At 44.6% G+C, this 72,089-nt stretch overlaps 2 protein-coding genes across 8 annotated transcripts in view; both read right to left on the minus strand.

Moving 5' to 3' along the window:
• LOC137379474 (SLIT-ROBO Rho GTPase-activating protein 1) overlaps positions 1 to 2,429 on the minus strand; it is a 278,218-nt gene extending 275,789 nt beyond the window's left edge. For all 4 annotated transcript variants that reach the window (XM_068050344.1, XM_068050343.1, XM_068050345.1 and 1 more), the window contains exon 1: positions 1,752 to 2,429. In XM_068050344.1, coding sequence (XP_067906445.1) covers positions 1,752 to 1,818 — 67 coding nt within the window. In that variant the 5' untranslated portion in view covers positions 1,819 to 2,429. The remainder of the gene's footprint in view (positions 1 to 1,751) is intronic.
• Positions 2,430 to 12,444: 10,015 nt separating this feature from the next.
• On the minus strand, positions 12,445 to 54,035 carry rxylt1 (ribitol xylosyltransferase 1). 4 transcript variants are annotated; one of them, XM_068050350.1, is made up of 6 exons: positions 53,923 to 54,032; positions 42,774 to 42,977; positions 38,266 to 38,402; positions 36,384 to 36,698; positions 30,183 to 30,353; positions 12,445 to 21,770 (listed from the first exon to the last, which is right to left on the minus strand). In XM_068050350.1, exons 2-6 carry the CDS (start codon positions 42,888 to 42,890, stop codon positions 21,368 to 21,370), a joined length of 1,143 nt encoding a protein of 380 aa, XP_067906451.1. In that variant the 5' UTR covers positions 42,891 to 42,977; positions 53,923 to 54,032; the 3' UTR covers positions 12,445 to 21,367. The 4 variants fall into 4 exon arrangements, with proteins under 4 accessions (XP_067906451.1, XP_067906447.1, XP_067906448.1 ...); XM_068050346.1 differs by having other exon boundaries at positions 53,783 to 54,032; XM_068050348.1 differs by having other exon boundaries at positions 12,451 to 21,770; positions 38,266 to 38,368; positions 53,783 to 54,035.
• Positions 54,036 to 72,089: the final 18,054 nt, after the last annotated feature.

The raw sequence follows: 72,089 nt of genomic DNA on the forward strand, positions 1-72,089 counted from the left end.
CCACATCCCTGTTTATCCATTTTTCCACTGTTCAATTTCACAATGCGATTTCATCATCACTTCCTGGAAGTTTACTCCCTGGAACCAGTTAGTCACGTTTACACTGGCTTCTTAGCTCAGAGCTTCCCTCCGTACTATCACATCTAGAGTATAAATTCACAGCTATCCGTACTATTGTAGACAGTCCATTTAAATGATTTACAGTTCCTTTACAATCTGATTGGAATCCAGTGGTTTGAAGAGTTTTGCATTTTCGAATCAATAAACGGTCAGACGCAATCATTACTACAATCCTTACAGGGCCGGGGGCTGCATTACCAAAAACATTAACTGTCCCCACTATCCAAACAGCAGTAGGACACAATGACCCCATTATTATAGCCCCGTAGGGAACACCCATCTCAGATTAATTTATACCATGTTCCAACTTCAGCACCATAGGGACACATGTCCTACTTCTTTGATGCTCTAGTTATATATAACCTGTTAGAACTACATTTGTAAGCTCCAGAAATATTTCTGGAATAAAATTATAGTACGAGATAAACCACTGGAATATCAAAAATGTAATCGGTAAAGACTATACTTTTATTCAGGTCTACTCTGGTGGTCCTTTTATTCCGGTTCCAGGTTTAAAAAGGAGTTATAAATTATTTGCTATGCTAAATCCTAAAGAAGCATAACAAGTAACTTACTCCTAATCCAACACTGCATCAAATACTGAATCGGGGAGGGAAAAGTTCTGATAATCTCAGTTTCAGTGGTCTCATGCCTCGTTTATTCCTCCTCCCCTCCCCACCTCATCCTGTTTGAGGAAAAGAATTTGGAAAGGGAAAAGTTATAAAGCGGGGTTTAAAGGTGCAACTTGCAGTAATTTTTTGTGACACTGGCAATTATTGCAAGTCACTACAACATGCCTCAAATTTCCTAAAATGTTTCACTAATGTATTAACCGCCTATTGTACTATTTTGGTCTGGGCGCATTCATGTACATTTAAGGAATGATTTAAGAAGAAGGACTTTTCAAGTAAAGTCTTGGTTGGGCTGAAATGATGTTATAGAAAGTTCCATACACCCCTATGTCATCCCCCCACGCATTAGCCTCGAGTTGAAGCAAGGGCAGTGAGCAGGTCTCTGGCGCACAATGACTGGAAACACTGCTTGTAGTTTGGCAGCTTCCCAGCAGGATCCAGACTTCAGGATCTGATCGCTGGTTTGAGCCTTCTCCACGGCTGCTTTTGGAATCATTGGCTACAGTGCGAGTAACCCTCGCCTCGACAGGGGGAGAATTAAAGCATGGTGTTTTCCACATCGGTTCATTTCCAGGAGCTTTGACCACTTCACTGGAAGCTCTTGCTTGCAGAATCTGACTTTTTTTTGTGCTTGCGGGAAGGGGTGAGGAACGAATTTAAGTGAAAATTTTAAGCAGTCTTAAAAGAAGCGGCTGCAAAAGGACATATCATTTGATTTGATCCGATTCGAGCAGGGCTGATCCTTGCCTTTTGCACCATCACGTCATGTCACACACATGAAATCGACTCCCTCGTTTGAAATGCAAATCTCTATTAAACCGACCTCCAATTTTTACGAGCCACTCCTTTGCGCGTCCTTATACGACAAGTCCTCATTTGGATTCTAACACCTTACCTTTTTTTTCGTCCAAACAGGAAAAATTGTAAATGGATGAATACAACAAGAATCCCATTGCAACTCTCACACCAATAAGAAACAATAGGAATCAGTAATCTTACCTTTCACTTGCGTTTCATACTCTGTTATAATTTCTTTATCCTTTTTATACCTGGTGGGAGTTGACATTTTTTTTTCAGTCCTTTTTCTTTTAAATGCCTGAACCGCCGTCCTTATAATATTGTCCAAAAATACGCGTGGCGGAGCTGCCCCAGTGTTGCTAGCATTCACTTGGATGGTGGAACCGAGTGAGTGCTGAACACAGTCGGAATCTGACTTGTCCCAGGGAAAGACAGAGAGAGAACTATATATACACAGACAGCTACAAAGCGACCAGCACCATTCGATATCCAGTCTTGATACACTGATGGACAAGTTTGCAAAGCATTTTCGATTTGGTCTAAGAAAACACAAAGGCTTGCCAGTGAGTGGAAACTCTGCAATCTAAGGGCTGGTAACAAATGTATCAGCTGCAGCTGCACTGACAGAGCAGGGTTCCCCCCCGCCCCGTCCAGAAGATCTTAGTCTCTGAAACCCGAGCAGCGAGAGTTCATTTCACATGATCCAGGTTTTCTCACTTTCACAGTTTGATTTGCGGGCTTTTCAATAGAAAAGAGACGACACTTTTTTTTTTGCAAAATGCAGGCGGGCTTAGTGCAAGCTCCACAACTGCCCAGCACCACGTTACTGGATACAAAAGTTTGCTAGTACCCAGCCCGCAGACTCCAGAGCCTGGAGACTGACTCAGCCGAACATGATAGCGGAAACCGGCGGCGTCTCCCCTTTTCCGCGAGTCTGGCTGTGATTGACGTCCCAGTCGACCAATCCCGCACCCCGTCGCCCGGGCAACGTTCGAAATGGAACGGCCGCGGCCAATGGCAGCACGGAGGGAGCGGGGCTTTCGCCCTGACCAGTTGGGCTGGTTTTCGCGACCAGAGTGTGGGGGAGAAAAGGGATAAAAATGGAACAAAAGGATTAAAGATCGTGCGCTCAGAGCGTGAAATGCAACAGGGTCTGTGGGTTAATGTGGAATTGACAACTTTTCCTTTTGGGGGACTGCCGCAGCATCTGCAATGAGTGTCGACACAATCAAAAATGTGTTTTCAATCAATTGCTTTCAATGTAAGTTTAATATATATAGATTGTCAAATTAGGAAGGTGGGTTACACATTTAATGCAGCGCTCTCTGTATAAAGCAATCTTATTGAGCTGTGTTTTATGTGGAGAGTGATTGTATAGCATCCAGAGATTTTTCCTGTTTTGTTGTCTATTATGTTTTCCTGTTTGACCTTTTCAGGTAGGTTCTTTGCCTGTAAAATTCCAGGCAAAATCAGCAAAGAGCATCTATTGGAGATAAGTTTAAATGTTCCTGGCTAGTCACGCTAATCAAATCTGTGGTTATTAAGGATTCACTTCAATTGCACTCTGTGTTGCCACGGCTTTTAACGCCCTTTTTTTTTAAACTGCTTTTTCAGTCCCAAATGAAATGAATTGTTTCTGAGGGGTGTAGTAGGCTTTAGGAACATTGTTCTGTTCAAGGCGCTTTGTTTGCGGAAATACCATAGAAACCAGCCTACCTCTTATGTAATACGTTCTGAGGAAATAAAAGCCACGTTATTTGTAAAACTACTTCCAGCTGTTCAAGCAGTACGACTCTGCATATTTTCACTTAACAGGCGGCCGATTTTACACCCTTTTTAAAAACGCGCACTATTTTTTTTCTTGTATGGCCATATTAACGGCGTCTCTCCCGTGTTTTGTTGCAATGGTCAAATCCTGCAAAGCATTTTTCAATTGCTATTCTACAGGCCAAGGTTTTACTGCGGCGCCAGACTTGTTTATTTCCTCAGACTTGTTTTGCTACAAGGCTGTGCTTATCACAATTTTAAAAAAAGTTGTCAAAACTGCAAAGGAAGATCCCATGCACTGGATCCAGCAGCTGCTGCTTTACACCACGTTGCCCAGCGGTTATGACAGACTGCGAGCGGAGTTTCTGCAGCAGTTTGTTCCGAGAAGTCGGCTGTGCATCATCACACCTGGGGGTTGAGCCCAACAACGCTGTGTCGTTTGGTATAAGTTAATGACCGCTTTTGACTGGTTAACTTCATGTCTCGTTTTGCATGTCAATTTATAAGTTTAGATTTTTTAACTTTTTTTAGACCAGATTAATAGCTCAGAATCTCAAGGATGAATGCTTCTGGTTTTAATATCCTTCTCCAGGAAGTGAAGTAGCTACAGAAATGGCTTCACCAACATTCCTTCCATCCAGTTCAAAACCGTTTCACGTCACTTTATGTACAATTGAAATATAATGGAACTTCCAATCAAATAAAATTCCACCACAATTTTATTCAATATAGAGTAGTCAGATTTTTTTTTTGAAGTCAAACTCTCCTTGCTAAAGTGAAAAGGCGGTGCAATTGTTGATTTATGTGGGAGTTGGCTCACTCCTCTCAAGCATTTATTTAGGGTTATGGACCACTGACACACCCTTGCAGAATGTTTAAAATCCAAGTCAAATATTTCACGTCTTATGGTTTTTGTATTATTCTTTCTTTTGGGCCTCCTTATCTCGAGAGACAATGGATACGCGCCTGGAGGTGGTCAGTGGTTTGTGAAGCAGCGCCTGGAGTGGCTATAAAGGCCAATTCTGGAGTGACAGGCTCTTCCACAGGTGCTGCAGAGAAATTTGTTTGTTGGGGCTGTTGCACAGTTGGCTCTCCCCTTGCGCCTCTGTCTTTTTTCCTGCCAACTACTAAGTCTCTTCGACTCGCCACAATTTAGCCCTGTCTTTATGGCTGCCCGCCAGCTCTGGCGAATGCTGGCAACTGACTCCCACGACTTGTGATCAATGTCACACGATTTCATGTCGCGTTTGCAGACGTCTTTATAACGGAGACATGGACGGCCGGTGGGTCTGATACCAGTGGCGAGCTCGCTGTACAATGTGTCCTTGGGGATCCTGCCATCTTCCATGCGGCTCACATGGCCAAGCCATCTCAAGCGCCGCTGACTCAGTAGTGTGTATAAGCTGGGGATGTTGGCCGCTTCAAGGACTTCTGTGTTGGAGATATAGTCCTGCCACCTGATGCCAAGTATTCTCCGAAGGCAGCGAAGATGGAATGAATTGAGACGTCGCTCTTGGCTGGCATACGTTGTTCAGGTTTTTGTATTAACACTTAAGATAATTAAGATTTGGAGTATATTTTTTTTAATCTATAATGAAAAATATTTTATGTACACACATTATGCACCTATGGAAGATCCAAAAGAACTTCTGCATGGTAGAATAAAATAAAAGCAAAATACTGCAGATGCTGGAAATCTGAAATAAAAACAGTGCTGGAAATACTCGGTAGGTCTGGCAGCATCTCAATGTTGAAATCTAGGGATTATTTGTGATCATTTGTAGATATATGTCCATGCCACATTGTTCTAATAGTATAAAACTCTTCAGTCATCCATGTTAATCTAAAACATCCCACGGCACTATTCACATAATGCTTAAAACAGATTCTCTGGTCGTTTTCACATTGCCGTTTGTGGGAGCTTGCTGTGTGCAAATTGGCTGCTGTTTCCTAAATTATAACGGTGACTACACTTCAAAAGTACTTCATTGGCTGTGAAGTGTTTTGGGACGTCCTGAGGTCATGAAAAGCGTTATAGAAATGTAAGATTTTCTTCCTTCCTTGGATTACTCTGGCAAATAGCCAGGATAGACATAATGGGCTGAATGGTCTCCTGTGCTGTAACGTTTTCTGTGGGTTTATATACTTGCTTAAATAATCATTCAAGAAATAACCATTCAGTTTTACCAAATATAAGGGAGGTAAATCTGACACACTGAGCTTTGGTCTTGCACAAGTATAAATATTCAGGCTAGATGTATAAATAACAGCAACAGCTTGCATTTATGCACCAGCCTCCATATCCAAAGGATCATCCTCCGCCATTTTCGCCACCTCCAGCGTGATGCCACTACCAGTCGCATCTTCCCCTGTCAGCATTCCGAAGGGATCATTCCCTCCGCGACACCCTGGTCCACTCCTCCATTACCCCCACCACCTCGTCCCTGTCCCAGGGCACCTTCCCCTGCAATCGCAGGAGGTGTAATACCTGCCCATTTACCTCCTCTCTCCTCACTATCCCAGGCCCCAAACACTCCTTTCAGGTGAAGCAGCAATTTACTTGTACTTCTTTCAATGTAGTATACTGTATTCGCTGCTCACAGTGTGGTCTCCTCTACATTGGGGAGACCAAGCGCAGACTGGGTGACCGCTTTGCGGAACATCTCCGCTCAGTCCGCAAGCAGGACCCTGAGCTTCCAGTTGCTTGCCATTTCAACACTCCCCCCTGCTCTCATGCTCACATCTCTGTCCTGGGATTGCTGCAGTGTTCCAGTGAACATCAACGCAAGCTCGAGGAACAGCGTCTCATCTACCGATTAGGCACACTACAGCCTGCCGGACTGAACATTGAGTTCAATAATTTCAGAGCATGACAGCACCCCCATTTTACTTTCATTTTTAGTTATTTTTTCTTCCTTTTTTTTACATTCTTTTTTACATTTTTTACAATCTTTTTTTGCATTTATTTCATTTCATCTTAGTTTGTTCAGTTTGCTTACCCACTGTTTTTTTCAGGTTTGCACTTGCTGCTGTTCAATATTCAGTATATTCACACCTAATCTGTACTAATGCTTTGTCTTTCAACACACCATTAACATATTGTTTGCCTTTGCTCTGTGACCTTTTGGTCAGCTATGTGGCCTGGTCCAATCTGCACCTTCTCCTTTGTTATCTCTTGCCCCACCCCCACCTCACTTGCTTATAATCTGTGACTTTTCTAATATTTGTCAGTTCCGAAGAAGGGTCACTGACCTGAAACGTTAACTCTGCTTCTCTTTCCACAGATGCTGCCAGACCTGCTGAGTGAATCCAGCATTTCTTGTTTTTGTTGCATTTATATAGCGCCTTTAAAGTAATAAAACCTCCCAAGGTGCTTCACGGGAATGTTATCACACAAAAATTGGCACCAATTTAAAGATGAGACAATGGGACACTAATTTTAAAATCAAGGGGTTGTTGGACTCGAAGCCAAAGTAGGTCAGTGAACAGAGGTGTGATGGGTGAATGAGACTTGATGTTAGGATGTGGGCAACAGGGTACATTACAAATCACAGGTGCCACAGAAATATTTTCATAATCTTTTGACCAGTATCTATATTCATTTACCAGATGAAAACTACAACTGAACTTTGATTCCACTTTGAAAATTTCAAATTCTGTCTTCATTAAAGTTATATTCTGATTTTTTAAAATCAGATCATTGTAAGGATCCTCTTCAATTGCCTCCTCCCAGTGGTTGAAGAGATCCTTCCGGAGTCATAGTGTGGTTTTCACCCTCTAGAGGCAAAACATGATCTTCACTGTAAGGCAAATACAAGAAAAATGCAAGGAACAACACCAACTGCTATAGATAGACTTTATCAACCTCACAAAAGTCTTTGACTCTGTCAACTGTGAAGCTTTATGGAGCATCCTGCTCAACTTTGGCTGCCCTTAGAAGTTTGTCACCATCCTTCATCTACTCCATGATGACATGCAAGCCCTCACCCTATCTCAGTCAATCCGGGGTTAAGTAAGGTTGTGTCATCGCACAAACTCTCCTCCATTTTCCTCACTGCAATGCTATACATCACCTTCAGCAAACTACCTGCAGGTGTGGCGATAATCTACAAAACAGACAGAAACCTGTTCAACTTACGACACCTTCAATCCAAAACCAAAATCACTCCAACCTCCCTCGTCAATCTTCAGTATGTCGATAATTCTTGTGTGTGTGTGTGTCTCACTCCTGAAACTGAGCTCCAGGATATTGTAAACTCCTCTGAAGCATATGAGAAAATGGGTCTTTCACTAAACATTCGGAAAACAAAGGTTCGCTTCCAACCAGCTCCCACAGCACAACATCTCCCATCAATCAAGATCAATGGCAAGATCCTAGAAAATGTCGACCATTTTCCATATCAAGGGCGCCTTCTCTCAGCGACGGAGGGAATAGACAACAAGGTTCATCATCGCCTCCAATGTGCCAGCTCAGCCTTCAGCTGACTGAGGAAGAGTATTTGAGGATCAGGCTCACAAACCTGAGTCTAAGATCATGATTTGCCAGGCAGTAGTGATCCCTATGCTCCTATATGCTTCGGGGACTTGGACAATCTACAGCAGGAACCTCAAAGCACTAGAGAAGTACCAGCAGAGATGCCTTCGCAAGAGCCTCCAAACCTGGTGGCAAGAAAGGTGGTCTAACAGATATTCAACTGTCTTTCACCACTGGGACTGGAGTTTGAATCCAGAGCGGAATAGGGAGTTAAATACTGCCTCTGTCCTTTAACTGCAAGGATTCCGTGAAATAGGCTTGGCTTGCAGTTTCACAGTGCCCAGTGTGTCAGAGCCCATGGCAAGAAATTTCAAATCATAGAAAGGGAATAGGATGACTGCAGGGGGGTAGGGTGGGGTGGGGGAAGATGACAATGTCACAATGGTGCAGTAAATGATCTTCTAACAGTGAAGGTGAGGCACATTTTTTCAGTAGAGAGCTTTACGTGCAAGCATGTTAAAGCTGACCTAGGAGTACTTGGTACAATAGATGTCTAAAGCATCCCTCACCATGGTCGAAAAATGAACCAAAATGTTTAATGCAAAGGGATTATTTTTGAAGTGCAGCCACTGTTGTTACACAGCAGCCAATTTGCACCTAGTAAGGTTCCATCAACACCAAATAAACCACTGACAATTTGATCCACATTGATGGTGATTGTTGTAGGCTAAATGCTGGTCAGAACATTGGGAGTACGCTCTGCTCTTTTTGATGTCCGCCTGAGCAGGCAGGCTCTTCCCGAGCCAGCCTGCCCAGCATTGGGGTGCTAATTACCCAAAACCAGCTCCACTGGGCGGGACATGTCGTCGGCATGCCTGACACCAGACTCCCGAAGCAGCTGTTCTATTCAGATCTTGGTCGTGGCAGGAGACTGCCAGGAGGACAGCGGAAAGGCTTTAGAGACGTCCTCAAAGCATCCTTGAAGAGATCAAACATCCCCATCGACTCGTGGGAGTCCCTGGCTCATGACTGTCCTATATGGAGAAAGCTCATTCGAGAAGGCATCGTAAACCTTGAGGCACTTCGTTGGGAACGCGCAAAAGCAAAGTTGAGGCGTCGGGAGTGCACAAACCTCCAAACTACTCATCTACCTGCCCCTTCAAGCACTATCTGCCCCTCATGCGGCAGAGTCTGCAGATCCCGCATTGGACTCATCAGCCATCTCAGAACCCATCGAACCGGAGTGGAAGCAAGTCATCCTCGATCCCGAGGGACTGCCTAAGAAGGATGGGTGAATGGGACTTGGTGTGAGTTAGGATGTGGGCAACCCGGGTACATTACAAATCACAGGTGCCACAGAAATATTTTCATAATTTTTTGACCAGTATCTATATCCATCTACCAGATGAAAACTACAACTGAAGTTTGATTCTACTTTGAAAATTTCAAATACTGTCTTCATTAAAGTTCTATTCTGACATTTACAATTGATTTTGGCTGCCTCATGTTTTCTCCTGAACTTTGCCTGCCAGAGACAAAACAATGTGCCCATTAGAAAGTCTACACTGCAGTGTTATTTTTTTCCTCTCTTGCAGTTGTGGTTTCAGAGAAATGTGCATTGTACCAAATATTAATCTTGCTGTGCAGTAAATAGCAATTACTGGGGAGGTGTAGTCTGATGTTCTACCACTGAAATTGCCTGAACTCTGGAGAAAAACTACATCAGGAGGCTGAAATTAATTAAAATCAGGAAGTTGAAATCAGTACAAAAACAAAGATTTAAATGCTGTGACTAAAAGTAGGCACTCTTTAAAAGGCAAAATAAACATACCTGTGTTGTGATTTTACGTTACATTTGTCATTCTTCCAATGTTGTTCTCTTCAGCAAGGATAATCTGGTCATGGCCATGTCAGTTTGGCTCAGTTTGTGGCACTCTCGACTCACTATGACTTGGCCAACACACCAGTTCAGTACAAGGAAGCAATATAGCATTGCTGTCGGAGGCACCAACTTTTGGATCAGCCATTGAACCAAGGCCAGCTGCTCAGGTGGACATTAAAAAGAGCAGAACGTACTCCCAGTGTCCTGGCCAGCATTCAGCCTACAACAACCACCATCAATGTGGATCAAATTGTCAGTGATTTATTTGGTGTTGATGAAACCTTGCTGTGTGCAAATTGGCTGCTGTGTAACAACAGTGGTTGCCCTTCAAAAATAATCCTTTTGCTTTAAACATTTTGGTTCATTTTTTGACCATGGTGAGGGATGCTGGAAGATGGAACCTGCTTTAGGCATCGATTGGACCAAGTACTCTTAGATCAGCTTTAACATGGTTGCACGTAAAGCTCTCTACTGCAAAAATGTGCCTCACCTTCACTGTTAGAAGATTATCCTTTACTGCACCATTGTGACATTGTCATCTTCCCCCACCCCACCCTACACCCCCCCCAGCAGTCATCCTATTTCCTTTCTATGCGATTGGAAATTTTTTGCCATGGGCTCTGACGCGCTGGGTACTGTGAAACTGCAAGCCAAATCGATTTCACAGAATCCTTGTGCTTAAAGGACAGAGGCAGTATTTAACTCCCTATTCTGCTCTGGATTCAAACTCCAGTCCTAGTGGTGAAAGACAGTTGAGTAGCCCATGATCTTGAAACATTGATTTATGATACATTATGCAAGATTCTGATCTAAGAGTTGAATGCAGTGAGGGTTACAGCAGTAAATATTAACCAGGGGTTTCTTGGCGTGTCTGAGAATACACTGTCATGCCCGAAACCGAAGGGGCACTATAACATCAACTTGCATTCATGTACCATCTTCAACATAGCAAAATGCCCCAAGGTGCTTCGTGAGAGTAATCAGACAAAATTTGTCAGAACCACATAAAGAAATATTAGGACAGGTGACCAAAAGCGTGATCAAAGAGGTAGGTTTTAAAGAACATCTTCAAGCAGGATAGAGAGGTGGAGAGGTTTAGCAGGGGAATTGCAGATCTTGGGGCCTAGACAGCTGAAGGCAGGGCTGCTAATGGTTCAAAATCAGTTGGTGTTTTCATTTATATTCTTCAATTTATGTGAACAATAGGGACCCTCTTTCCTGCTTCTGGTATGCTATAATGCAACATTAGCATGCAAATCTAAAGCTGCAGAGTGATGTCCAATTTGTACAAAACATTGGTTAACTACAGTTGTCATATAATGTGCAACTTTGGGCACTTCATCATAGGAAGGATATTAAAGCCATGGAAAAGGTACAGCAGAAATTCACTAGAACAATGCTGGTAATGAGAGGTTTTAGCTATGAAGAAAGGCATGACAAATTGAGGCATTTCTACTGGAATAGAGACAGGATTAAATTGATTTTTCAAACTATAAAAAGTTTTGAGATGATAAATAGTGAAAGATTACTATTATTGGTTCGAGAATCTATAACAGGAGGAGCTAAAGTCAGAAATATCACTAGAAGTATGCGGGAGTGGGGGATTCAGTGAATTTCCACTGCATCCTTTCCAAGGCATTAATATTCTTCCTGTGATGAAGGGCCCAAAACTCCATATTGAAGAATCATAGAATGATTACAGCAGGAGGACATTTGGCCCATAATGTCTATGCTGGCTGCCTGCAAGAGTGATTCACCTAGTCCCACTCCCCTGCCTTTTCCCGATAGTCCTGCAAATTTTTTATCTTCATATAATTATCCAATTCTCTTTTGAAGGCCTCGATTGAATCTGCCGCCACCACCACACTCTCAGGCAGTGCATTCCAGATACTACCCACTCGCTGTGCAAAGATTCTTCTCATGTTGCTGTTGCTTTTTTCCCCAATCACCTTAAAATTGGTGTCCTCTGGTTCTCAATCCTTGCGCCAACAGGAAGTTTCTGCCTATCTACTCTGTCCAGACATCTCTATCAAATCTCCTAATCTTCTCTTCTCCAAGGAGAACAGCTCCAGCTTCTCCAACCTATCCATGTAACTGAATAACTGAAGAAGAAAAAATGTTCATATAGAGGGCATTTTTAGAATGAAAGTAACTACTGGGGTAGAAACTTTAACAGGAAATTGGATAATCATGTGAAAAGTAAGACTATAAAAGGACACAGAAAAAAAGACGAGGGCATGGGATTAAAGTGCATGACTCCATTTGAAGAGCTATCACTACCACAGTGGGCAGAATGGACTCCTGTGCTGTAATTTCTGGTTCTAAATCTCATTCTAACCTATTGACACAATGCACCAAAAACTGATAAGGAAAAACCAAACCCAAGCAGCATTTCAGTTAAAAGACAGAGTATTTTAATGTCCATGAGAAAACATGGGCTTTTACCGTACAGCACAGGAGATTAAATGGCTTCCGGGCGGGATGGAGAGCGTATGTATTGTGATGCACAAGACATGACATTTGTATGGGACAGTCTGGATGGACCTTTCCTGTCCGTCATCTTGTATGTTCGTAGAAGGTAATACAAATAACTGACAATGTGCCGGAAGTTTCTTGGGAAATGACTTAATATCCTACAGAGGTTTTGTGCATTTTTATATGTCTGGTAATGCTGGTGATTCTTAATATAGATGTTTTTGTACATCTACACCTGTTCACAATTTTATATTTAGAAACTAAACACTTACTTTGATAACATGATGGGATGGCTGAGATGCAGCGTAAGAATAAATTGCAATTAGCACATTCAGCAAATCAGTTGACACTAAGGAAAAGCACAACGGATAAATCAGATTTATTCTAGCACGTTCACAATACAAAGGCTACTACATTATTTATAAACACGGTAGTATTTGTTACGGAGAAATTAAGTGGTACATGTAATTTTAATGGCTGAACAGGCATTTTTACAAATACTAAATGGCACTTCAAATTTAATGCCCACTTAAAAATAAAACCACATTAGGCAGTGTGAATAGAATTATCCACTATAATAACTGCATTTAAATATTAGGAAAGTCTTTCACTATTGCATTGCTGGTCTTTAGAAATATTATAAATACAAAATATGATTACTTTTCCAACCAGATTATTGGTCTTGATAGATTTTTACACATCATCTATAATGGCTTCCTTGAAAAATTTAGTTTGTGGTAAATTAGAAATATGTTCCTAATGATTCAGGAAATTGATCACACTACTTTGGCAACGAATAAATTACCTTTCAGGTATGCAAATGGTTACTTCTTAAATTTTCTAAGCAACCCTTGTTTTTTGTCATTCTTGTATTCACATTTTGTGTAAGCAAAATTCCAGTTGTTCCTCTGTAGGCTGTAAGGGTTCAAAGAAGGCAGCGCCACCTGCAGATACTTCAGAAATGTGCCCAACAAACACAGGCAGAAGCAAATGCCAGTTCCTGCTTCACAGCTCTTTTATTGTTCATTATTACTTAAAAATGTTGCTACAGATAAAGGTTATCTGAAAAAGGGCTGCTTACACTACCAGAGGACACAAGAGTGTAATATAAAAAAGAAAAAGAATCTGGAGCATTTTTAGGATGAGACCAGCAGACTCTACAAACTTATTCATTTACACGGAATTATGCATGTAGTCTGGAAACTGTGGAGACTTTTCTTGTTTTCAATGGCCTAGAGACATGTTTAATTAAAAATGTTATAGACAGAAATGTGTCATAGTGAATCTGTGTGAGTCTTGAGTGGGTTGCTTGATCAACCTCACTTGTTCACATTACATCAAATCAGGATTTGCCTATTTGTTGCTTGATTATGCACAACGCCTACTTCACAATGCAATTGTTTTAAACATTTGTATGATGAACACTGGTGGAACATGGCCATCAGTTATCCATACAGCATTCTTATAATTGTAGTCATCTCAGCCAACATGTACTCTGTAAGATAAATGCACACTACGTAAGCTCACAAAGTGTACTTCATCTCCTGGGAAAAGTTAATTGTTCTCTGTACAATTTAGATTATTCTCACAATAACCAGAAAAATAAAAACTTGCCCTCAAACTGAAATGTATTTGACGAGTCATTCAAAGCAGAAGGTCTTGAAAAATTTGTAGTTGGCAAGTTATTGAAACAATTCCTGATTATTGTTCTCTCCTCCTCATTAAAAAAAAATATTTTACCAGACCGCAGACTCTCTGCCTTTATGCCATTGCCCACATCCTCTCTCTGGCCTTTATTAATCTACACTGTGAGAAGCAGAGCTCTCTGTGTTCTTAGTATAAATGAAACCACTTCGTAATTTTAATTGAAGGCAAAAGGTTTATGAATAAGGTGAAGTCAACATATTGCCTTAGGATTGGCTGAACAAACTGGATTCAAAGCCATGTAGCATTGCCTGGAACAGGTTAACTTGCTGTTTAAGAAATAGCCTTCAGAAATGTAAATTATCAAAAATATAAGGGTCTAACAAAAAGAACATAATATTTAAAAATACATGATTGCTCGATGTTGAATTGGTAATGAGACAATATGAAATAGGAAGAAAATAAGTAGTGGAATTATATGCCACAGGAAGAGGATATCAATTGATATGCATAATGCAAAACTAATGTAAAAATGTCAGAAAGAGGGAGAGCCCCCGTGATTAAACTCTGTTGGGGACTTAGGCTATTTAAATAGGCAGAGGATAATTAATGAATGTTAGTAATAAAAGGGAACCTTGCAACTGCATATACAGCAACCCAGTGTACAAACATAGAATCACAGAATAATACAGTGCAGAAGATGCCCTTCGGTCCATCGAGTCTGCACCGATGCATTAAAACACCTGACCTGTCTACCTAATCCCATTTGCCAGCACTTGGCCCATAGCCTTGAATGTTATGATGTGCCAAGTGCTCATCCAGGTACATTTTTAAAGGATGTGAGGTAACCCGCCTCTACCACCCTCCCGGGCAGTGCATTCCAGACTGTCACCACCCTCTGGGTAAAAAAGTTCTTCCTCAAATCCCCCTCAAACCTCCTGCCCCTCACCTTAAACTTGTGACCCCTCATAACTGACCCTTCACCTAAGGGGAACAGCTGCTCCCTATCCACCCTGTCCATGCCCCTCATAATCTTGTACACCTCGATCAGGTCACCCCTCAGTCTTCTCTGCTCCAGCAAAAACAACCCAAGCCTATCCAACCTCTCCTCATAGCTTAAATGTTCCATCCCAGGCACCATCCTGGTGAATCGCCTCTGCACCCCTTCGAGTGCAATCACATCCTTCCTATAATGTGGCGATGAGAATTGCACACAGTACTCCAGCTGTGGCCTTAAATAGTGGTAGAAATGTGGAATATTTTCCCACATAAGCAGTAGCTCAATCAATAATTTTAAATTTGAGATTGATAGATTTTTGCTAGCCAAGGGTATTAAGGGATACAGAGCCAGGGTTAAATGGAGTTAGGATACAGAGCAGCCATGATCTCATTGAATGGTAGAACAGACTCGAGGGGCTGAATGGTCGACTCCCGTTCCTGTATAATTTTTCTTTTCTGGTTCGTCCTTTGGACAATTTTAGAGAACGAGAAGAAAAACACATTAAGATGGCTTCAAGCTATTTTATGAATATTTAATGATCAAAGAGTGCACAAAAATTGCTCATTTCATTTAAGGAAGGAAGTATTTTACTCACTGTATGAGAAGATTATATTAGATGCAAGAGTCCAATTACCACAGGGGCTATCTGGCACACTGGTCTATCAAAGTCTGCTTCACTCACACAATTGAACAGTTCGGCAACATCTCCTGTTCTAATCTAACTACTCAATCTGACCCCCGTCTGATCTAATTCCGAGGCCCATAATAGGACTGATTCCAGCATTTTCTGTTATATTATATATAAGGTTAATTTGAGCTAACTTTCTTACAAACTTTAATGACTGATGTAAAACAATTTAGACTTAAAGGAATTCCTTTACATTTCTTCACAAGGAGGGATGGAGTATCTGGCAATGAGTAAGACATTCTTATGCACCTTCTAGCACTCAGATCAAAGTGCTTTTAAATTAAACACCTATTTTTAGAATTATGTCTCAACTGTACTCTGGGTATATTTAAGTACCTTCTCATTCGCATGTAAAGATCTGCAACTTGCTGCATGGAATTCTGACCATAAAATGCACAAACCATGTAATTTCATGACAGTACAAATGCTGTGCTAAGACTCAAACTGTTGTTAAGACGAAAGAGCAATGGTACTTTTACACCACAGGATTAATTATATTAATGACCTAGACTTGGGTACATAAGGCATAATTTCAAAGCTGGCCAATGGCATAAAACTAAGAAATGTATAAAAAATGAGGTGGATAGCAATAGACTTCAGGAGGACATAGATTGGTGAAATGGGCACACACAGCAAATGCAATTTAATGCAGAGATATGGGAAGTGATATGTTTTTGGTAGAAAGAATGAAGAGGCAATATAAACGAAATGGTGCAATTTTAAAGGAGGTCAGGAACCTGGGGGTATATCTACATACATCTTTGAAGGTGTCAGGACAAGCTGAGCATGCTGTTAAAGTATACATTGGATTCCTGGCTTTTATAATAGAGGTATAGAGTTCAAAAGCAAGAAAGTTATGCTAAACCTTTATAAACCTGGTTAGGCCTCAGTTGGAGTATTGTGTTCAAAAACGGGCACCGCATTCAAGGAAGGATGTCATGGTCTTGGATGGGATTCAGAAGTTCATTAGAATGGTACCAAGGATGAGGGACATCAGTTATATGGAGAGACTGCAGAAGCTGGGGTTGTTCTCAGAGCACAGAAGATTAAGAAGAGATTTGATAGAAATGTTCAAAGTTATAAATGGTTTTGATAGAGTAAATAAGGAGAAACTGTTTCCAGTAGCAGAGAGGTCAGTAACCAAAGGATACGAATTTAAGATGTTGGTAAAAGAACAAGAGGCAACATAAGGAAACATTTTTTTTACATGGTGAGATATTGTGATCTGGAATGCACTGCCCTAAAGGGTGATGGAAGCAGATTCAATAGTAACATACAAAAGAGAACTGGATAAATAATTGATTGGAGCAGGTCCTGTGCGTTTTCTCTCTGGGTTTCTGTATTAACAGTGGAGTTCAGCAAGCTGACAGAGACTAACTCCAAAATGTAAAAGTGCCAATGTGGTATATGCAAACCGCCTCCTAAAACAGGGTACAGTATCAGTTGTCAACTAAAGAGCCAGTTAAGACTAATGTTTCAGTTGAAGCTTCCTTGTGTCCAATTACTGTTTTGAAAGTTACTACGGTGTCTTTATTTATTCATTTAGGAGATGTGGGCGTTGAAGCCAGCATTTATTGTCCATCCCTAGTTGCCCTTGAGAAGGTGGTGGTGAGCCGCCGCCTTGAACTGCTGCAGTCCATGTGGTTTGGGTACTCCCACAGTGCTGTTAGGAAGGGAGTCCCAGGATTTTGACCCAGCAACAATGAAGGAACGGCAATATATTTTCAAGTCTGGGTGGTGTGTGACTTGGAGGGGAACTTGCAAGTGGAGGTCTCCTCAGCATCTGCTCCCCTTGTCCTTCTAGGTGGTAGAGGTCATGGGCTTGGGAGGTGATGAGGAAGCCTTGGCAACTTGCTGCAGTGCATCTTGTAGATGGTACACAGTGTTGCTACTGTGAGCCAGTAGTAGGGGAAGTGAATGTTTAAGGTGGTGGATCAGGCACCGATCAAGTGGACTGCTTTGTCCTGGATGGCATTAAACATCCTAAGTGTTAGCAGAGCTGCATTCATCCAGGTAAATGGAGAGCATTCCATTGCACTCCTGACTTGTGCTTTGTAGATGGTGGACAGACTTCGGAGAGTCAGGTGAGATACTTGCCACAGAATATGCAACTTCAGCTTCTGTTGTAGCCACTGTAGTTATGTGATTGGTCCAGTTAAGATTCTGGTCAACAGTGACCATCTTCTAGAATATTGATGTGGTGATGGTGGGGGGGTTGACAACGGTAATGTAATTGAATGCCAAGTGGAGGCAGCTAGACACTCTCTCTTGTTGGGAGATGGCCATTGACTGGCACCTCTGTGGCACAAATATTACTTGCCACATAGCCCAAGCCTGAATGTTGTCAAGGTTTTGCTGCATTTAGGCTTTGTTATCTGAGGAGTTGCAATTGGAAATGAACACTGTGCCATCATCTTCACTTCTGACCTTATGGTGTGAAAGTCATGGATGAAACTGAAGATGATTGGAATCAGGACACTGCTCTGAGGAACTCCTGCAGCAATGACCTGGGGCTGAGATTGGCCTCCAACAACTACAATCATCTTCCTTTGTGCTAGATATGACTCCAACCAGTAGAGTGTTGCTGTCCCTCAGGCAGCATCTGTGCATCCTTGTTGATGACACAAAACTAGGTGGGGATATAAGTTTTGAGGAGGATGCATGAGGCTTCAAGGGGACTTAGACAGGCTAAGTGAATGGACAAAAACATGGAAGATGGAATATCATGTGAATAAATGTGAAGTTATCCACTTTGGTAGAAAAAACAAACGGCAGAGTATTTCTTAAATGGTGAGAGGTTGGGAAGCGTTGATGTCCAAGGGGACCCGACTGTCCTTGTTCATGAGTCACTAAAAGCAAGCATGCAGTTGCAGTAGCAATTAGGAAGGCAAACAGTATGCTGGACTTCATCGCAAGGGGGTTTTTTTGAGTACAGAAGTAAAGAAGTCTTGCTGCAACCGCACCTGTATTGTGCACAGTTTTGGTCTCCTCATCTAAGGATGAATATACTTGCCATAGAGGGAGTGAAAAAGAGGTTCATCGGACTAATCCCTGGGATGGCAGGATTGAGGTAACTGGGCCTGTATTCTCTAGGGTTTCGAAGAATGTGATTGAAACTTACAAAATTCTTACAGGGCATGACAGGATAGATGTAGATAGGATGTTTTCCCCTGGCTGGTGAGTCTAGAACCAGGGGATATAATCTCAGAATAAGGGTCAGGCCATTTAAGACTGAGATGAGCAGAAATTTCTTCAGAGGGTGGTGAATCTTTGGAATTCTCTAACCCAGATAGCTGTGGAAGCTCAATCATTGAGCATTTTCAAGACAGAAATAGATTGATATCTCAATACGAATGATATCAAGGGATATGGGGATAATGCGGGAAAGTGGCGTTGAGGTAGACAATCAGCCATGATTCAACTGAATGGTGGAATAGGCTCGATGGGCTGAATGGTCTACTCCAGCTTCGATGTTCCTCTCCCACCTTGATGAGAAAGAGCCAGCTAAGTCAGAGTCCCCCGTAGAAGCCAAGGTGCTGCCATCTGCAGTCAGGCCTGTGTTCCTTCTGAAGAAGGGTCACTGACCTGAAATATTAACTCTGCTTCTGTCCACAGATGCTGCCAGACCTGCTGAGTATTTCCAACGTTTCTTGTTTTTATTTCTGTGTTCCTAGAGTTTGCTGACCATGAGTATTTCAAGAGCCATCAATGGAGTCGTCACAGCCTCCCATCATCCATGCCAAAGCCACTGGGGGAGCGTCTTGTTAGTAACTTAAATACTGTACAATGGGCTAACACCTGTGTGACATACAATATTACAGTTCTCATGCCAGCCACTGAAAAATTCTGCTTTTGATATAACTTTGGCTGCAGTGTGGTACTATAGCAGGTGGAATGACAGGTACAAGGTGATACTGTAGAATGTTAATGGTGGGGGATAGGTGAAGACAAGGACATGATCAGTTGAAGAGTTGACCAATCACTTGTTTGCAAAAACCTCTGACTGCAGGCTGGTGCTTTCTCATTCTGGCTCTGTCCCCGCTATCATCGGGGAGCAGCACACTGGGGTAGGGTGGTGGAAGAGTGGACTTGAACAGTATGAATGCATCGTGACAGCTGCCAGGAATCCAGCCATGCATGATTCAGTGGCAGTGATTGCTCAACAGCTATACACTGATGGGAGTGGTAGCCTTTCCCACAAACAAATTCTGCTGGCCAATTAGAAAGGTACCTTGATGCATATGCATGGAACTGATGACAGGCTTTACTTGTGGGAAGATTTTATTCTTTCATGGGATGTAGGCATCATTTCAGAGGGTAGTTAAGAGTCAACCACGTTGCTGTGGAACTGGAGTCACATGTCGGCATGGCAGATTTCCTTTCCTAAACGACATGAGTGAGCCAGATGGGTTTTTAATGACATGGTAGTTTCATGGCATTATTACTGAAACTAGCTTTTAATTCCAGATTTTTTTTGTTGAAATTAATTAATTGAACTTAAATTCCACCAGCTGACATTACCACTGTGCCACCATCTGCCCCTGCTGAGTACTGGTGTCCACAGGGAATGTAATGGTACCAAATCCTTGTCCCTGCTTGATGCTGGTATGGACTGCAGTCTGCATTATGTGGCTGAAGTCACCTGTTGCAACCTGGAAAGAGCCCAAGGCAAACCGATTTAAGGGGTGTAGTCATTTTGATTGCCTTGGAAATGCATGGCCATCTGGGAGAATGGATTGCAGATCTGGGACCACCTCTGTGGAGAAGTGCAGCCACCTGCTGCACTGTCAGTCAAATAACTGCAGGCTTAGCGATCCAGTGGGCTGAGTAAGACAGACAGACAGCCAGACTTGTATTTCTGTAGCGTCTTTCATGATCTCAGGATGTCCCAAAGCATTTTACAGCCAGTGAAGTACTGAAGCATTGTCACTTGTAACGTAGGCAGCCAATTTGGGCACCACAAACAGCGATGTAATAATGACTAGATATGCTGTTATTCTTGTAAGAATGTCTTTCAGCAGCACTCCTCAAAGGTGATTTCCTGAGAAGCCTAACTGAATTTCCCCAACCTACTGCTGCTCCTTCCAAACCTAATAGAGTGTCCAGGATGACTCCCATTTTGAGCTGGGCTTTTAAAGGGTGTAGAAGCAGAATCATTGTTTTATTTTACAATTTCCAATGCACACAGACTCCTGGAGAAAGCCAGCCAGCTCCACCTCATACATATACCAAGGATCTGAGTACTTGCAGGCGAGTACCTCTTTTAATACCACTTCCAAATACCGTTTCAAGCCTGCACTGCATGTAAATTCTGCTCTGACAAGTTAAAATGGCATCACAGTAACCCGATTTAAATAGATTCACGAAGTTCCATGCTTCAGGCTCACCCTTGAGAAAGATGCTCAGGGTAAATGGTGGTAGGCAAGATTGGATCAAGAACAGGGCTGTAAATGCTCTGAGTTTAGGCTTGCTACCACCCCTTTTCTATCAGACAGATCAAGTTACAGTCAGCCCTTACTTCTTTGTTTTGGAGGTACCAGTAACTTTTAAACCAGAAATAATCAAATTATTGGTTTTTTGGAGGAGGAGGAGAGCACTGGGGGTGAGGAGCCTAAACTGCAGAGAGCAATTTTTAAAAATCCAAAACCAAACTTTATACCTATATAGATTTCAGAATTGCAGTCCGACATTCAAAATTCTCTTTTCAAGTGGAAAAGAATGTCAAACGTCCCTCACAGAGAACAGTACCTTTCTCACAATTTAAGGTACAATTCTTTTAGATAACATATTTATGCCAAAATGTATTGGCATCTCAATAATGAAAGCACATGTAGTTTACAACAGTAAACAAATGCTAGGAATTGTCTTGGGAAGGAGATCCAAGTGGTTAAAAAAACCTGCTTTCAAGGATATCAATAAATGTTTGCTTCAGTTGAGTTCTGAATTGCTTAAACCACTCGATAACAATTCTCCGCCTCTGATTCTTTTCTTGCAGGCTCATCACCTTCTCTTTTTCTAAAATTGCAGGCAATTCTTTCCAGTCTTTAACAAAAATAAATGGTGCTCCCATTAACTTCAGGAGACGCAACGGGGAATTATGGAATACGGACGAGTTGCCACATTGTCCTGGCGTCATGATGTCTTCAACAACTGGAACGGAGCCATAAGAGCAGGCTTCGTAAATTCTGTAGCATTCAGTATTTATTCCCACTGGGCACAGCGTGAGGTCACTTTGCAGCAAAGCATCTTGATACTTCTTTAAACTTTCACTCGTTTCCTGAGGTAGCCATCTACACAAGGAACAAAAATGGAGAGGTCAACATTCACCCAAAGCTTGCACTTTCTTGTGTCAAGAACTGCAAGCAACTACTTGCTTAAACAAAACCAGCACCACATGTACCCAATACTAGCAATCCCACATCAAATTACATTTGGTCAAGGCACATTGTAGTGTTGAAATAAAAACTGTGACCAGTTAGTGATCATTGTTCTCAGTTTAAGATACAAACAAAAATAATACATTTGGTTGAGTTCAGTTTCCGTTGCGAGTGAGGGTATGGAGACAAAACACTTTACAGACTTATTTCTGAAGTTCTGAATTTATGAATCATAAAACTTTACACATGAAAAACAGGGCATTTTACAAAAGAAGTTCCTTTGCGCTGATTGAATCTGTAGTGAAAATAGAAACAGGAGTAAACCATTCAGCCCCTCGAGATAACACCAACATTCCATTAGAGCATGGCTGATCTGTATCTCAATTCCATTTACCTGTCTTTGTTTGATATCCTGTGATAATCAGTCTCTGTCTTAAAAATTTCAATCGTCCCCCAAAGAACAGAAAAAAAACTTGCATTTATATAGCATCTTTCACAACCTCAGGATGTGCCAAAGCACTTTATGTACTTTTGAGGTATAGTCACTGTGGTAATGTAGAAAGCACAGCAGCCAATTTGCACAGAACAAGGTCCCACACATTGACATAAATGACCTGATCATCTGTTTTGGTGTTGGTTGAGGGATAATGTTGGCCAGGACACTGGGAAGAGAGAAAAGATCTGTCTTGTTAAAGAGATTTTCAGTAGGGCTTCACCCATGACAATATTTGCAGAAGGCCATCAAGGATTTTTATTCTCTTGTTATTGGTATCACTGTGATTTGCTTCATTGCATCACAACCACTGTCTTCAATGCCGTTTCATGTGGTTTTCACCCTGTACGACCAAACTTAATTTTCTTTGATGCAAGGCGTGAGGGACTTTTCACCCACGTCTGCCAGATACACAACTTCCTGCAAGCAACATTCATATGTAACGCCTAGAGCCTTTCCCTTAAGTACAACAGGGCCAGTGCAAATTTGGTCAAGAATTCGAGAGAAGGGGGGAATAAGAGAGACTGCATTGTCTTTGTGACATTACTCATTAAGAGGCAGCAATGTCAGTTCACAAGCAGCAGCAAGGATTAGTCGGAACTCAGGCCTTCTTTATCAAACAAGCAAAATAATTTCTCTATTGGGCATTGGCATGGGGTCTTCCAGGCATCCTTTAGCACGAGAACTGATAAAGCAGCAGACTCAGGAGGCAAACATAAATGATGTAGTGTAGGAGCTAAATAAAACTGAACTGGAGATGATTCAGATTTACCCGAAAAGGCTGTGTGAAGGAAAAAAAAACGTTCCTGTCACACTTAGACAAACCTGAAAGCAAAATGTATTGACGAGGAGGGGAAGGGCAGCAGGTGTGGGTCGGGGGTGTGTGGTTAACAAGTGACATTACAGAATTGGAAGAAACTACAAACCCAATGAGATAGGAGGGAGAAAGGAGATTAATGTTCCTAAATGAAAACTGATACATGTCCTGTGATGTGCTACTGAATCAGAATTGATGAGAAAGATATGAGACTGATTAGGAACCTTTACTGGCTATTACAAGCAATAGTAAGAGTTGGTAATTGGTTACCAAAATGCACAAACATTAGGAGTGAGATAAGATTGTGTTATACAATCCAATCTTTTCAACAATTCATACTTTAGTTCATTACAAGAAGCTGGATGAATCATATCTAAATTCAACCACTACACAAACAATCTAAGGTAAATTGACAATTTGGTATTAACTATAAAAATAAGAGAGAGATGGCTTGGATTTTGCAGTAGTAATGACGTTTAAAGAGTCAGTGTTTGCCATCATTACTCCTCTGAAACTGACAGCAATTTCTGGAGTCTACACAATTAAACATGGGAATCCAGAAGTTGCTGTCAGTGATTCTATGCTTCTCCATAGGGTGCACTGCTGCAATCCCCCCAGAATGCAATCAACTGAAAGTTAATAAACTTGAGAACTTTTCACTCTTCGGCTCGCTGTAAAAACCTTACACCTTGTTAAATGAGTGTAATTGTTTTTAACAACATATTCAGTTCATAATTACCGATAAACAGCCCCACTAGCCCTGAAAGAGTAATTTTATATTTGTTGATTGTTTAATTTCTCCATTATAAGAAATTCCACATTATTTTAAAATAATTATTTCGCTATCTGTAAAAATTTAAAATGAAAAGTGTTTTTTTACTTCCTGGTTTGGTGTCCGTGGGAATACATCAATGTGATTGGCTGCTTACTTTATCTGATGGCATCACTGACTCTGGATGCCTGGAGATCTGGATGATACTGGGCACTAGGAGCCAAACTGTATGCCAGTTTTGGATGCCATGGCTTGGCACCAGAAACAAACTAATGTCGGGAAAGGAGAAACCCACAACTCAGAGATCACTAGATCTTTGTGGGCAGCTTTGAGGTCAGTCGTGACATTGCTTCACCACTGACCACAAAATCCAGCCTATTACAAGTGTTACGTAAGTGCTTCTGTTTTTGTTAAAAATATTTTTTGAGGATTCATAGCCAAGCTGAAGAAATGCCAGACCATTTTTTTTTTCCAAGAGGGTCATCAAGAGGACACAGTTTGATGACCAAGGGTTTTTAAACGCTAATAGAGACTGACAATCTACAGATCCATCTTTCTGTAGCAATTCCTGTATTGCCAAATTATTCTAGTTAGATAGTTGAATTGGTTATTGTGACAACTTTAATAACATCCATATCCAACTGACATCATTTACTGGCTGTCACATGACTTGTTAAAAATAAAACAGAAACCCTGGTAACTGGCGAAGATGTGTGCAGAGAAGTGACACGTCAGAAGATGGACTTTGTTTCTGGTTTCACTTTTGAATTGTTTGGGGTTGGAAATGAATTGTTTAAAAGGGGGTTGGAGTTTTAAAAAATAAAACTGAAGGACAGAACCCCAGCTCAGCTCAGCCCAGCCTGTACCATCTCTTTAAAATGCCTTCAAAAGAACAGAACTTCCAAGGAGAGAAGACCACAACCCAGCTCAGCTTTCCAGTACCTCTCTAAATGACCTTGAGAACTGTGTCAACTCATCTTTCCTCCTGTCTTTGAAGAAAAGCCTACTACATTAATTCTCAATGCCGCCTGAAAAGAACTGTTCTAAAAGATCCCAGTGACCTGTCTAGGAGTCGGTACTAGATACTAGGAGCCAAACTATATGCCAGTTTTGGAACACAACATATCTCATCTGCAATAAAAACATATCTCATCTGCTGTTTCTTCAAGAATGAGCAAGTATTCAGCCCAAGTGTTCTTTTTGTCTGTAATAAAGCTATGAAAACAAAAATCCCTTTTTTCCCCCTGGTTAACGGGTGAGTGTGAGGAGCTCAGGTAAAAAGGGAACTTTTAATATTATAATCTGTGTGTTTATGCTTTTCATTACTGGTTCAGACTTGTTTTATAATAAACTGATAATTTTCTTGTTTATTAAAGAAAGCTGGTTGGTGTGTTTTATTCTGGTAAAAAAAGAGTATATGATTGACCGTATCAGCAAGTTGGAAAATTTAAATATATGTTGTGACCTGTTGAGAAGTGGAACTAGAATGAACAGTGCACTCCTCCTGCCTCGGTCGTAACATAAGAGATACTTGAAAAGATAAATCAGACCTATAACAAGTGGTCAACAGCATTGGACACTCATTATTAAGAAAGAAGACTGGAGATATCTGAGCTCTGTTGAGACAGAATAGGTTGAAAATTATTTGGACAGGAAAGGTCCCTGAACTAGCACAAGGAGAAGGGTTTATTAATGAGGCAGATTAAGACTAGAAGAATGATATACTGTTGGCACATTATTCAGGAATCACAAAAGGCAATTTGTTGGGGTTATTACCCATTGGAAAGGTTGGTGGCATAGTTCCAGAGGCGGGCAAAGAACAACACAGCTGGATGATATAACGTAACAGGCCAGGTGCTGATAATAGTCCATCTGTGCAGAGACAGAAAGATGTGTAAAATTGCTGCCATGATGCCTATGTAAGAGTCATTGCACTTCAAAGTAATGGACTGAAATGAAACATTTGAGATACTAGAGACAAGTACTCTTTTTTATTTATTCATGGGATGTGAGCATCGCTGGCCAGATCAGCATTTGTTACCCATCCCTAATTGCCCTTGAGAACATGATGGTGAGCCCCCTTCTAGAACCACTGCAGTCCATGTGGGGTCGGTACATCCACAGTGCTGTTAGAGAGGGATTTCCTGGATTTTGACCCAGTGACAGTGAAAAAATGGCAATATAGTTCCAAGTCAGAATGGTGAGTGGCTTGGAGGGGAACTTGCATTAATGCAAGTCTTTCTTTAAAGAAATTACAAGTGACAGTTGGCAGAGAGAGCAAGAGATTACCAAGGGAATTGGATACAATAGTGAGGTGGTTGGATGACAGTGTCCTTTTAAAATCTAGACTAAACTGATGCTTTCCTTCAGAAATTGTTTTTACAACCCATTGTCTCCAGGATTTATGAAGTTGACAGATGTAATCCACAGGCTATGCAGTACCCACACCTTCTGAAAGAATGTGGTGTTTTCACCACTGTTATATTAGTTCACAACTCTTCTAGATGTTGGAGACCACAATGGATAAATCTCTGGCACATCGAGCTCATCAACGTTCAAATGCTGGGGCTAGAAAATTTCAAGAGGACACAATGTACTGTATTTAGTAACTGAGTCACAATTTGATGACCATGGGTTTTAAGACACTAATACAGGGATTGACAATCTACAGCTCAAACTTTCTGTAGCAATTCCCGTATTGCCAGTTTATTCTAGTTAGATAGTTGAATTGGTCATTGTGACAACTTTACTTTAATTACCATCCATATCCAAAGAAACAGTATGAAACTTGTTCAGAAAACAGACTCTACCTCCTGTATCATTCCTTGTTGTATAAAAAGGAACAAAATAAGCAATGACAAAAGATAGTAGAACTTCCCATCAAGATGCTGATTCACTCCAATCATAGTTCATTTCCTTTAGTACCCTAACAAGAGTATGCTTTACCCCCTATTCTGTGACTCCATTCATCATTACTCGCTAGTACAGAACCTAATCAAAAATTTTTTGAAAATCCAAGTTAAGAACTGTCGTTCAGGATGTCCCAAAGTATTTCACAGCCAAATAAGTATTTCTGAAATGTAGTCAGTGCTATGTAGGTAAATCCAACAACCATGCTGCACACAAGGTCCCACAAACAGCATACATATAAATGACTAGTTAATCTGTTTTTGGTGATGTTGTTTGAGGGATATTGATCAGCATACTGGGAGAACTCTTGTTGCAGTCATGTTTCTTTTTGGTTTAATGTCTCACCAAGAGACAGCACACTCTCAGTACTGTATTGAATTGTCAGCTTAGATTATGTGGTCAAATCTTGGGAGTGGAGCTTGGGGTGATCCTGCTACAAAATGAGCAAAAGTACCAATATCAACTGCATTTCCTCTGTTGGTCATGCCAGTGAGGTTAGTTAAACATGACATAAAAGCAAAATACTGCAGATGCTGGAAATTTGAAATAAAAACAAAAATTGCTGGAAATACTCAGCAGGTCTGGTAGCATCTGCGGAAAGAGAAGCAGAGTTAACGTTTCAGATCAGTGACCTTTCATCAGAAGGTGTGTGTCAGCTATGAATCATCTCCAGCGTTGTGGAGAAAACAAATAGGAAATATCAGGAAAAGATCGAGGCTGAACTGTTGGTCAGATATCACGATGTGCTGTTCAAGGAGGTAACACTGAGGACAAAAAAATAGGGGAGTTGTGTGTGTATTTATTGTGGGGATTTTATTGTATTTTTACATTGTTTATACCTCCTCTGTTTAAAGTTACATTGCATTAGCAGGGAGAGGAGGTGGAAGGAGGCATCATGAGTTATTGATCCTTCCCACATCCACTTAGCTCATTTTAAAAACATTTCTCCTGGCTGTTAACTAGCGACCCTTAGTGCTGTAAAGTGTCTGTGTGAATGCCAGATGAGTACTTTTTTAAAAAAAAAGGTGCATCGCTCTTGCCAATCCAAGCTGCTCGAAGTATTTGCTGTCTAACAGTCTCTCTGCTGTTACATTCCTGGCCAGCCTCTGCAACCAGTCTTGTGCACCCATCTCCTTCCCAAACAGTGTCAGCTATGGTTTGGTGGTAGCACTCTCACCTCCGGGTCAGAAGGTTGTGAGTTCAAGACCCACTCCAGAGACTTGAGCACAAAATCTAGGCTGACACTCCCAGTGCAGTACACAGGTGACGTCTTTCCAATGAGATGCCGTCTCAGGTGGACATAAAAGATCCCATGGTACTATTTTGAAGAAGACCAGGAGACTTCTCCCTGGTGTCCTGGCCAACATTCATCCCTCAACCAGAATTCCTAATTAGTTGATCATGATCACACAGCTGTTTGCGGGTCCTTGCTGTGCGCAAATTGGCTGTCACCTTTCCTACATTACAACAGTGACTACACTTCAAAAGTACTTAATTGCCTGTAAACCGATTTGGGTCATCCTGAGGTTGTGCAAATTGCTATATAAATGCAAGTCTTTCTTCTTTCCTGCCTGGTAGCCTCAGTATGGAGATACATGGTGAAAGTTAGGTTTTGACAGCTGCCATAGATGTTAACGCCCAGCCTCAATACATGCTGCTGATTTGCTCCTACTGTAATATATTAGTGAACACACATATAATCCACTGCTCCCTCCCTATTTAAATGACTTTCTTTACACCAAGTCTCAAACTGGGGTCCGCAGAGACTTTCCGGGGGCTCCGCAAATCTCTAGCGGGTGAGATAGAGAAAAATACAAAGTTGGGGGGGCGGGGTGAAAGAGAAGAAAAAAAGACAAGCCACATGCTTTGTGTAAATTATTGGTAGTTAGTGTTATTTCCACACAAGTAGCTGACAATATGTCCACCTCTGAAGATTTTGCAGTGATAGGTACCTCGACTACCATGGCTTTTGGCGTTGACTCTCACATTAACTTTCGGCAGGAGGGGAGGGGAGGTAGGAGGCCAGCTACTGATGTGTGATGCTAGGGTACATTCTATTTGGATTCATGCAGTGAGCAAGTGTCATCATAATGCTGCCTGACCTGCTTATTATTTGCAGCATTTTCTGTTTATATTAATCTCGTGTTGGTTTGGCTCTTGTAATCGTGGAAAAGCTGTCAGTTTGACTTACATAAATCTTCCACCCTATTGCAATGATGTAATTTTCTTGCATGATTAAATAACACTGAGAAACTGGGCTGGGTTTGCACAGGGCTATAAAATATTCCTGAGAATGTCACGTTTAAGTGAGTACACTGCAATAAAACTGGCGGGAAGGAAACTCGCATGTTTATGGGAAGTTTAAAAAAAAAATTAAAATCATAACCAGCTTTGAAATGGTTAAACATCTAAATGGGATAAGACTGCTGTTAATACTGATTAGGCCAACAGCTGTTTTATTGGATGTGATCGGTGAACTGATTGTGTATGTAATACATTAACAGGCAACTTTTAACCACATTAAAAACAGTTCAGTTGGCATATACTTAATGTTAGTGCATTTAAACCTATCCTTTATCTATGATTTGTCAGCTTAGTCTCATCACTGTCTACATCAGTGAAATAGTCTTCAAATTGCTACTCTAAGTAAATTACCTGTTTTCTTAAAATTATTATTAAAATACTCCTGTATTAAATCACTTTTGTATTGTATTGTATAATATAGTATCATAATTTAGATGGAGGGGTTCATGATTACTAATCCATTTCAGAACGGTCCTTCAATCAAAAAACTTTGAGATAGTGTAGACATAGAGATGTTTTCACTTGTGGGAGAATCCCAAGCTAGGGGCCATTAATGTAAGACAGTTACTAATTAAATCCAACAAGAATTCCAGGAGAAATTTCTTTGCTTAGCGGTGAGGATGGGGCATTTGCTACCATATGGAGTGGTTGAGGCAAATAGCACAGATCCATTTAAGAGGAAGTTAGATAAGTAGGTGAGGAAGAAAGAAATAGAAGGATATATAAATAGGATTAGATGAAGCAAGTTGGGAGGTGGTTCATGTGGAGCATCAACCTCAGCATAGACCGGTTGGGCCAAATAGCCTGCTTCTGTGCTATAAACTTCTTTATGTCTAATGGCTGCTTTACACAAAACCTTTGGTAGAATCCTTAACATTCCCAGGCTCAGGCTTCTTCCCAGAAATCCTGCTGGGACACAGGAGTATTTTCTCTGTTATTGAATATATCAGAAAAACAGTTACGAAAAGATTGGTAGCTATTTGGTTGCCATTTAAAAGCAGGATGAGGCACACAAAGAAAAAGACCTACTGTTCTCTAATTGAGATAAGACACATTGTATTGAGTCTTGCCCGTTTCAACACATCCAGCAAGGTTTCCCTGGAGGAGCCTCTGTAGACAGTTCCGAGGAAGTTACATAAGTATGGCCTTGAAGAATGCAACATCAGGTTGTTGAGATTCACAATGGGGAAGTTCCTGTAGCTGAAATGAGAATTACAGTGTAACTATTAGATCTTCCTTTGAACATATGGATTTTTTAAAAAAAGGTTTTGATTCATAAAGTTCCTGTTTATTGTAAAGGTCAAATGATAACATTTATGTAACGTGTTTAATTGCCTACCTAGCAGTCTGCGTCATGGAGTGCTGGGGACTTTCAGAGCCTTTAAAGGTCAAATTCCAGTCCCAATTAAAATTCAAGCACACTTTTTCCTACCCCCATGAGGTGCATTTTATCCATTTTATTTAACTGGTGATTAGATAGTAACAGAACGCTCTCCCCTCTGTAGTCAGTACACCGGAGTCCTGAGACAGATCCCTACTGGAAAGTGAGAGGATCACTGCTGGAAGTCAGGTGGGCATGTGGCGTCCAGATCTGTTCCAGCTGGGAGTGCTGTCGGTGCTATTTTGAGTTTTTTTTAAAAAGTCGTGTCTGCTGACAGGATTTTCAGGAGTGAATGCTCCCCTCACTTTACTTTGGCTCTGTGCTGGGAATGGGAGGGAGTGTTGCCACTGGACCTTACCATCTCCCATTATGCTTGACCCTTTGAAGAACCATATACTGAAGGGAGGAACCATCAGGAACTCATTACAAAATGAATCAGAGACACCGATCCAATGACAACCACTTCACTGGCGTTCCAACGTGCCATTTAAAAGCAGGATGAGGTGCACAAAGGAAAAAGACCTGCTGTTCTCGGAGATAAGACACATTGTATTGAGTCTACCCTGTTTTAACACATCCAGCAAGGTTTCTCTGGAGGAGCATCCGTAGGCAGTTCCGAGGAAGTTACACAAGTATGGCCTTGCAATATTATGCCAACTTACTTTTAAAAACACTGTAGTTGTATCACTTTGTCACATTCCGTTTCCCTTCTTTTGAGGTGCCCTCCACATTTCACAACAACAGGGCAAGCAAGATAGGAACCTGCTCCTACTCCTTTGCCAATGTTGCATGAGTTAGGCTATAGGAGATGTAAGAGAGGCTTGAATGATGGGCACTTGCCCTCCAGCTTCTATACTTGTGCCCAGCCTCCATTTGGAGCTTCCCATTTAAGAGGGTAGAGATCAAACTCTGTATGGCACACGTATGAACACAGCATCCTAATAATCTGGCATAGTGTTTAATCAGCCAAGTTAATCATATCTAAAATGATACCAGAAATGAAGGGTTATACCTCTCAAATTGAACAGGCTGGGACTCTTTTCTCCAGAAGTGAATGTTAAGGAGGTCTTCAAGATTATGCAAGGGTTTGACAGGATAGACGTGGCAAAAATGTTTGTACTTGCAGGCGAGACCAGAATTAGGGGCCATAAAAATAAGACAATGATAAAACCAATAGGGAATTCAGGAGAAACTTCCTCACCCAGAGAGAGGTTAGAATGTGGAACTTGCTACCATAGGGATTGCTTGAGGTAAATAGTTATAGATGCATTAAAAAGTATTAAGTTAAGTACAAGAGAGAAAGAAGTAAAAGAATATGTTGATAGCGTGAGAAGAGGGGTGGGAGGAGGCTCGTGTGGAGCATAAATACTGGCATGGACCTGTTGGGCAGAATGGCCTGTTCTGTGCTGTAAATACTTTGTAAATGCTAATATGGAGACAATTTGAAAAACAAGCTACAGTTCCAACTGTTTCTCCTGCACCATTTGTGGCAAAAAGCAGCTTGCTTCCAAGCTATCAAATCTCTTCTGAAGCTCTGCTGTCAAGTATACAAGAAAGAGGTCAAGCAATATTTTAAGACTGATAAATGACAATTTGACTGCACCCAACATCGAAATGAAATCCGCAGGCTATGTGAGCGCACGGCATTCTGATAAGACTGTTTGAAAGGAGTCCTACATATTTAATCACTTGCTAAGTCTCCGAAGCTCTTCTTCGGATGCAAGATGTAATGAACAAAATCTTAGTCATCAGTTACTGGTATTCCATCACTTCAAGGTTAACTATAGGATACTGCACCAGTGATCACAGTGAAAGGAGATCAGCAATGCATTGTTGCCCTGCATGATCTTCTATTTATTCTTCAGCTGCTGTGCAGCCAGGAATTGAAATGGTTCTGCAATGTGACACGTGATACAGAAAGTCAGCTAATTCTATTTCACACATGCGATATTGCATCAGATAACTCATTGAAAACTATGGGAATGCCAAAATAAGTGTGTAAGTTAATTTAATGGTACATCCACATTAAAATGAATGAAAATAAATGCAGTTTTGCAGCTTAGTGCAATTTAAGCACTCAAACATTCTATTATCTGGAAAGAGAAGATTTAGAGCATGTTCTGTACCTGGTCAAATTTATATTTCTCGAAGGGAAGGGACGGGGGGAGAAGGGAAATTTATCTGACAGATTACATAGGAAAGTCAGTAACTTTGGGCTGGTTTTCATGTATTTCCTACAGTCAGAGCAGAAATAACACATTTATAAAAAAGCAGTCATGTAAATCTCTGAGTGCTTTACAAGGTAGAGAGTGGACACCGAGCAGGAATAGGATGAATTGGGCAGGCAAAGGAGGCTGAAGGCACACAGCTGACGGCTGGAGAGACGGGTTTTTGAAAGCAAATAAAAACGGGGTGAGTCAGCAGGTAGTTTGAGAGAAAATTCAGAAAGCATGCTATTCTTACCTGGTCTGGCCTACATGTGACTCCAGACCCATGGAAATATGGTCGACTCTTACATGCCCTCTGAAATGGCCTAGCAAGCCACTCAGTTGTATCTAACCGCTACTAAGTCAATAAAAATGAACGAAACCGGACAGACCAGCCGGCATCGACCTAGGCACCGGAAACGACAACGGCAAACCCAGCCCTGTCGACCCTGCCAAGTCCTCCTTACTAACATCTGGGGGCTTGTGCCAAAGTTGGGAGAGCTCTCCCACAGACCAGTCAAGCAACAGACTGACAGAGTCATACTCACGGAATCATACCTGACAATGTCCCAGACACTGCCATCACCATCCCCGCAGAGGTGGCGGCACAGTGGTATGCAGTAGGAAGGGAGTTGCCCTGGGAATCCTCAACCTCGACTTTGGACCCCATGAAGTCTCATGGCATCAGGTCAAAAATGGACAAGGAAACCTCCTGCTGATTACCACCGACTGCCCTCCCTCAGCTGATGAGTCAGTACTCCTCCATGTTGAACAGCACTTGGAGTAAGCACTGAGGGTGGCAAGGGCACAGAATGTACTCTGGGTGGGGGATTTCAATATCCATCACCAAGAGTGGCTCGGTAGCACCACTACTGACAGAGCCCTAAAGGATATATCAGCTAGACTGGGTATGCGGCAGGTGGTGGGGGAACCAGCAAGAGGGGAAAACATACTTAACCTCGTCCTCACCAATCTGCCTGCCGCAGATGCATCTGTCCATGACAGTATTGGTAGGAGTGACCACTGCACAGTCGTTGTGGAGACAAAGTCCCGCCTTCACATTGAGGATACCCTCCTTCGTGTTGTGTGGCACTATCACCGTGCTGAATGGGATAGATTTCGAACAGATCTAGCAATGCAAAACTGGGCATCCATGAGGCGCAGTGGGCCATCAGCAGCAGCAGAATTGTACTCAACCACAATCTATAACCTCATGGCCCAGCATATCCCCCACTCTACCATTACCATCAAGACCAACCCTGGTTCAATGAAGAGTGCAGGAGGGCATGCCAGAAGCAGCACCAGGCATACCTCAAAATGAGGTGTCAACCTGGTGAAGCTACAACACAGAACTATCTGCATTCCAAACTGCATAAGCAGCATGCGATAGACAGAGCTAAGCGATCCCATAACCAATGGATCAGATCTAAGCTTGCCAGTCCTGCCACATTCAGCCATGAATGCTGGACAATTAAACAACTAACTGGAGGAGGTGGCTCCACAAATATCCCCATCCTCAATGATGGAGGAGCCCAGCACATCAGTGCGAAAAATAAGGCTGAAGCATTTGCAACAATCTTCAGCCAGAAGTGCCGAGTTGACGATGCATCTCGGCCTCCTCCTGAAGTCCCCAGCATTACAGATGCTAGACCTCAGCCAATTCAATTCATTCCGCGTGATATCAAGAAACGACTGAAGGCACTGGATACTGCAAAGGCTATGGGCCCTGACAATATTCCAGCAATTGTACTAAAGACCTGTGCTCCAGAACCTGCAGCTCCTCGAGCCAAGCTGTTCCAGTACAGCTACAACACTGGCACCTACCCTGCAATCTGGAAAGTTGCCCAGGTATGTCCTGTACACAAAAAGCCCAAGTCCAACCTGGCCAATTACCGTCCCATCAGCCTACTCTCAATCATCAGTAAAATGATGGAAGGTGTCATCAACAGTGCCATCAAGCGGTACTTGCTTAGCAATAACCTGCTCAAGGACACACAGTTTGGGTTCCGCCAGGGCCACTCAGCTCCTGACCATATTACAGCCTTGGTTCAAACATGGACAAAAGAGCTGAACTCGAGGTGAGGTGAGAGTGACTGCCCTTAACATCAAGGCAGCATTTGACTGAGTATGGTATCAAGGGGCCCTAGCAAAACTGAGGTCAATGGGAATCAGGGGGAAAACCCTCCGCTGGCTGGAGTCATACCTAGCGCAAAGGAAGATGGTTGTGGTTGTTGGAAGTCAATCATCTGAGCTCCAGGACATCACTGCAGGAGTTCCTCAGGGTAGTGTCCTAGGCCCAACCATCTTCAGCTGCTTCATCAATGACCTTCCTTCAATCATAAGGTCAGAAGTGGGGATGTTCGCTGATGGTTGCACAATGTTCAGCATCATTCGTGACTCCTCAGATACTGAAGCAGTCCATGTAGAAATGCAGCAAGACCTGGACAGCATCCAGACTTCGGCTGATAAGTGGCAAGTAATATTCGCGCCACACAAGTGCCGGGCAATGACCAACTCAAACAAGAGAGAATCTAGCCATCTCCCCTTGACATTCAATGGCACTACCATCACTGAATCCCCCACTATCAACACCCTAGGGGCTACTATTGACCAGAAACTGAACTGGAGTAGCCATATAAATACTGTGGCTACAAGAGCAGGTCAGAGGCCAGGAACCCTGTGGCGAGTAACTCACCTCCTGACTCCCCAAAGCCTGTCCACCATCTACAAGGCACCAGACAGGAGTGTGATGGAATACTCTCCACTTGCATGGATGGGTGCAGCTCCAACAACACTCAAGAAGCTCGACACCATCCGGGACAAAGCAGCCCGCTTGACTGGCACCCCATCTACAAACATTCACTCCCTCCACCACCGACGCACAGTGGCAGCAGTGTGTACCATCTACATGATGCACTGCAGCAACGCGCCAAGGCTCCTTAGACAGCAACTTCCAAACCTGTGACCTCTACCAACTAGAAGGACAAGGGCAGCAAATACATGGGAACACCACCACCTGCAAGTTCCCCTCCAGGTCAGACACCATCCTGACTTGGAACTATATCACCGTTCCTTCACTGCCGCTGGGTCAAAATCCTGGAACTCCCTTCCTAACAGCACTGTGGGTGTACCTACCCCACATGGACTGCAGCGGTTCAAGAAGGCAGCTCACCACCACCTTCTCAAGGGCAGTTGGGGATGGGCAATAAATGCTGGCCTGGCCAGCGATGCCCACATCCCATGAATGAAAAAAAAAAGTGGTCAGGAGCTCATCGCGGGGTCAAATACAACACCAAGGATACAAACGGTCTGGTTCAGGGATTGTGTCATTGGCTAGGGAATAGAGTTTGCGGTGAGGACCGAAGACAATGGCTTTTGTCTTCCTCATATTTAGTTGGAGGAAATTTCTACTTATTCAGTACTGGATGGAACAAGCAGTGTGACAAATTAGAGATGGTGAACGGATTGAGAGAGGTAGTGCTGAGGTATGTCGGCATATATGTGAAACCGGATATGTTTTTGGACGATGTCATCAAGGGGCAGCATGTAGATAAAGCAAAGCTTTTAAAACTGTAAAAAGAAATGTAAAGCAGGTACACACAGGAGCTGACCAACATACCATAAGCTGACAAATCCACTTACGTTGCCACTCCCAATGGCCACTGGTAAACATCCTCTTTGTCTACCCAAAGGCTGTCATACACCAGAAAAAGCAATTCAATAAATCCTCCGTGTTTTCTGAGGTAGGGTTCAATCCAGTCATTATCACACTCTTCATTGCCAAGCAGAACTACAGCTACATGTTGTAGCTTGTGTGTCTGGAGCAGTGTCTGTACATAGTGTAGCCACTGGGTGGCAAACTTGATCTTTCTTTCTTCTCTGCCATTTAGCACAAGCACCAGATTTTCAGTATCTAGCGGGATATGTCCAGGGACCACAGCAGGACCAGTGTAGAATCTGAAGATAAATAAAATATGGTAAGTGACACTGCATATCCCAACCTCAGTGCTACCTAAAAATGTTCACAGCATTTAACAATTTCCATTTAACAATTAGGAAATGTATTCATGTTTCATGATCAATCTGGGCCAATGTAACATTTTTATCAATCTCAGAATCACACAGCACAGGGGGAGGATCTTTGAAAGAACTATCCAATTAGTCCCATTCCCCTGCTGTTTCCCCATAGCCCTGCAGTTTTCAAGTATGCAATTCCCTTTTGAAAGTTACTATTAAAACTGCTTCCACCATCCTTGCAACCAATCGCAGGCGGAAAAAAAAACGCTTCATCTCCCCTCTGGCTCTTTTACAAATTATCTTAAATCTGTTTCCTCTGATTACTGACCTTCTTGCCAGTTGAAACAGTTGCGCCTTACTTACTCTATCAAAACTCTTCAAAATGTGGAACACCTCTATTAAATCTCCCCTTAGCCTTCTCTGCTCTGAGAACAATTCCAGTAATCAAGTCAAATAATGAATGAAATTATGAATAACTATTTTCATTATTATATAGCAAGTTAGGTACAACTTTTCCCAACAATATACAGAGCATAGAAATATCATCCTGTAATTCCAAATCCATTTAATTTTATGCTACAGTGCTCATTATGCACCGTTTAAAATAGATGGATGAAATGAAGCGTGCTAAGGAAATTGATGATCATGAAGCAGGGTGGGGAAAAAGAGAAGTACTTTTAACATAAAGCACTTTGACACAATGCAATCAGATGTTTTATTATCTGATCTTTTAGCGAAGATGATTGTATCTTTCCTGCCACTGATGTTATGATAACTGGACTATACTTCCCTGGTTTAGTTCCATCTCCCTTTTTGATGATAGGAATTACATTTGCTGTTCACCAGTCCTCTGGCACTGCTGCTTTCTTTATTGATTTTTAAAAATATTTGGATACTAGCCTACTGCTCATTTCTCCCTGCGTTCTATTCATTTCCCCATAAAATCAAAGTACTGGGTTTTACTCAATACAACATCAGAACAAAGAACAAATGTGCTTGTGTCCAACTACTAACTGTTCATTTTGGTATGGCATAGATTTAGACGTTAAACAAGATTTACAATACACAGAGAAAGTTAGCCCCTGATCATAGTGGCGCAGTGGTTAGCACCGCAGCCTCACAGCTCCAGGGACCCGGGTTCGATTCTGGGTACTGCCTGTGTGGAGTTTGCAAGTTCTCCCTGTGTCTGTGTGGGTTTTCTCCGGGTGCTCCGGTTTCCTCCCACAAGCCAAAAGACTTGCAGGTTGATAGGTAAATTGGCCATTATAAATTGTCACTAGTATAGGTAGGTGGTAGGGAAATATAGGGACAGGTGGGGATGTTTGGTAGGAATATGGAATTAGTGTAGGATTAGTATAAATGGGTGATTGATGTTCGGCACAGACTCGGTGGGCCGAAGGGCCTGTTTCAGTGTTGCATCTCTAATCTAATCATATCTACAAATTTGCTGAGTAAAACTCACTCGGTTACACAGAACAAGATGCAGTGCACATAAAATAAACTTTACCTAAAATGTAAATTGCCAGCCTTTAGTTCCCCTTCTCGCCAGTGAGCTGTCACATCACTTGGTGTAAGCTGGCCACCAAGAATATGCTGCCAGAGGTAAAGTCCTATTTTAAAGAGGAAGGGTTTAGATCTGTAGAACTGAAAAACAGTCATTATGCAATAGTATCAGTACAGGTCTTTTTTTAAAAAGGTATTATTTCTGTGGACACAAAAGTCATTTATTAATGTTTGTAAAATCTTATAGGACCCTACATTATCCCATTCTCCAAGGTACATACTCTGACAAAAGGAGTCCATCAACATCATGTGCAAATGTTCAACAGTCCTCTAAGTACTTGTTGTGGTGATTTTGAAAGGTGATAAAAACAGGTTAATGCAGAGGAGTCATACCCACCAAGAACTGGATTGAGAATCCCTTCCGGCTTCGGAGCAATACAAGAGGCTTCTTGATCAGAATCCAGGAAACAGTGTATAAATCATTTTAATGTACTGTGCAACTCAGCATCCTTCAAAATAGGTTTTGCTTTTCTTGACAATTCTTTACTTGTATTCAGAAGATGCACTCTTCTGCTTGGGTACATCCTGTGGATACTGGCTAGCTTCTGGTTCCTTGCCTAATTGATCATTATTCCTTTGTCGGCTTTCAGCTTTGTCAGGACGCAAGGGTCCTTCAGTGGGTACAGAAGAGATTTACCAGAATGGTTTCAGGGATGGGAGATTTTAGTTACAAGGTTAGGTTGGAAAGCTCGACTGCTCTCCTTACAGCAAAGGAAATTGAGGAGAGATTTAACAGAGGTGTTCAAGACTATGACAGGCATAGTTAAAAGAGACAAGGAAAAACTGTTTTCATTACTCATGGTATAAGGACTAGGGGACACAGATTGAAGATATTGGGCAAGAGATGCAGGGGAATGTGAGGAAGAACTTTTTTATGCAGCAGTTGGCAATGACCTGAAACACGCTGCCCACTAGGGTGGTGGCAGCGGAGACAATTATTTCAAAAGGAAATTGGATGGCCACTTGAAAGAAACAAACTTGTAGGGCCACAGGGATTGAGCAGGGGAGTGGGACTAACTGGATTGCTCTGTGGAGAGCTGGCATGGCCTCGATGGGCTGAATGGCCTCCTTCTGTGCCATAAATGACTATGACTCAAATTGAAGACTTCAGAAGCACAGCAGAGCATCACCGCTGAGCCCAAATCTATCCTCACCTGAATGCCCTCTGCCCGCACTTCCAACAAGGCTCACTGGTAAGTGCTCAGAAGCTGAATTTGACCAGGAGTCCTAAGGCGAACTATAGAATTAGAATTAGAACATTACAGCGCAGTACAGGCCCTTCGGCCCTCGATGTTGCGCCGACCTGTGAAACCATCTGACCTACACTATTCCATTTTCATCCATATGTCTATCCAATGACCACTTAAATGCCCTTAAAGTTGGCGAGTCTACTACTGTTGCAGGCAGGGCGTTCCACGCCCCTACTACTCTCTGAGTAAAGAAACTACCTCTGACATCTGTCCTATATCTATCACCCCTCAACTTAAATCTATGTCCCTTCGTGTTTGCCATCACCATCCGAGGAAAAAGACTCTCACTATCCACCCTATCTAACCCTCTGATTATCTTATATGTCTCTATTAAGTCACCTCTCCTCCTCCTTCTCTCCAACGAAAACAACCTCAAGTCCCTCAGCCTTTCCTCCTAAGACCTTCCCTCCATACCAGGCAACATCCTAGTAAATCTCCTCTGCACCCTTTCCAAAGCTTCCACATCCTTCCTATAATGCAGTGACCAGAACTGCACGCAATACTCCAGGTGCGGTCTCACCAGAGTTTTGTACAGCTGCAGCATGACCTCGTGGCTCCGAAACTCGATCCCCCTACTAATAAAAGCTAACACACCATATGCCTTCTTAACAGCTCTATTAACCTGGGTAGCAACTTTCAGGGATTTATGTACCTGGACACCAAGATCTCTCTGTTCATCTACACTACCAAGAATCTTCCCATTAGCCCAGTACTCTGCATTCCTGTTACTCCTTCCAAAGTGAATCACCTCACACTTTTCCGCATTAAACTCCATTTGCCATCTCTCAGCCCAGCTCTGCAGCCTATCTATGTCCCTCTGTACCCTACAACATCCTTCGGCACTATCCACCGACCTTCGTGTCATCCGCAAATTTACTAACCCACCCTTCTACACCCTCTTCCAGGTCATTTATAAAAATGACAAACAGCAGTGGCCCCAAAACAGATCCTTGCGGTACACCACTAGTAACTAAACTCCAGGATGAACATTTGCCATCAACCACCACCCTCTGTCTTCTTTCAGCTAGCCAATTTCTGATCCAAAGCTCTAAATCACCTTCAACCCCATACTTCCATATTTTCTGCAATAGCCTACCGTGGGGAACCTTATCAAACGCCTTACTGAAATCCATATACACCACATCCACTGCTTTACCCTCATCCACCTGTTTGGTCACCTTCTCCATTGCTGTTCCAGCCCAATGTCAGTTCACTCAATGCGGACTGGGAATCTGACCAGCGACCCTTCAGGTCAGCATAGCTTAGCAACTCGAGATAACATTGCAGAGCCATCAGGGGAAACTCTGATATATTTTCAAACACACATACACAAAGAATTAGAAATATACTGCTCTATGCACACTCCCACAGCCTGATAATATGTGCAATGGGGGTGGAGGTTTCCCATACAGCGCATCCCTGATTTGAGACATGTAATTAGCAAATGCTCGAACCAGAGATTTCAACAGGCAGGAAGAGGTGGGGAGGAAACTACCTGACCCCAGTCCCCCAGCAGACACCAGACTATCCTACCCGCACACCCCAACCTGCACCCTTCTCCCATCTCCTTCCCCGCTCAGAAGCATTGCTGCCCTCCAAGACCCACATCCCCACTCCCTGACGCTTGCGATCAGTCTTACAACTTTTCTTCGTCTCCCTCCTATTCATGAATGTATCCCTGGTGTACAGATGACCAGAACTGGATACAATACTAAAGTTGCTGTAGAATGGATTCTCTGGAGTTTAACAGAATGAGAGGTGATCCCATTGAAACGTATAAATCTCTTAGAGGGCTTGACAGGGTAGATGCTGAGGGGCTGTTTCCCTGGGTGGAGAGTCTTGAACTTGAGGTCATAGATTCAGGTTAAGGCGCTGGCCATTTTGGACTCACTCAGAGGATTGTGAAGCTTTGGAATTCTCTACTCCAGAGGACTGTGGATGCTCAGTCGTTGAGTATATTCAAGGCTACATTCGTTAGATCTTTGGGCTCTAAGGGAATCAAGGGATATGGAGATAGGATGGGAAAGTGGAATTCAGGTAGATCTGCCGTAATCTTTTTGTATGGTGGAGAAGGCTCAAGGGGCTATATGATCTATTCCTGCTCTTATTTCTTGTGGCGCAGTCTGACCAAAGCACAACAGGTTTGGTCGCAACTTCCTCAGACTTACATTCTACTGTTTGTGCTCTGTAGTTCATATAGAAATATTAAATAAAAGCAGAAAATACAGATGAAATACAGAGTAAATGGGATAAAAGGCTTTCTGTTGTCTCTCTAATGTAAATCAACGACTTGGGTTCAAAAACTCACTGCAAATTAGTCTCATTTGTTGATAATACTAAACTGGAGTGGCTGGGGGGGGGGGGGGGGGGGGCGGTGCAATAGGATCAAAGACAGCCCAGAAGCTAAAGACTAAGTAAGAAGATGAAATGAACAGAAGGAGCAATATTGCTTAAATATTTCAGGAAATACCTCAGGCTCTGACTTAGAGTGAGATTAATTAAATTGCCTCTAGCGTTGCATTAATGCGAGAGACATCTGTCACCTGCGCTCTGCAAGGGCAATGTTTACTTTTGTAGGATTGGGCTACTTATTGATCCGAAGTTAACTCTGGAGACTTGCTTTTTGCTCACTTGCTGGCAGCAGCTGGAGGCTGCAACTGGCACTTCATTTCCAGCAATTCTACAACATAATGTGCTTCCTCCCCAAACTTATTCTTGCAATAAGGAAGTTACATAAATAAGTGACTTATCTCAGGTCTCTTTCATGCATCTCCTATAGCATGCTTAAAGATGGGAAAAGAGGGGAGAGAAGTGGGAACAGATGGATGGAGAACATTACGCGAAGATGCAGAGGTATGAAAGCAAGTCGCCTGCACATATGCTCAGCCAGAGAAACTAAATAATAATAAAGAAAGTGATCAGCTCAGAAAGTGCAATACAACACAGAACAAAGATCTCATTTCAATTTATTGTGGAAGACAAAGAAGACTTCCTTCCTGAAGGGAGAGAGATATGTTTTGGCAACTTATTCACAAAGCAGTCCGAACACAGCAAATGTACACGTGAAAAATGAAAAACTATTACTGCAAAATACATTCTCTCAGCATTTGCAATTATTTGAAATATACACTATAGCATCAATATGCAATATAGCATTGATGTGACATTATAGAATATGTAAATATTTCCAAAGAGGATTTACCAATTGCAGCTTTGCCCCAGATCTGCACCTTCTTCTGTCTGGATCGGTTTTGTAAAATTTGTTTCTGAAATCCCTGTAGCTGAGCTGTATGCCGTAAAGCATTCTCCATTTTCTCATCCTCTTCCCATGGATTCCACTCACTATCTTGTTCTGGCTGTTGCAAATCCCTTTGTTCTTCAACCTTCTGCCATGGAAGTGTACTGTCTGTAAATCCAAATTTAACACAGTTTAAACAAAAGGATTTCTATTGCAACACCTCAGAAAAACAAGAACTTTTTTGTTGAAAAACTCAGAAGTGCATATGGAGTACCACCACCACAATATCTGTTCTCAAAACAATGGAAGATTTTGTACAAGAAAAATGTCCACATTTATCATATAGTGCCCCTCTAAGATTTTTAAAAATTAATTCTTTTGCAAATATTTTTCCTCTCCCCTTTCCTAGCTGGGATTGGGTTCCACAGCTGCAGATAGCCTTCCAGTGTCTTGTCCAATTGGCTATCCAGTTATATATCTAGGTTTGCTGATTATACAAAAGGTGGAAAGGTAAGCTGTGGGGAGGATGTAGAGAGGCTGCAAAGAGATAGAGACAGGTTAAGTGAGTGGGCAACAAGATGGCAAATGGAGTAAATGTAAGGAAGTGTAAAGTTATGCACTTTAGTTGTAAGAATAGAAAAGCAGAATATTTTTTAAAAGGTGTGCAACTTGTAAGTGTCGAAGTGCAAAGAGACTTGGGTGTGCTTGTACAAGGAATACAGAATGTTAACAGGCAGGGGGCGGCACAGTTGTTAGCACTGCAGCCTCACAGCTCCAGGGACCCAGATTCAATTCTAGGTACTGCCTGTGCGGAGTTTGCAAGTTCTCCCTGTGACCGCGCGGGTTTTCGCTGGGTGCTCCGGTTTCCTCCCACAGCCAAAGACTTGCAGGTTGATAGGTAAATTAGCCGTTGTAAATTGCCCCTAGTGTAGGTAGGTGATAGGGAATATGGGATTACTGTAGGGTTAGTATAAATGGGTGGTTGTTGGTCGAAGGGCCTGTTTCAGTGCTGTATCTCTAAACAAATAACAAGCAATTAGGAAGACAAATGGCATGTTGGCCTTTATTGCAAGGGGATTGGAGTACAGGAATAAGGAAGTATTGCTACAATTGTACAGTGTTTTGGTGAGACCAAATCTGGAATACTGTGTGCAGTTTTGGCCTCCATATTTAAGAAAGGATATACTTGCACTGGAGGCAGTGCAGCAAAGGTTCACTAGATTGGTCCCTGGGATGAGGGGGTTGTCCTGTTATGAGAGACTAAGTAAATTGGGCCTATATTCTCTGGAGTTTAGAAGAATGAGAAGTGATATCATTGAAACATAGAAGATTCTAAAGGGGCTGAATAGGGTAGACTCAGAGATAATTAAATAATCAGAGATTATTTCCGCTGATCGGGAAATATAAAACATAGGGGCACAGTCAGAGGATAAGGGGCCGATTGTTTAGGACTGAGATGAGGAGAAATTACTTCACTCAAAGGACAGTGAATCTTTGGAATTCTCTACCCCAGAAGGTTTTGGATGCTCAATTGTTGAATACATTTAAGGCTGGGAGAGATTTTTGGTGTCTCGGAATCAAGGGGTATGGCGAGGGGGTGGGAAAGTGGAATTGAACCCTAAGATCAGCCATGATCTTATTAAATGGCGGAGCAGGCTCAATGGGCCATATGGTTTACTCCTGCTCCTATTCCTTGTGTTCTTAGTGGACTTATTGACCATAAGGGAGCATCAGAACTAAGCCCAGTCCTGTTTTCACCACCTGCTTATACTTCCAGCAAGCGATATTCAATAGCGAATTGGAGAAAGAACCTGGCCCAATTTTCTCATCCAAATAATAGAATGGGAACAGCAGAAAAGGAAGCCATTTGGCCCATCACCTCCATTCCAGCTCTCTTCAAGAGTCTTCAGCTAGTCCCACTCCCCTGCCTTTTCCCCCATAGCCCTATAAATCTTTTCTCTTCACATAAAATTAAAGCAGGAAAAAATATTATTGAAGATTCTTTACATTTGCCGATTGCATTAAGATATTTTATTTCAACAGCACCATTATTTAGTTGAAATCTTTATTAATCTGTAGTTGAGTTTAATAGCACAATCTGTCTCTGTACAGACGGTACTTTTTTTCAAAAACAATCTTTTTGCTTGTTTTTGTTTTCCATAATGACTTAACACCTATTATTTTTGCTTTCTCTTGCTAAACCTCACTGACCCTGCATTGGGCCAACTTACTGGATGTGACTGTTTTCCAATATACTGTTAAGATGTGTAAAGTAATTTGCTTATTTTTTTAAGCAATTAGGCACTAATAGTGGCAGAAATCCTGCAAAGCTTTTTAGGTCCCAACTGTTGCACTGCTGTGTTTTTTTTTTACAGTGAATGATTATTATGATGGTCATTGGGTTACTAATTCAGCAAATTACTGAGGAGATTTGCAAGACACCAACTATTGAGTCAGTGTTCAAGCTGCACGAAACTTATTACCTTATGGTCTGAAAATGAGTTTGTGGGTAGTGTATTGCGATGGATAGAAAATTGGTTGGCAGACAGGAAACAAAGAGTAGGGATAAATGGGTCTTTTTCCGAATGACAGGCAGTGACTAGTGGGGTACCGCAGGGATCGGTGCTAGGACCCCAGCTATTCACAATATATATTAATGATTTAAATGAGGGAACTAAATGCAATATCTCCAAATTTGCAGATGACACAAAACTAGGTGGGAGGGTGAGTTGTGAGGAGGATGCAGAGAGGCTTCAGGGTGATTTGGACAAGTTGAGTGAGTGGGCTAATGCATGGCAGATGCAGTATAATGTGGATAAATGTGAGGTTATCCACTTCGGTGGCAAAAAAAGGAAGGCAGATTATTATCTGAACGGCTATAAACTGAGAGAGGGGAATATGCAACGAGACCTGGGTGTTCTCGTACACCAGTCACTGAAGGTAAGCATGCAGGTGCAACAGGCAGTAAAAAAGGCAAATGGTATATTGGCCTTCATAGCGAAAGGATTCAAGTACAGGAGCAGGGATGTCTTGCTGCAATTATACAGGGCCTTGGTGAGGCCACACCTGGAATAGTGTGTGCAGTTTTGGTCTCCTTATCTGAGGAAGGATGATCTTGCTATAGAGGGAGTGCAGCGAAGGTTTACCAGACTGATTCCTGGGATGGCGGGACTGACGTATGAGGAGAGATTGAGTCGGTTAGGATTATATTTGCTGGAGTTCAGAAGAGTGAGGGGGGATCTCATTGAAACCTATAGAATTCTAACAGGACTTGACAGGGTAGATGCAGGAAGGATGTTCCCGATGGCGGGGGGGGTCCAGAACCAGGGGTCATAGTCTAAGGATATGGGGTAAACCTTTCAGGACTGAGATGAGGAGAAACTTCTTCACCCAGAGAGTGGTGAGCCTGTGGAAATCGCTACCACAGAACGCAGTTGAGGCCAAAACATTGTATGTTTTCAAGAAGGAGTTAGATATAGCTCTTGGGTCTAAAGGTTACTGAGTTGGATGATCAGCCATGATTATAATGAATAGCGGAGCAGGCTCGAAGGGCCAAATGGCCTGCTCCTGCTCCTATTTTCTATGTTTCTATTTAATTTTCCAATATCCTTTTACAAGCCACAATTGAATCTGCCTCCACCACACTCTCAGTAAGTGCCTTCCAGATCCTAACCACTCGCTGCATAAACATTTTTTTTCTCACATCACCTTTGGTCCCTTCTGCCAATGGGAGCAATTTCTCTCTATCTACTCTGTGCAGACCTCTCATGATTTTGAACAGATTAGATTATGATTAGATTAGATTAACACCTCTATTAAATCTTCTCTCAACCTTTTCTCTAAACAGCCCCAGCTTCTCTGCACCCTCTCCAATGCCTTCACATCATTCCTAAATGTGTGGTGCCCAGAATTGGACACAATACTCCAGTTGAGGGCGAACCAGTGTTTTATAAAAGTTCACCATCACTTCCTTGCTTTTGTAGTCGAAGCTTCTATTTATAAAGTCCAGGATCCCGTATGCCTTATTAACCACTTTCTCAACCTGCCTGTCACCTTCAACCATTTGTGCACACATACCCCCAGGTCCTCTGCTCCTGAACCCCCTTTAGAATTGCATCCTTTATTTTATATTGCCTCTCATTTTCCTTCCCAAAATGCATCACTTCACACTTCTCTGCATTAAATTTAATCTGCCATGTGTCCGCCCATTCCACCAGCCTATGTCCTCTTTAAGACTATCACTATCCTCCTCACAGTTCACGATATTTCCAAGTTTTGTGTCATCCGCAAATTTTAAAATTGTGCCCTGCATATCCTAGTCTAGGTCATTAACGTAGAATTTTAAAAAAGCAGTGGTCTAATACCAATTCCTGGGGAACCCCACTTTCTTCCAGTCCGAAAAACAACTATTCACCAGTACTCTCTGTTTCCTGTCACCTTCCCTTTTATTCCATGGGCTTTAACTTGCTGACAAGCCTGTTATGTGGTACTTTATCAAACACCTTTTGGAAGTCCATATTCACATCAACCCTCTTTGTTACCTCATCGAAAAACTCAACCGAATTAGATAAACACAATTTGCCCTTAACAAATCCGTGCTGGCTTTCTTTACTTAACCCACAGTTGTCCAAGTGACTGTTAATTTTGTCCCAGATTATCCTTTCTAAAAGCCTTCCCACCACTGAGGTTAAACTGACTGGACTGTAGTTGCTGGTCTTATCCTTACATCCTTCTTTGAACAAAAGGTATAACATTTGCAATTCTGCAATCCTCTGTCACCACCCCATTTCTAAGGAGGATTGAAAGATCATAAGCAGAGCTTCTGCAACTTCCACCCCTACTTCCCTCAGTATCCTCGGATGCATCTGATCCGTTCCTGGTGAATTATCGAATTTAAGTACGGCTAGCCTTTCTAATACCGCCTCTTTATCAATTTTTAACCCAACCATTGTCTCAACTACTTCTTCTTTCACTATGACTTTGGCAGGATCTTCTTCCTTGGTGAAGATGCAAAGTACTCATTTAGTACCTCACCCATGCATAAATCCCCTTTTTGGCCCCTGATTACCCCACTCCTTTTACCACCTTTTTACTATTTATATCCCATAGATGACTTCTGGATTCCCTTTTAGGCTATCTGCCAGTCTCTTCTCACTCTCTCTTTGCTTCTCAGTTCCTCTCTGAACTTTCTATATTCAGCTTGGTTCTTACTTGTATTATCAACCCGACATCTGTTCTACGCACCCTTTTTCTGCTTCATCTCACTATCTTTTATCATCCAGGGAGCTCTGGCTTTGTTTGCCCCATCTTTCCCCCTAGTGGGAATGTACCTCAACTGTACCCGAACTAGCTCCTCTTTAAGGCAGCCCATTGTTCAGTTACAGTTATGCCTCCCAAACTTTGATGTCAATTTACCTGGGCCAATCCTTTCTCACCCCACTGAAGTTGTCCCTCCCCCAATTAATTAACATTACTGAGGCACAGTGTGGCTTTCGTGCAGAGAGATCGACTATTGACATGCTGTTCTCCCTTCGTCAGATACAGGAGAAATGCCGTGAACAACAGATGCCCCTCTACATTGCTTTCATTGATCTCACCAAAGCCTTTGACCTCGTCAGCAGACGTGGTCTCTTCAGACTACTAGAAAAGATCGGATGTCCACCAAAGCTACTAAGTATCATCACCTCATTCCATGACAATATGAAAGGCACAATTCAACATGGTGGCTCCTCATCAGAGCCCTTTCCTATCCTGAGTGGTGTGAAACAGGGCTGTGTTCTCGCACCCACACTTTTTGGGATTTTCTTCTCCCTGCTGCTTTCACATGCGTTCAAATCCTCTGAAGAAGGAATTTTCCTCCACACAAGATCAGGGGGCAGGTTGTTCAACCTTGCCCGTCTAAGAGCGAAGTCCAAAGTACGGAAAGTCCTCATCAGAGAACTCCTCTTTGCTGACGATGCTGCTTTAACATCTCACACTGAAGAGTGCCTGCAGAGTCTCATCGACAGGTTTGCGTCTGCCTGCAATGAATTTGGCCTAACCATCAGCCTCAAGAAAATGAACATCATGGGGCAGGATGTCAGAAATGCTCCATCCATCAATATTGGCGACCACGCTCTGGAAGTGGTTCAAGAGTTCACCTACCTAGGCTCAACTATCACCAGTAACCTGTCTCTAGATGCAGAAATCAACAAGCGCATGGGTAAGGCTTCCACTGCTATGTCCAGACTGGCCAAGAGAGTGTGGGAAAATGGCGCACTGACACAGAACACAAAAGTCCGAGTGTATCAGGCCTGTGTCCTCAGTACCTTGCTCTACGGCAGCGAGGCCTGGACAACGTATGCCAGCCAAGAGCGACGTCTCAATTCATTCCATCTTCGCTGCCTTCGGAGAATACTTGGCATCAGGTGGCAGGACTATATCTCCAACACAGAAGTCCTTGAAGCGGCCAACACCCCCAGCTTATACACACTACTGAGTCAGCGGCGCTTGAGATGGCTTGGCCATGTGAGCCGCATGGAAGATGGCAGGATCCCCAAAGACACATTGTACAGCGAGCTCGCCACTGGTATCAGACCCACCGGCCGTCCATGTCTCCGTTATAAAGACGTCTGCAAACGCGACATGAAATCGTGTGACATTGATCACAAGTCGTGGGAGTCAGTTGCCAGCATTCGCCAGAGCTGGCGGGCAGCCATAAAGACAGGGCTAAATTGTGGCGAGTCGAAGAGACTTAGTAGTTGGCAGGAAAAAAGACAGAGGCGCAAGGGGAGAGCCAACTGTGCAACAGCCCCAACAAACAAATTTCTCTGCAGCACCTGTGGAAGAGCCTGTCACTCCAGAATTGGCCTTTATAGCCACTCCAGGCGCTGCTTCACAAACCACTGACCACCTCCAGGCGCGTATCCATTGTCTCTCGAGATAAGGAGGCCCAAAAGAAACTCTGGATTGCTCCTCGTCTTTTTCCATTGCTAACCTAAACCTTATGATACTATGGTCACTGTTCCCTAAATGTTCCCCTACTAACACTTGATCCACTTGACCCACCTCATTCCCGAGAACCAAGTCCAGCAATATCACCTTCCTTGTTGTACTGGAAACATACTGATCTAGAAAATTCTCCTGAACAGACTTCAGAAACTCTTGCCCCTCTCTACCCTTTACATTACCATTGCAGTCTATATTAGGATAATTGAAGTCTCCCATTATAAGTACTCTATAAACCAGAAATGCGGAAGCCAAACGCAACCTCCAGCTGCTGCCATCAAGTGAGCAAAGAGCAAGTCTCCAGAATTAACTTTGTGTCAAGTAAGCCAATCTTCCAAAAGCAAGCATTGCCCTTGCAGAGTGCAGGTGGCAAATGTCTAATGCAATGCTAGAAGCAATTTAACTAATCTCATTCAAGATGCTAAAAGTTCTACCTGTTGAAGCACAGCCTGTACTATTTCCTGAAGTATATAAACAATACTGCATCCCTCCGTTCACTCATCTCCAGCAACTGTATAACAAAGTGTGCAAAAAAAAAAACCCTTCCCAACATTTGGGAGAACACTCTTTATCAAATTTCATTGAGATTTGGGAAGCAGAAAGGTGAGCCAAAGGAGGTTAGCTCTTTGGGAAAGACAGGAGTGATGGCGAGGAGAATTGACTGACATTACACACAGATCTGACAAGAAACCAGAAAAAAATGGCTGGGGCAAGGAGTCAGAAGTTGACAGTTCTTTAAACAGTTTGATAGCTCTAATATGGATTTCCAGAAGTTATGAGCGGAGATAAACTTGGCTTGGTTTGCTTCAGACTGATCAGGATTATGGACGCAATAAGCAGAATTGCTCCATTTCCCATCTACATCTAAACTGAAAATAACTTAAATTTCCTGCCAATCTCAACACTAACTGAAAGATTATATCCTTTCATCTCAAAAAAGAGGCACTGAACCCATTTCTTTGACAGACAAATGTTACCGAATAACGCCCTGCTTTCAAAGATATGACGAAAGTAAGAAAGTTTACAAGTTAAAGACAAAATGGAGTAGAAATATTAAATAAAAACGGAAAATACAGATGAAATTGAGCGCATATGGGGAAAAAGGGCTTTTATTTATTTAGAGATACAGCACTGAAACAGGCCCTTCGGCCCACTGAGTCTGTGCCGACCAACAACCACCCATTTATACCAATCCTACACTAATCCCATATTCCTACCACATCCCCACCTGTCCCTATATTCCCCTACCACCCACCTATACTAGGGGCAATTTATAATGGCTAATTTACCTATCAACCTGCAAGTCTTTGGCTGTGGGAGGAAACCGGAGCACCCGGCGAAAACCCACGCGGTCACAGGGAGAACTGGCAAACTCCCCAAAGGCAGAATTGAATTGAATACCCAGAATTGAACCCGGGTCACTGGAGCTGTGAGGCTGCGGTGCTAACCACTGCGCCGCCCTTTCTGCTAAATTTAAATCAAAGACTTGGGTTCAAAAACTCATTGCAAATTTGTCTCATTTGTTGATTATACTAAAGTAGCAGGGGCAATGGGATTAAAGACAGTCCAGAACCTGCAGAATAAGTAGGGTAAAATATATAAATGGAAAGTACCGGGGGGACCGGGGTAGAGGGAGATTGGGTGCTGGGGGTGACGGGATAAATCGGGGGGGTTGGGGGGGGAAGACGGGGGGATAGAGACGGGGGTGCCGGGGGGGATAGAGACGGGGGTGCCGGGGGGGGGGATAGAGACGGGGGTGCCGGGGGGGGGGATAGAGACGGGGGTGCCGGGGGGGGGGATAGAGACGGGGGTGCCGGGGGGGGGGATAGAGACGGGGGTGCCGGGGGGGGGGATAGAGACGGGGGTGCCGGGGGGGGATAGAGACGGGGGTGCCGGGGGGGGATAGAGACGGGGGTGCCGGGGGGGGATAGAGACGGGGGTGCCGGGGGGGGGGGGGGGGGGTATAGAGACGGGGGTGCCGGGGGGGGATAGAGACGGGGGTGCCGGGGGGGGGGGGGGGATAGAGACGGGGGTGCCGGGGGGGATAGAGACGGGGGTGCCGGGGGGGGGGGGGTGGGAGATAGAGATAGGGGTGCCGGGGGGGGGGGGGAATGGGGGAGATAGGGGTGCCGGGGGGGGGGGGAATGGGGGAGATAGGGGTGCCGGGGGGGGGGGGAATGGGGGAGATAGGGGTGCCGGGGGGGGGGGGGAATGGGGGAGATAGGGGTGCCGGGGGGGGGAATGGGGGAGATAGGGGTGCCGGGGGGGGGGGGGAATGGGGGAGATAGGGGTGCCGGGGGGGGGGGGAATGGGGGAGATAGGGGAGGTAGGGGTGCCGGGGGGGGGGTAGAATGGGGGAGATAGGGGTGCCCGGGGGGGGGGGGGAAATGGGGGAGATAGGGGTGCCGGGGGGGGGGGGGGGGAATGGGGGAGATAGGGTGCCGGGAGGGGGGAATGGGGGAGATAGGGGTGCCGGGGGAGGAATGGGGGAGATAGGGGTGCCGGGGGGGGAATGGGGGAGATAGGGGTGCCGGGGGGGGGAATGGGGGAGATAGGGGAGGTAGGGGTGCCGGGGGGGGGGGGGAGATGGTGGTGCTGGGGGGAGGGGGGGAGATGGGGGTGCTGGGGGGAGATGGGGGGAGGGGGGAGATGGGGGTGCTGGGGGGAGATGGGGGGGGAGGGGGGAGATGGGGGTGCTGGGGGGAGATGGGGGTGCTGGGGGGAGATGGGAGATGGGGGTGCTGGGGGGAGATGGGGGTGGGGGGAGGGGGAGATAGGGGTGCTGGGGGGGGGATGGGGGTGCTGGGGGGGGATGGGGGTGCTGGGGGGGATGGGGGTGCTGGGGGGGGGATGGGGGTGCTGGGGGTGCTGGGGGGGGATGGGGGTGCTGGGGGGGGATGGGGGTGCTGGGGGGGGGATGGGGGTGCTGGGGGATGGGGGTGCTGGGGGATGGGGGTGCTGGGGGGGGGATGGGGGATCCGGGTGCTGGGGGGGGGATGGGGGATCCGGGTGCTGGGGGGGGGATGGGGGATCCGGGTGCTGGGGGGGGGATGGGGGATCGGGGTGCTGGGGGGGGGGATGGGGGATCGGGGTGCTGGGGGGGGGGATGGGGGATCGGGGTGCTGGGGGGGGGGATGGGGGATCGGGGTGCTGGGGGGGGGATGGGGGATCGGGGTGCTGGGGGGGGGGGATGGGGGATCGGGGTGCTGGGGGGGGGGATGGGGGATCGGGGTGCTGGGGGGGGGGATGGGGGATCGGGGTGCTGGGGGGGGGGATGGGGGATCGGGGTGCTGGGGGGGGGGGATGGGGGATCGGGGTGCTGGGGGGGGGGGGATGGGGGATCGGGGTGCTGGGGGGGGGATGGGGGATCGGGGTGCTGGGGGGGGATGGGGGATCGGGGTGCTGGGGGGGGGGGATGGGGGATCGGGGTGCTGGGGGATCGGGGTGCTGGGGGGGGGAATGGGGGATCGGGGTGCCGGGGGATCGGGGTGCTGGGGGGGGGGGATGGGGGATCGGGGTGCTGGGGGGGGGGATGGGGGATCGGGGTGCCGGGGGATCGGGGTGCTGGGGGGGGGATGGGGGATCGGGGTGCTGGGGGGGGGGGATGGGGGATCGGGGTGCCGGGGGATCGGGGTGCTGGGGGGGGGAATGGGGGATCGGGGTGCCGGGGGGGGGGGAATGGGGGAGATAGGGGTGCTGGGGGGGGGAATGGGGGATCGGGGTGCTGGGGGGGGATGGGGGATCGGGGTGCTGGGGAGGGGGGATGGGGGATCGGGGTGCTGGGGAGGGGGGATGGGGGATCGGAGTGCTGGGGGGGGGGATGGGGGTGCTGGGGGGGGATGGGGATCGGAGTGCTGGGGGGGGGGATCGGGGTGCTGGGGGGGGGATGGGGGATCGGGGTGCTGGAGGGGGGGGGGGATGGGGGATCGGGGTGCTGGGGAAACGGGACGAGGGAAGGTAGTGAGGTACAGGCCGCTGCTCCCTACCTTTGCTCCGCTCTCTGGGAGCGGCGGTCCTGCGGGGTCTGGGTCCCTGCTGTCCTTTAAAAAAGACGACATAAGCCGCGTAAATGGAAAACAAGCAGTAAATTAAAACCAGGGTGCCCGCCGCCCGCCTCCACAAAAACCTCATGGTGCCGGTGCCACCAGCCGGACCATCGCCGCTCCGGGAGCCAAGAGCCTGGCCGCTGCAGCCTGGGATCGCTCTCGCTCTCGCTCCCGCTCCGCAAGCGGCGAGAACCCCGCCCTCCACCAGCAGCACCTCCTGCCGGCGCCGCCTCGCTACTACAACTAAAACTGCAACAAAGCCCCACACTCAACAGGCAGGCAAAATCAACTGCTTTACAATTTGATCAAACAAAAAATCCCTTTAAGTGTGCTCATAATAATCAATAGAGGCAAATTAGCGAATGTAATTATGACGTAAAATTATTTACGGCTGAATTGTTGGGAAATTAGGAAACACTGTCTACAAGCAAAAGGTGGTTGAAGTTTGGAACTCATCTGCAAATTGATACTAATTCAACCGTTAATTTTAACTCTGAGATTGATAGTTTTTTGGTCACCAAAGGTATGAAGGGATATGGGGCAAAGGCGAGTATATAGAGTTAGGTCTCAGGTAAGTTTTTATCTCATTGAATGGCTGAACAGGCTCAAGTGGCTAAATGGCTGACTGCGGTTCATAGATTTTATTTGAATGCATTTTTATAAAGAATTCAAGCACTATTGCATTCAGCTACATTTGTGCTCTTGCTATTCGCACCTCATGTAGACATGGCTATTGTTTCTTTACTTTCCGAGTATGGCATCAAGGAGCCCTAGCAAAACTGGAATCAATGGGAATCAGGGGGAAAACTCTCCACTGGATGGAGTCGTACCTAGCGCAAAGGAAGATGGTTCTGGTTGTGGTTGTTGGAGGTCAATCATCTGAACTCTAAGACATCACTGCAGGACTTCCTCAGGGTAGTATCCTCGGCCCAACCATCTTCAGCTGCCTCATCAATGACCTTCCTTCAATCATAAGGTCAGAAGTGGGGATGTTCGCTGATGATTGCACAATGTTCAGCACCATTCGCAACTCCTCAAATACTGAAGCAGCCCATGTCCATATGCAGCAAGACCTGGACAACATCCAGGCTTGGGCTGATAAGTGGCAAGTAATATTCGCGCCACTCAAGAGCCAGGCAATGACCATCTCAAACAAGGGTGGCACAATGGTTAGCACTGCAGCCTCACAGCTACAGTGACCCGGGTTCAGTTCTGGGTACTGCCTGTGCAGAGTTTGCAAGTTCTCCCTGTGACCATGTGGGTTTCCACCGGGTACTCCGGTTTCCCCCCACAGCCAAAGACTTGCAGGTTGATAGGTAAATTGGCCATTGTAAATTGCCCCTAGTGTAGGTAGGTGGTAGGAGAATGGTGGGGATGTGGTAAGGAATATGGGATTAATGTAGGATTAGTATAAATGGGTGGTTGTTGGTCAGCACAGACTCGAGGGGCCTGTTTCAGTGCTGTATCTCTAAATTAAATTAAAAGAGAGAATCTAACCATCTCCCCTTGACATTCAATGGCATTACCATCACTGAATCCCTCACTATTAACATCTTGGGGGTTACCATTGACCAGAAACTAAACTGGGCCAGCCACATAAATGATGTGGCTACAAGAGCAGGTCAAAGGCTGGGAATACTGCAGCAAGTAACTCTCCTCCTGTCTCCCCAATGCCTATCCACCATCTGCAAGGCACAAGTCAGGAGTGTGATGGAATACTCTCCACTTGCCTGGATGGGTGCAGCTCCAACAACACTTAAGAAACTCGACACCATCCAGGACAAAGCAGCTTGATTGACACCCCATTTGCCACCCTCAACATTCATTCCCTCCACCACTGACTCTCAGTGGCAGCAGTGTGTACCATCTACAAGATGTACTGCAGCAACTCACCAAGGCACCTTCCAAACTGGCAACCTCTACCATCGAGAAGGACTAGGGCAGCAGATGTATAGGAACACCACCACCTGCAAGTTCCCCTCCAAGCCACACACCATCCTGTCTTGAAACTATATTGTCGTTCCTTCACGGTCACTAGGTCAAAATCCTGGAACTTACTGGCTAACAGCACTGTTGGTGTACCTACATCCCAAGAACTGCAGCAGTTCAAGAAGGCAGCTCACCACCATCTTCTCAAGTGCAATTAGGGATGGACAATAAATGCTGGCTTAGCCAACGATGCCCACATCCCACAAATGAATAAAAGAAATCTTGTCCCATTACCATTTCCTTTGGCTTTGCATCATGAAACATTTTATTATTTGATCTCTCCTACCCTCCACCCTATCACAGACCTTCCCTTTTGTTCTTCTTCCCTCCTTCCCCCCTTTCACTTGCTCAAAACCTATTACATTTCTAACTTTCCCCAGTTCTGATATAAGGTCACAGACTTGAAACATCAGGTGGAATTTTAAGGGGCCACTTGTGGCAAAAGGAGTGGTCTCCGGTTGCAATAGCTGCCCCCGCAGTGCAACCCACACCCCTCCCCAACACCCCCCCCCCCTCTCCGATCGCTGGGGCCTGCCCGATTAGCCCCAGCGAGCCCTGACCCCACTTACCTTGTTTGGTGGCCAGCGTCCACCATCACCTTCTGCAGTCCCAGCAGCAGCTCATGCTCCTGTTGAGCTGCTGGGACTGAAGAGCTGCTGGCCCTCTGATTGGTTGGCAGCTCTTCGAGGTGGGCAGCCTTCTTTAAAGGGGATGACAGCCCCGCCAGTGGCCAGTTAATTGCCTGCCTGTCATTGAATGCAGCTGGGGGTCTGACAAAGGGCTGAGGCGGCCCCCCCTCCCACACCCTGCAACTTTCCGGCCCATTGTCTGGACCCCTGCCACCAGAATTAAATCCAGCCCATTAACTCTGTTTCTCTCTCCACAGATGCTGCCAGACCCGCTGAGTATTTCCAACATTTTCTGTTTTTATTTCAAGTGTCTTTCGTACTTGAAGATGTACTTTCTCTTAAAGTACTGCTGTGAATGTCTTTCTTGCCCTTTTCGTTGTGCAGCTTTTCCAGGAGCACAGGCATTGCGAGCGAGGAGTGAACAGCTGGGAAGTCAATTTCATCGGGAGTTTCGGTGGAGCAGGAACTGCTGGGTAAGTAGAAACCTATATATTTGGGCTGTGTAAATTCTCTTACCTTTTCGTTGTGCAGCTTTTCCAGGAGCACAGGCATTGCGAGCGAGGAGTGAACAGCTGGGAAGTCAATTTCATCGGGAGTTTCGGTGGAGCAGGGACTGCTGGGTAAGTAGAAACCTATATATTTGGGCTGTTTCTGAACCCGAGACACTACTCTTGTAGTGTCTCCCACCCGCCCTCCTCCCCTTACCAAAAAAAAGGACTCGGTTGTGTGTAGGTAAGGTAAGGCTTTTTCTATTTCTCTTCTTGTTTTATCGTGTGATTGGTTAAAAACTTGGGAATTTAGAATAGTGGGAATGGAGGTTAAGGCAGTTGAATGTTCCTCCTGCAGAATGTGGGAGGTAAGGGTCGCCAAGGGTGTCCCTGCTGACTGCATCTGCGGGAAGTGCACCCAGCTCCAGCTCCTCGAGGACCGCGTTAGGGAACTGGAGCTGGAGGAACTTCGGATCATTCGGGAGGCGGAGGGGATTATTGAGAGGAGTTATCGGGAGGCAGTCACACCTCAGGTAAAAGAAGAAGTTAGATGGGTTACCGTCAGGGGAAGGAGAGGGAACCAGCAGGCAGTGCAGGGATCCCCTGTGGCCGTTTCCCTCAACAACAGGTATACCGTTTTGGATACTGTTGGGGGAGACGATTTACCAGGGGTAGGCAATGGGATACAGGTCTCTGGCGCAGAGTCTGTCCCTGTTGCTCAGAAGGGAAGGGGTAAGACGAGCAGAGCATTAGTCACTGGGGACTCCATAGTTAGGCGAACAGATAGGAGGTTTTGTGGGAACGAGAGAGACTCACGGTTGGTATGTTGCCTCCCAGGTGCCAGGGTACGTGATGTCTCAGATCGTGTTTTTGGGATCCTCAAGGGGGAGGGGGAGCAGCCCCAAGTCGTGGTCCACATAGGCACCAACGACATAGGTAGGAAGACAGATGGGGATTTAAGGCAGAAATTCAGGGAGCTAGGGTGGAAGCTTAGAGCGAGAACAAACAGAGTTGTTATCTCTGGGTTGTTGCCCGTGCCACGTGCTAGCGAAGTGAGGAATAGGGAGAGAGAGGAGTTGAACACGTGGCTGCAGGGATGGTGTAGGAGGGAGGGTTTTGGTTTCCTGGATAATTGGGGCTCTTTCTGGGGTAGGTGGGACCTCTACAAACAGGATGGTCTTCACCTGAACCAGAGGGGTACCAATATCCTGGGGGGGAGATTTGCTAGTGCTCTTCGGGGGGGTTTAAACTAATTCAGCAGGGGGATGGGAACCTAAATTGTAGTTCCAGTGTGCAGGATGTTGAGAGTAGTGAGGTCAGGGATAAGGTTATAAGGACACAAGAGGGCACTGGCAAGCAAGAGCTTGGTTTAAAATGTGTCTACTTCAACGCCAGGAGCATCCGGAATAAGGTGGGTGAGCTTGCAGCATGGGTTGGTACCTGGGATCTCGATGTTGTGGCCATTTCAGAGACATGGGTAGAGCAGGGACAGGAATGGATGTTGCGGATTCCAGGATTTAGATGTTTCACTAAGAACAGAGAAGAGGGTAAAAGAGGGGGGGGGGGGGGCGGTGTGGCATTGTTAATCAAGGAAAGTATTACAGCGGCAGAAAGGACGTTTGAGGACTCGTCTACTGAGGTAGTCTGGGCCGAGGCTAGAAACAGGGGAGGAGAGGTCACCCTGTTGGGAGTTTTCTATAGACCTCCAAATAGTTCCAGAGATGTAGAGGAAAGGATAGCAAAGATGATTCTTGACAGGAGCGAGAGTAACAGGGTAGTGGTTATGGGGGACTTTAACTTTCCAAATATTGACTGGAAATACTATAGTTCGAGTACTTTAGATGGGTCTGTTTTTGTCCAGTGTGTGCAGGAGGGTTTTCTGACACAGTATGTAGACAGGCCAACCAGGGGCGATGCCACATTGGATTTGGTACTGGGTAATGAACCCGGCCAGGTGTTAGATTTAGAAGTTGGTGAGCACTTTGGTGATAGTGATCACAATTCGGTTAGGTTTACCTTAGCGATGGGCAGGGACAGGCATATACAGCAGGGCAAGAATTATAGCTGGGGGAAAGGAAATTATGATGCGATTAGGCAAGATTTAGGATGCGTAGGATGGGGAAGGAAACTGCAGGGGATGGGCACAATCGAAATGTGGAGCTTATTCAAGGAGCAGCTACTGCGTGTCCTTGATAAGTATGTACCTGTCAGGCAGGGAGGAAGTTGTCGAGCGAGGGAGCCGTGGTTTACTAAAGAAGTTGAAGAGCTTGTCAAGAGGAAGAAGAAAGCTTATGTTAGGATGAGACGTGAAGGCTCAGTTAGGGCGCTTGAGAGTTACAAGCTAGCCAGGAAGGATCTAAAGGGAGAGATAAGAAGAGCAAGGAGAGGACACGAGAAGTCATTGGCGGATAGGATCAAAGAAAACCCTAAGGCTTTCTAAAGGTATATCAGGAATAAAAGAATGACTAGAGATAGGTTAGGGCCAATCAAGGATAGTAGTGGGAAGTTGTGTGTGGAATCGGAGGAGATAGGGGAAGTGTTAAATGAATATTTTTCGTCAGTATTTACAGTGGAGAAAGAAAATGTTGTCGAGGAGAATACTGAGATACAGACTACTAGGCTAGATGGGATTGAGGTTCACAAGGAGGAGGTGTTAGCAATTTTGGAAAGTGTGAAAATAGATAAGTCCCCGGGGCCAGATGGGATTTATCCTAGGATTCTCTGGGAAGCCAGGGAGGAGATTGCAGAGCCTTTGTCCTTGATTTTTATGTTGTCATTGTCGACAGGAATAGTGCCGGAAGACTGGAGGATAGCAAATGTTGTCCCCTTGTTCAAGAAGGGGAGTAGAGACAGCCCTGGTAATTATAGACCTGTGAGCCTTACTTCGGTTGTGGGTAAAATGTTGGAAAAGGTTATAAGAGATAGGATTTATAATCATCTTGAAAAGAATAAGTTCATTAGAGATAGTCAGCACGGTTTTGTGAAGGGTAGGTCGTGCCTCACACACCTTATTGAGTTTTTTGACAAGGTGACCAAACAGGTGGATGAGGGTAAAGCCGTGGATGTGGTCTATATGGATTTCAGTAAGGCGTTTGATAAAGTTCCCCACGGTAGGCTATTGCAGAAAATACAGAAGTATGGGATTGAAGGTGAATTAGTGCTTTGGATCAGAAATTGGCTAGCTGAAAGAAGACAGAGGGTGGTGGTTGATGGTAAATGTTCATCCTGGAGTATAGTTTCTAGTGGTGTACCGCAAGGATCTGTTTTGGGGCCACTGCTGTTTGTCATTTTTATAAATGACCTGGATGAGGGTGTAGAAGGGTGGGTTAGTAAATTTGCGGATGACACGAAGGTCGGTGGAGTTGTGGATAGTGCCAAAGGATGTTGTAGGTTACAGAGGGACATAGATAGGCTGCAGAGCTGGGCTGAGAGATGGCAAATGGAGTTTAATGCGGAAAAGTGTAAGGTGATTCACTTCGGAAGGAGTAACAGGATTGCAGAATACTGGGCTAATGGGAAGATTCTTGGTAGTGTAGATGAGCAGAGAGATCTTGGTGTCCAGGTACATAAATCCCTGAAAGTTGCCACCCAGGTTAATAGAGCTGTTAAGAAGGCATATGGTGTGTTAGCTTTTATTAGTAGGGGGATCGAGTTTAGGAGCCACGAGGTCATGCTGCAGCTGTACAGAACTCTGGTGCGGCCGCACCTGGAGTATTGCGTGCAGTTCTGGTCACTGCATTATCGGAAGGATGTGGAAGCTTTGGAAAAGGTGCAGAGGAGATTTACTAGGATGTTGCCTGGTACGGAGGGAAGGTCTTACGAGGAAAGGCTGAGGGACTTGAGGTTGTTTTCGTTAGAGAGAAGGAGGAGAAGAGGTGACTTAATAGAGACGTATAAGATAATCAGAGGGTTGGACAGGGTGGATAGTGAGAGCCTTTTTCCTCGGATGGTGATGGCAAACACGAGGGGACATAGCTTTAAGTTGAGGGGTGATAGATATAGGACAGATGTCAGAGGTAGTTTCTTTACACAGAGAGTAGTAGGGGCGTGGAACGCCCTGCCTGCAACAGTAGTAGACTCGCCAACTTTAAGGGCATTTAAGTGGTCATTGGATAGACATATGGATGAAAATGGAAGAGTGTAGGTCAGATGGTTTCACAGGTCGGCGCAACATCGAGGGCTGAAGGGCCTGTACTGCGCTGTAATGTTCTATGTTCTATGAGTTAAACAGTGAGCTGAGAATATCACTCAACCATATTATATTTGATATTTTTTTTGTTCCTGTTTGTTGATTTCTCTTTATCAGTTTCATTATTTCAGAATCTGTTATGGCAAGTGCACTACAGCAGACATCAGCTCCCTGAAGATCAATTCTCAGTGATTTGGTATCTTTAAGTAATCTGTATAACTTTACAAAGAAAAATAGTTCACAATTCAAATAAGTCTTCAAGCTTCAGTCTTAAAAAGGTAATTTTGTAACTATCAATGAAAGCTAAGAGATAATTATATAACTTGATTATTAAGAACCTAGCCCAGACCTGAAAAACACTTACAGTGATATTAATATCTTTATAGAGTCCTAGAGTTATTTACAACACAGAAGGAAGCCATTCGCCCCATCGAGTCCATGCCGGCTCTCCACGGAACTATGCAGTCAGTCCACAGTATTTCTATAGATCCCCATCCCATTCCATTCCATTCTTCCCATGCCATCCATCTCATGCCAGACCGATCCCATTCCTTTCATCCCTTTTATATCATCCCCATCCCATCCCCCATTCCACTCCTTCTTCCTATGCCATCCCAATCTCAAATACATCCCTCCCATGCCATCCCATGCCGTTCCCCCTTCCCATTCAACCCCACCATACTGATTCCCCCCCACCATGCCGTTTCCCCAATACCACACCCGCACCCCCCCTCCCTCCCCCCCCCCCCCCCCCCCCCCGCCAACATGCCATGCTCACCCAGCTTCAGGTCACTGAATTAACAAAGCCTAATGAACATTATTGCTTTATTTTTCCCATCTCTTTAAAAATGAATTTGTGGATTGTACACTAATCCATATTTATTCCAAGCCAACATAATTAAAACACGAGTTTAAAACAAAATTGAGGCTCATGTAATTGGAGGTTCAGTGTCAGCTTGGATAAAACATTGGCTTAAGGACAGAAAACGGCGAGTCGTGGCAAATGATTGTTTTTCAGGCTGGAGGATGGAAGACAGTGGTGTTCCCAAGGTTCAGTGCTGGAACCACTGCTTTTTGTTATATATAAATGACGTGGATGTTGGAATACAGAGTAAAATTTCAAAATTTGCCAATGATATCAAACTTGGAGGTGTGGCAAACACTGAGGATAATACCAATCAACAGCAAGAGGACATAGGCTGGCAGAATGGGCAGACAAGTGGCAGATGGAATTTAATATAGAGAAGTGTGAGATGATGCATTTTGACAGGAGGGATTGGGAGAGGCAATGGCAGAGTTCTAAAGAGTGTGCAGGGACAGAGGGACCTGGGGGTGGCAGGACATATTGAGATGGTAGTTAGCAAAACATATTGGATCTTGGCCTTCATAATTAGAGGTTTTCTTTCTTTTCTTTCTTTTGGGCCTCCTTATCTCGAGAGACAATGGATACGCGCCTGGAGGTGGTCAGTGGTTTGTGAAGCAGCGCCTGGAGTGGCTATAAAGGCCAATTCTGGAGTGACAGGCTCTTCCACAGGTGCTGCAGAGAAATTTGTTTGTTGGGGCTGTTGCACAGTTGGCTCTCCCCTTGCGCCTCTGTCTTTTTTCCTGCCAACTACTAAGTCTCTTCGACTCGCCACAATTTAGCCCTGTCTTTATGGCTGCCCGCCAGCTCTGGCGAATGCTGGCAACTGACTCCCACGACTTGTGATCAATGTCACACGATTTCATGTCGCGTTTGCAGACGTCTTTATAACGGAGACATGGACGGCCGGTGGGTCTGATACCAGTGGCGAGCTCGCTGTACAATGTGTCTTTGGGGATCCTGCCATCTTCCATGCGGCTCACATAATTAGAGGTATTGAGTAGAAAAGCTGGGAAGTTATGCTGTACCTTTATAAAGCTCTTGTTAGGCTACAACTAAAGTGTTGCATCTAATTCTGGTCACCACACTTTAAGAAGGATTTGAGGGTCCTAGAGAGGGTGCAAACTGCCTCCAGGGATGAGGGATTTTGGCTACATGGTTAGGTTGGAGAAGCTGGGGTTGTTCTCCTTGGAGCAAAGGAGGTTGAGGAGAGATTTGATAGAGGTGCACAAGATTCTGACAGGTTTAGATAAGGTTGACAAAGAAAAGCTGTTCTCATTAGCTGTAGGTACAAAAACTAGGGAACACAGATTTAAGATTTTGGAGAAGAGATACAGGGGTATGTGAGGAAGAACTTTTTTATTCAGCGAGTGGTAATGAGCTGGAACCCGCTGCCTATGAGGATGGTGGAAGCAGAGACGATGAATGATTTAAAAAGGAAATTGGATTGGCATTTGAGGGAAATAAACTTGCAGGACTGTGGGAATAGAACATGGTTAAATTATATCATTTTCTGCTGGGAGAAAGGAGAAGATTGTGTCGAATAATGACCAAGTTATTGTGCCATTGTCAACAAATCAGGTCGTTAAAATTCACAACCATTGGGGAAATATTTGTTCCAATGCTTCCATGTAAGAAAAGGAAATGTATCTGGTTACCATGGTTAAGAGTATTCTGGGGGAAACGGTGGCGTAGTGGTAATGTCACTGACCTAGTAATCCAGAGGCCCAGGCTAATGCCCTGGGGACATGGGTTTAAATCCCACCACAGCAGATGGTGGAATTTAAATTCAATTACTAAATCCAATAAATTAAAATAAAATCAGGATTTGAAAGCTAGTCTCAGTAATGGTGCCATGAAACTATGATCAATTGTTGTAAAAACCCATCTGATTCACAAATGTCCTTTAGGGAAGGAAATCTGCCATCCTTACCTGGTCTGGCCCACATGTGACTCCAGACCCACAGTAATGTGGTTGACTCTTAACAGCCTTCTAAAATTGCCAGCAAGCCACTCAGTTGTCAAGGGCAATTAGGGATGGGCAACAAATGCTGGTCTTGCCAGCGACACCCATAAACCATGAAAAAATAAAATAAAGGGTTTTGTGACTAAATCTGATGGGTGGTGTGATGGGATGAAAGAAATTGCTCAGTAGTATTTCTGTGAAAAATGGCACACACAGAACAAATTCATGTTTGAATCATGATTAAAGCAATAAGTACACAATTTTAGTCCTAAACTGATGTAGGGGTAGAAATTGGTATGCATTGTGCCTGATTTTTGGACATAAAATGGGGGTAAGACATACATGTTTCGTTCAACCTGCACAAGTGTTGGTCCTACTGCTAAATTCATGGGGCCTGGATTTCAGTAGGTTTTTTGCATTCGTTCGTGGGATGTGGGGCATCGTTGGCTAGGCCAACATTTAATGCCCATCCCTAATTGCCCTTGAGAAGATGGTGGTGAGCTGCCTTCTTGAACCACTGCAGTTCTTGGGGTGCAGGCACACCCACAGTGGTGTTTGAAAAGGAGTTCCAGGATTTTGACCCAGCGACCGTGAAGGAACGGCAATATAGTTCCAAGTCAGGATGGTGTGTGGCTTGGAGAGGAACTTGCAGGTGGTGGTGTTCCCATGCATCTGCTGCCCTTGTCCTTCTAGATGGTAGAAGTCACAGGTTTGGAAGGTACTGTTGAAGGAGCCTTGGTGAGTTGCTGCAGTGTATCTTGTAGATGGTACACACTGCTGCCACTGTACATCAGTGGTGGAGGGAGTGAATGTTGAAGGTGGTGGATGGGGTGCCAATCAAGCAAATTGCTTTGCCCTGGACGGTGTTGAGCTTTTTGAGTGTTGTTGGAGCTGCACCCATCCAGGCAAGTGGAGAGTATTCCATCACATCATAACTTGTGCCTTGTAGATGGTGGACAGGCATTGGGGAGACAGGACAGGTGTCTTAAGCAGGCATCTGAAACAGCTGTTAGGCCACTTTTAATGTGTAAGTACCTAACACCTTTTGAGGAACCCTTTTCGAAATTGGTCTCTGATGAGTGGGCCAGATGTCGGGGCCTACCCAGCTCAGAATTTTCAGGTAGGTTGCAAATCGTTTTTATTTAACGAAAAGCTGGCCCAGTGGTGCTAGAGGAGTAGGAGTGCTCCAGTCCAGAACTGAGGGAGTGCTGCTCTGTTGGAGGTGCTGTCTTTCGGATGATATGGTAAAGTGAGACCCCATCTGCTCTCCCATGTAAAAGATCCCATGGCACTATTTTGAAGAAGAGGAGGGGAGTTATGTGTGGTCTCCCGGCCAATATCAGCATCACCAAAAAAAAAACCCCAGGCTATCTGGCCATTATCACATTGCTGTTTGTGGAACCTTGCTGTGCGCAAATTGCCTGCACTATTTCCTACATTACAACAGTCACTACACTTTGAAAGTATTTCATTTGCTTCAGGACATCCCGAGATTGTGAAAGGCACTATATAATTGCAAGTCTCTCTTTCTTTATTTCTTTCTGATTCCACAGGAGTTGTGATGAGCCCACCAGGTGTTACCTGCTCTAAACCTCCTGCTAGGACTGTCCTGAGGGCCACTGCTAGCAAGACAGATGGCCAAGAATTGAAATCTTTGCCCGGGTGATCTGCCTGTAGAGGCAAGACCATAATCGGCAGCTTATGCCGTGTATGCTGATGGTGCCTGAGGATCTCTCACATGAAGATCCCTGATGTTCAAAAAATTAGGATAAAATATAAACTAAGCAGTTATCCTCACTCCTGTAGGAGTGTTATCATCCAGCTTTTTTGTTAATTCATTCATGGGATGTGGGAGTTGCTGGCAAGGCCAGTAGTTATTGCCCATCCCTAATTGCCCTTGAAAAGGTGGTGGTGAGCCCCCTTCTTGAACTGCTGCAGTCCATGTGGGGTAGGTACACCCACAGTGCTGTTAGGAAGGGAGTTCCAGGATTTTCACCCAGCAACAATGTAGGAACGGCAATGTATTTCCAAGTCAGGATGGTGTGTGGCTTGGAAGGGAACCTGGAGGAGTGGTGTTCCTATGCATTTGCTGCCCTTGTTCTTCTAGGTGATAAAAGTTTGGAAGATGCTGTCAGTGCTGATTCTTTTGATGAATTTCTACCTGGTCATAATGGCTACTGTCTGGTAAAGTGATTTTGCTCTTGATCTTTGGCACAAATCGGATAGAATACAAATGAGTCTGCAAAATCAACCAACTCCACGTCATCCACAGCAGTACTCTAGGGAGGGAGAGAGTCTGATGACTGATGAAGATACTTGCCATGGTGAACAAAGAATGTGGACAATTCTACCCCTGTTCTGTGACATTAATTGAGGAAATCTCATGTGGGAGGGTAGCTCAGAGAAAACACACTCATGAGCAACCACTTCTGTGCATCATTATAATATCTGTATACCGTCTTCGGGACATTGAACATTTGACAATATTTTTTAAAATTGTCTTGAGTGCTGGAATCGAACATTAATCAGCTCCAGAGTTGCTAAGGAAACGGACTTGTGTCTCATTGAGCAGTCCAGGAATTTCCCAGCCACTCCTCATGTAAATATGGATTTTCACACTGGAAAATATGCTCTCAATTGGTCAAGAATACTATCATTCATAAAAGTTGAGTTAAGTACCAACAACCAGCAAGTTATAGAATGTCAAGGTATCATACTGTCTCGTGTCAAAGAGACATACTGTTAGTTACTAGGGGACATAGGTTTAAGGTGCGAGGGGCAAAGTTTAGAGGGGATGTGCGAGACAAGCTTTTTACACAGAGGGTGGTGAGTGCCTGGAACTTGCTGCCAGGGGAGGTGGTGGAAGCAGATACGATAGCGACGTTTAAGAGACATCTTGACAAATATATGAATAGGAAGGGAATAGAGGGATATGGGCCCCGGAAGTGCAGAAGGTGTTAGTTTAGTCAGGCATCAAGATCGGCGCAGGCTTGGAGGGCCGAATGGCCTGTTCCTGTGCTGTACTGTTCTTTGTTCTTTGTACTATATAACCCTGCTTGGTCCCTAAATTGTAATTGTAAATATGTCACTCCATTTCTGACAAAAATGAAGAAGAACAAAGAAGAGAACAAAGAACAAAGAAAATTACAGCACAGGAACAGGCCCTTCGGCCCTCCAAGCCTGCGCCGATCCAGATCCTCTACCTAAACATGTCGCCTATTTTCTAAGGGTAAAGAACAAAGAAAATTACAGCACAGAAGAATAGAATAGAAGGCAGCCTATTCATTATACAATGCCGTTGCAAATTTGCAGAATTGTCTTGAATTGAATAGGTAGCCTGCGAGGAATCATCATGCTTTAATAACAGATTGTGGCAGAATGGAGAAATTACATTGTAAAAACAGAGAGCAGAGAAAAACCAAAGGTGTCACTGCATATGTAGACAATTGTATTTGATTGACAGTGGCTCGGGCAAACTCCCAGGAAGTGTAGTTTAATAGCTGTTGAAAATGGAATTGCTTTGAAGAAGCATAATATAAAGAAAAGGTAATGTACAATTTCAAGTTTGCTAGACAGAAAGGGAAGCTGAAGTACATTAATTAGGAAAACAAAACTGTTGACAGTTGTGAAAGAAGTAATTTATATTGGGTACAAAAAGAAAACATTTTTGCCAATGGATTGAGGAATCTACAGAAATCCACCAAGCCGTGCATCAGGCATCCATTATAGCCCAGGAAGTTCCTTTCTGAAATATGATTAATGAGTTATGTGACAGTGGTTCAGTGGGTAGCACTCTTGCCTTTGAATCCGAAGGTTGTGAGCTTGAGTCCCACTCCAATGATCAAATATTTCTGGCCCTGTGGAGATGTGTTTGGAGGTGGGAGCATGGGAAAGTTGTGGGAAACCATGCTGGGATAGCTCCCTGTCTGGCCTTTGGCCAACCTCCCGGGGTGGGCTACTGGAGGAATCAGAAGTCAATAGCTGCAAATAAGGGCTCAATCAAGGACCATTATCTCATGCTAACAGAACTTTAGTGGGGTTGGATGGGCCCCCTGCTGAGTATGGAGGTAGCATTGGAGCCTTCTCTCAAACCTCCAATGAGAGAGCCTCAAGGCTGAAACAGCCGTAGTTGTGGTCACAATTATTCCTGTGGAGGGACTTCCTCTCTGCATGTCTGGGCCTTTTCTTAAAGATGTTCAGCAGACATCTGTGACCGCTGCCCTTTTGAAGTGCCTCGCTTTCTCCTACCTCCCTCAGCAGTGTCCACCTCTCACCTTGGGGCTACCAGCTGTTCAATGCTGCGGCCCCTCTCATTGTGTCACAATCTCGACCGATCCTTTGTCCCCTTCACCGTCAGGTCAGACTACCTGAAGGTGCTGGGGATATGGTTCGGAAGGGCCGGGGCGTGCGCCAAAACCTAGGAGGAGCGAGTAGCCAAGGTACAACACAAGTTGAGCATGTGGGGGCAGCGATCTCTCTCCATTGTGGGTAAGAACCTGGTCATCAGGTGCGAGGCGCTCACGTTGTTGTTGTACGTGGCGCAGGTCCGGCCCATACCCCACTCCTGCGCTGTGGCGGTCACCCAAGCCATTTTCCGCTTCATCTGGGGATCCAAAATGGACTGGGTCTGGAGGGAAACGATGTTCAAACCTCTGGATAAGGGCAGGAAAAATGTACCCAACGTCACCCTCATCGGGATGACTACCTTCTTGTGCGGCTGCATCAAGCTGTGTGTAGACCTCCAATATACAAACTCCAAGTGTCACTACGTGCTGAGGTTCTAACTGTCCCCGGTGTTATGAAGGATGGGCCTGGTCACATTGCCGCGGAACGCTCCATCCAGTTGGACTGTGCCGTACCACCTATCCTTCGTGGAGCAGTTTCTGCGGGAAAACACCTTTGACCACCGGTCCATCAGGCAGTGGTCTGCCCGGAATGTCCTCAAGGCCCTGCGGGAAAAGGAGACAGTGGATCCTGTCGGATGGTTCCCCGAGCAGACCGCCAAAGTCATTTGGCGGAATGCTTCATCACCAGAACTTTCAAACAAGCACCAAGATGTAGCTTGGCTGATGGTGAGAAGGGCCCTCTCCGTCAGATCCTTCCTGCACGCCCGAAGTCTCACCCCCTCTGCACGCTGCCCTCGAGGTGACTGTGGTGGGGAAGAGACGGTTGCCCACCTCCTTCTGGAATGTGTCTTTGCAAAGCAGGTGTGGAAAGATATGCAGTGGTTTTTGTCGAGGTTCATCCCAAGCAGCTCTGTAACACAGGAGTCTGTGCTCTATGGGCTGTTCCCAGGGACGCACACCGAGATAAACATCAACCGCTGCTGGAGGACTATCAATTTGGTGAAAGATGCCCTTTGGTCTGCCTGAAACTTGCTGATCTTCCAGCGCAAAGAGTTGTCCCACGACCGAATGTTGCAGACCGGCACATTCCAAGGTCCAGGACTACGTGCTGAGGGACGCACTAAAGCTTGGGGCAGCTGCAGCAAAGGCTCAATGGGGAAGACCACTGTATAAGGTCCCCCCCACCAAGCTGAACGGAGGGGCTGGATCCATGGAAAACCCCTCGAACTGCATCGGGAAAATTTTCATTTGCTGTAAAATATAAAAATGTATATGGCATGACAAATGAAATGGAAGGGTTGTGAGGCAACTCATGATTGTATTGAAGGAAACTGATCACCCATCACCCTTGCACTGTTTGTAATTTTTTGACTTGGTGCTGTTTGAAACTGTTTGGTAATGTATCTTTTAAAGATTTTTATGCATAAAGTATATTTTGGAAACAAAAAAGAAATTGTGTCACAATCTCACCTGCTGGCCAATTAGGAGACTGCCTCATTTAAAGTTGCTCTGGTGGGCAGGCTGAGGCCATGCATGGGCGAGGGAACCGCATATGGTCACAATATCATGGTCTCGACACTCGTGGGAAAATTCAGCCCCAGAACTTGAGTACAACAATCAAGGTTGACACTACAGTGCTGTAATGAGGGAGCGTTGTACTGTTGGAGGTGCTGTCTTTCGGATTAATCACAGAATTATTATAGCGTGAAGGAGGCCATTCAGCCCAGCGTGTCTGCACTGGCTCTCCAAATGATCAATTCACTTCGTGCCACTCCCTCTCCTTCTACCCATAACCCTGCACATTCCTCTTTTTCAGATAACAGTCAAATTTCCCTTTGAATGCTTCAATTGAACTTGCCTCCACCACTCTCTCAGGCAGTGCATTCCTAATCTTAACGATTCGCTGTGTAAAACGTTTTTCCTCATGTCACTTTTGCTTCTTTTACTAATTACTTTAAATCTGTGCCCACTCATTCTCAATCCTTTCATCAGTGGAAACAGTGGGGGGAACATTATGCTGGCGGCAGGGCTCTTGATATTGGGGAAACCGACGCCAAGATCCCCGTGTTGCCTCTTCTCCAGAAGGCCCGCCGAATTTAGTGCCAATCAGGCACTTAAGTGGACAGTGCGGGCCTTCCATAGGATTTAGGGCCCCGTCACCCCAGAAGTCCTACCCTTGGAGAGCTGCTGGCCAATCAGAGGTCGGCAGCTGCAGCGACTTCACGGAGGCTGGAGCAGACTGTACCGGAGGCCGAGGAGCGTCGCTGGAGCTAGGCCTCAGGTAGGTCAGGGCAGGAGGGGTCTCGCGGGGTGGGGGTCAAGGGGGCAGCGGGGGAGGGGATCAACAAGAGCAGGTGGGTGGCCCTCAGCAGCCCCCCCACCACTTCTCGATGCTGGGCTCCTTGTTCAGGCATGAAGTACCTTTGAACGAGGGAGACCACCCACCCCCGGAGGCGGGAAGCAGCCCATACAGTTTTTTGTGCCCCGGGGGACAGCATAAAATTTCACTCAGTTTCTCCCTATCTACTCTGTCCAGACCCCTCATGATTTTGAATACCTCTATCAAATCTCTTCTCAACCTTCATTCCTCCAAGGAAAACAGTCCCAACATCTCCAATCTATCTTCATAACTGAAGTTCCTCATCCTTGGAACCATTCTCATGAATCTTTTCTGTACTCTCTCCAATGCCTGCCTTCACCTCCTTCCTAAACTGTGGCACCCAGAACTGGACGCAATACTCCAGCTGAGGCTGAACGAGTGTCTTATACAAGTTCAACATAACCTCTTTGCTCTTGTACTTTATGCCCCTATTAATAAAGCCGAGGGTACTGTATGATTTATTAACTGCGCTCTCAAGCTGCCCGGGTACCTTCAATAACTTATGCACATATAAACCCAGGTCCCTCTGCTCCTGCACCCCCTTTAGAATTGTGCCCTTTATTTTATGTTGTCTCTCCATGTTCTTCCTACCAAAATGAATCACTTCACATTTCTCCGCATTGAACTTCATCTTTCTGCGTATTCCACCAAATTATCAATGTCCTTTTGCAGATCTGCACTATTCTCCTCACAGTTCACAATGCTTCCAAGTTTCCTATCATCCGCAAACTTTGAAATTGTTCCATGTACACCAAGGTTTAGGCCATTAATATATATCAGGAAAAGCAAGGGTGCCAACACTGACCCTGGGAAACTCCACTACAAACCTTCCTCCAGCCCGAAAAACATCTATTAACCACTACTCTTTGTTTCCTGTCACTCAGCCAATTCCATATACATGTTGCTACTGTCCCTTTTATTCCATGAGCTATAACTTTGCTCACTATTCTGTTGTGTGGCACTGTCTCAGATGCCTTTTGGAAGTCTATGTACACCACATCAACTGCATTGCTCTCATCAACCCTCTGTGTTACCGCTTCAAAAAACTCCAGTAAGTTAATTAAACATAATTTTCCTTGAAGATATCCATACTGGCTTTCTTTAATTAACCCCCATTTGTCCATGTGACTATTAATTATACTTTCTAGCAGTTTCCCCATGACTGAAGTTAAACTGACTGGCCTGTGGTTGCTGGGCTTATCTTTACACCCTTTTTTGAACAAGGGTGTAACGTTTGCAATTCTCCAGTCCTCTGGCACCACCCCTGAGATGAAGGAAGACTGAAAAATTATTGCCAGTGCCTCCGCAATTTCCACTCTCACTTTCCTTAGTACCCTTGGATGTATCTCATCTGGTCTGGTGCCTTAGCCACTTTAAGTACAGACAGCCTATCCAATA

Source organism: Heterodontus francisci, chromosome 18, assembly GCF_036365525.1.
Source record: "Heterodontus francisci isolate sHetFra1 chromosome 18, sHetFra1.hap1, whole genome shotgun sequence".
NCBI classification, from domain to species: Eukaryota; Metazoa; Chordata; class Chondrichthyes; order Heterodontiformes; family Heterodontidae; genus Heterodontus; species Heterodontus francisci.

Bases quoted from the DNA above. Each gene is read 5' to 3' on its own strand.
- rxylt1 (XM_068050348.1), bottom strand. From the start codon at position 53,927: ATGAGGTTTTTGTGGAGGCGGGCGGCGGGCACCCTGGTTTTAATTTAC. The intron at 38,369-42,773 runs GTAAATCCTCTT...TCTTTAAAATAG, and splicing joins CTGGGGCAAAGCTGCAATTG to GACTTTACCTCTGGCAGCAT. The intron at 21,771-30,182 runs GTAGGTCTTTTT...TTCCTTGTGTAG, and splicing joins CTTATCTCAATTAGAGAACA to ATGGCTACCTCAGGAAACGA.